Source organism: Leptosomus discolor, chromosome 2 (genome assembly GCF_034619465.1).
Source record: "Leptosomus discolor isolate bLepDis1 chromosome 2, bLepDis1.hap2, whole genome shotgun sequence".
NCBI classification, from domain to species: Eukaryota; Metazoa; Chordata; class Aves; order Leptosomiformes; family Leptosomidae; genus Leptosomus; species Leptosomus discolor.
In genome coordinates, this window is record NC_141392.1 from 85,861,875 (window position 1) to 85,933,963 (window position 72,089).

General features: G+C 38.8%; 1 protein-coding gene across 10 annotated transcripts; it reads left to right on the top strand.

The window, feature by feature from the left end:
• Positions 1-12,930: 12,930 nt before the first annotated feature.
• Positions 12,931-60,059, top strand: MAP3K7 (mitogen-activated protein kinase kinase kinase 7). Of its 10 annotated transcripts, XM_086482452.1 has the most exons (19): positions 12,931-13,072; positions 25,033-25,143; positions 26,613-26,678; positions 27,582-27,627; positions 28,290-28,428; positions 29,561-29,685; positions 33,182-33,310; positions 35,401-35,531; positions 35,952-36,033; positions 37,223-37,374; positions 37,996-38,155; positions 40,551-40,589; positions 40,752-40,832; positions 47,205-47,272; positions 52,839-52,947; positions 54,838-54,924; positions 55,751-55,812; positions 56,363-56,478; positions 59,224-60,059. In XM_086482452.1, the coding sequence occupies exons 1-19, from the start codon at positions 12,983-12,985 to the stop codon at positions 59,402-59,404; spliced, it is 1,974 nt and encodes a 657-aa protein (XP_086338578.1). In that variant the 5' UTR covers positions 12,931-12,982; the 3' UTR covers positions 59,405-60,059. The 10 variants fall into 10 exon arrangements, with proteins under 10 accessions (XP_086338578.1, XP_009948133.1, XP_009948134.1 ...); XM_009949831.2 differs by lacking the exons at positions 40,551-40,589; positions 54,838-54,924; XM_009949832.2 differs by lacking the exons at positions 40,551-40,589; positions 54,838-54,924 and having other exon boundaries at positions 47,208-47,286; positions 52,853-52,947.
• Positions 60,060-72,089: the final 12,030 nt, after the last annotated feature.

Below are 72,089 nucleotides of genomic sequence, written 5' to 3' on the forward strand. Positions count from 1 at the left end.
TGGAAGAACCCCATGTACTGCCACAGAGGCTGATTTAAGTAATTAATTATCTTTTGTTTCTGTGCCTGATAGTGGTTAGGTCTGTTTTCAGGGGGAAAAAACTGCATTCTCCTGAATATTTCATGGTTTTAATTTATTCTTTCATTTCTGTGATTAATTGTAGGTGCCTCTATACTTACATGTAACTAAAGGGGGGAAAAAAAGGAAGAATTTCTGAATAAACTCACAAGAGCTATTGTTCTAGTTTGAAAAACAAGGGAGCCTGAAATAGACTGATTAGATTTTTTAAAATCCAATAAAAGGTGAGAAAGTCCAAACAGCAATAATGGAGTTTTCCTGACAATTGCAACTTGCAATAAAATCTATTTTTAATGAGACAAAAAGTTAGGAAAAGAAAGTACACCAAAAAAGAGTCTTAAGACCATTCTGCTAAGAAATTTGATTCTAACACTGAAACTGTCTTCTTCGTAGGCAAAAATCTGTCTTTAAAACATACGCAGAAGGGTTACAGAATAAAGCAACTATAGCCAAAACAAGAATTCTGTAGTCGGTACCACAGTACCACCTTGTGGGGAAACAGAAATGGCCTCAGTATTAACTTCTTCCACTGCAGTTTCAGGAAATGCCTATCATATAAACATAAAATTCTAACTAAAACAAATGAAATGGACTCAGGCACCAGCAATGTATGTGATGCATGGTTTCTCCCAGTGTCAAATTACTTCGTTTGAAGAACCTGTGTTCCAGTCAAAATCTTTCAGAAGTCTAATGTAAAAACTACCTGGAAGAAAAATGTCTCCTTTTACATTCACTTGCATTCCTTTCTTGACTCTCATTTACTGCAAATTTATTTCTCTAGCTACACTGAATCAAGAGAACAATTGCAGCAGGCATGTCAAATTTCACCCCCACAAAATGCTTCATAAACTTAAAGGCTATGACATAAACAAACTAATGCCAGGACCTTTAAGATTACTTTTTTTATTGCTTTTCTGTAACTGATGCAGAGTTTAGAGACAGTAATGTTCCTGAGTACATCTGAAGAAATAAGGTTATCAGATCCTCAGATGCCCAAAGGGAACTATCACCTGCTTTTGTTTATTTCTTTCACATAATGAAAGAAATTTGTATGATTAAGTAATTGATGGCCATCAGAAGAAACAGTCGCCCAGTCATCGTATTGTAAAAGCTCTATTTAATATAATTTTCACACTTTAAAATGTAACTTATTAGAGGCATCTCTGAATTTAATGCCTCTAATAAAGTAGAGCAACTAGTTCTTTCTTTCTTTCCTAAGCGGTTTGAGTGTCGGCCAAACGGACAGGCAGACTTCCCTCTGCATTTTACCAATGGGCAGCACTCAACATCAGTTCCTCCTGAAATTTCATTTTGGGATAGTCTTTGCTGGAGACCAACAGTCGGGTCAAAATGGGATAAACACTGCCAAAGCATGGATAATAGTCTTTAACATAATGTTGTCAGGGGAGGAGGGGAGTATTCTTTTGGGGGATTTTGGTTGGTTGGTTGTTTTTTATTTTTTTCCAATACTAAAATAAAGTGTAAGCCTGGTTGCATTCATGCTTTGGAAAACCTCCCATTAACGGAAACACTGCAGGATCAAACTCACAAGAAAAAAAAACAAAATCGTATTCAGGTTTCCTCTTCACACAAAGCTAGGCTGTGAGTTTAGACCTCAAGTGTTCCAAGAGCTGATTCACAGAATCACAGAATGTAAGCGGTTGGAAGGGGCCTCGAAAGATCATCTAGTCCAACCCCCCTGCCAGAGCAGGACCACCTACAGTAGGTCACACAGGAACGTGTCCAGGCAGGTTTTGAATGTCTCCAGAGAATGAGACTCCACAACCTCTCTGGGCAGCCTGTTCCAGTGCTCGGTCACCCTCATAGTAAAAGTTTTTCCTTACATTAATGTGGAACCTCCTGTGCTCCAGCTTGCACCCGCTGCCCCTTGTCCTGTCACTGGCCATCACTGAGATCTCGGCTCCATCCTCCTGACACTCGCTCTTTATGTATTTATAAACATTGATGAGGTCACCCCTCAATCTCCTCTTCTCCAAGCTAAAGAGACCCAGCTCCCTCAGCCTTACATCACAAGGGAGATGTTCCACCCCCTTCATCATCTGTGTGGCTCTGTGCTGGACTCTTTCAAGCAGTTCCCTGTCCTTCCTGAATTGAGGGGCCCAGAACTGGACACACTATTCCAGATGCGGTCTCACCAGGGCAGAGTAGAGGGGGAGGAAAACCCCTCTTGACCTACTGACCACACCTCTTCTAATACACCCCAGGGTGCCATTGGCCTTCTTGGCCACGAGGGCATCTTGCTGGCTCATGGTCATCCTGCTGTCCACCAGGACCCCCAGGTCCCTTTACCCTACACTACTGTCTGACAGCTCAGTCCCCAACCCATACTGGTACATGGGGATTCACCTGCAGCTATATTCTAGTGAGAGACTGACACCGGCTTTAGCTGGTTTGGGGTCAGATCCCGATGGTGGGATACCTCTGACCTCACTTTAATTAATGGGAAATTAGGTGATCAGTCCAGTTGCCTACACATACCTATCCAATGTCATCTCAGATTCCCTGAGATATGCTTCCTGGACCTTCAGCTCATGACCTACATCACATTTACCAGCTCCATGTGGAGGTCTCAGAAATCTTTAGGGGCCTCCAAAGTCACTAGATGGCTGTGAGTGGGAAACTGAATAAGCCCAGGTTCCTAACTAAAGTTCGTCATATAGGCTCCATCTACAGTCAGTAGAGAAAGAGACATCTCCAAACAGTATGGGGAGAAATACCCACTGAAGATGCCAATCTCTCCTTACTGACCAAAGGAATCACTTGGAAACCAGATGTCTAACTCTCAGGTGATCACACTCTACCGAGATGAATCCGAAACCTAGTGTACTATAGACTTTCTCCCTATTTTTGCATCCTGATAATACACTCCAGGTTGCACATTGTACCTACTATCTGGATGATGTGTTTTGAACTGTAATGTATACATTGTGCCACAAGTCTCAGTGGAAGGATACCAGTCAGCTCCAGTCCCATCATCAGCAGTGGCAGTGAGTGTGGCCCTAATCAGCAGCGTTAGCAGCAACTGCGGTCTGATTGCCAGGTAGTCTTCATAAGCAGGAGCAAAGCCTCTGCACCCACCCACTTTTTTAGGATCCCATGCTCTATGGACCCACCTTCCTCCTGCACGCTCTTCCCAATGCAGGCAGCACCTCTCTTCTCTAAACACACATTTCAGCTGGCAAAAAGACCGCAAAACCAATGCTTGCTGTGCGCCTCTCTCTCGCTGTGCTCTCCACCTCCATAAACCACCTTGAAGACATAGCCTCTCCCGAATTCCCCAAGTTCAGTCTCCACATGTCTAGTCTCCATCAGGGTGGATCTGCCACACACCCCAGGAGTAGATATCTTTCTACATAATGCAGAGCTATGGGTGCTGCCATCACCTGTCACATCTTTTGAGTGCTTACGGTGCCACTGGACATATATGCCCAACAGTTTGGGAGGTAAGGGACCTTCTCAGAGAAAAAAATATGCAAGTCTCAAAGCTACCACTTCAGGGTGGCTGTTAATCTAGACATCAGCTACGTTTGGAGTTTTCCCCCACAGTCATGAGATGTATGTATTTAATTTTTTTACAAAAGTTCATATTCCCTCATTTTCACAAGTAGGGGCCAATATGACACCGATTTACATTCCCAAGAGGGCATAGGCTTCCACGTCTTAACAAAGTAAATGAACTTTTTTTATGATGAGGGTGGTGAAACACAGGAACTGGCTGCCCAGAGAGGCTGTGGATGCCTCATCCCTGGAAGTTTTCAAGGCCAGGCTGGATGGGGCTTTGAGCAACCTGATCTAGTGAAAGATGTCCCTGCCTATAGCAGGGGGGGTTGGACTGGATGAGTTTTAAAGATCCCTTCCAACCCAAACCATTCTGTAATGATTCTGTGATGATTCCATGAGTTAGACAACGACATGCTTTTGAGAATTTGATCCACCTGAACCCAGAAGCAACTGATGCAGGCAGTGGTATTTCGTTGCATTTTAATGCAGACTCTTCCTAGATGCAAGAGGTGAACAGCTGCAGAGCACCATGTAGCCAAAGTAGTGCCAAAGGGGCTTTGCAGCTGCACCTCCACCTCTCCATCGCACAACACGAAGCGATACAAGCTTCTTAACTTGACAAATCAGCCACTAAACTGAAATATTCACATGCTGTGTTATTTTCAGCTTTTTAATTACTCATCTTTAATGTCCTGGTTTAAGGCGCTTGCAAGAAAATCAAACTAACTTCTGTGCTGAACTGACCAATAGGAGATGGAAGAGAAGCAAGTATCGCTGTTACAAACCCTTCTTATCTAATAGTTCAGTCACTGTGCAACAGACCACCATTCAAATCCTTCCTCTGGCTGGGGGGATTCAAACATTCATCAAACATTCATCTCCCAAAGATGTCATTAAATACCATTTTCAGGGTATTACAAATGGAGTGTTCTTCATCATTTCTTGTTCCTCTTTGGGTAAAATACTGAAAAATCAATTGAGTCAGGGAGTAACAACACACCCTTTGGACTCCTTCCCTTGTTCCAATAAACAGCAGATCACATGGGGTGAAAGAGCATCAAGGGGAACGACTGAGAGCATCTCCCACATAAAACATTCAGTTTCTTTGGGGGTGTATTCTCCACTAGAAGGCAGCACCTGTAAGTTAAAATGGTCTCAAATTTTAAAGAAATTGATCTTTCTTGCAAGGAGTAAATTTATGAACTAGTAGGTATAAAAAAGAATATAGTAAGTATAAAAGAGAATAATGGTTTTACATTCAGCAGCTTGACTTACATTAACAAGAAATTTTCTCAAGTGTCATTAACATCTAACCTACTAGTCTGATACCAAGAGATAGATATATTTGTGTTCACTGAAGAACTATGTGCTTAGATACTAGAACTTCTTGAAGTTATGCCAAAAATTAAGCCTTAGCAAGTTAACTGGCTCATCACTTCTATTACATTGATCTGGCTGTGGAAGTAATGGCTACGGTAACGGCCTGAACAACTACTGTCTTTATGAAACATCCAGTTACTAACAGTGATCAAGTTACTAGGGGGAGCAGGAAAACTTCAGGTGTTTTTTTACTTCCAAATACATTGTGACTTTGCTCCTGTCTGATCTCATTTAATTGGAAGCATCATGTCTTGTGCTCCCAGTAAATCAGAAGACAATGTCCATATTTCATTACCAAACAAGTGATACAACGATATAAACAGTTCACTTCCTTCTTCTGTGACTGTATTCACTTTAACCTTCCACTGGTGAGAACACAGGTTTTGATTACAGATGATTTTGACTAACCGTTTTTCAAAATACCTTCTAGAAGCACACCATCCTAATGACATACGACAAATCATGCTAACAAGTACCTCTCTAAAAAGAGCCAAATCTTTGTGATTATAGTATTGCTGACTTTCAGCATACCAGCTGTGTAATGTGAAACAGATATTAATTAGAAATGTGACCGTTTGGTGGTGTCTTTGCGTCCCCCACATGCATACATAGGCTGTTTGCCAAACTCACATCTACAAGTGACCAGAAGGCAGAGCCACGCACAAGGCACTCCTGTGCACCCAGCCAGGCTGGAGCTGCAGGTCTGTGTTTTGCAGTCAAGTCATTGGGTACTCGTGTGGGAAGGGGAGCCTAAATGAGATTATCCAGCACCCTGTGCAGTTGTATCTTGAAAACCTCCAGTGATGAGGACTCCACCACGCCCCTGAGGAGGTCGTTCCAGTGAATGATTGTTCTTACTGTAAAAAATTTCTTTCTTATATCAAGATGAAACCTCTCCCGGTGCAACTTGTACACACTGCCCCTTGTCTTGTCTATGTGGGTCTTTATGAAGAGAGAGCCTCCATCCTCTTTGTAGCTGCCCTTTACATACTGGAATGCCATGATGAGGTCCCCTCCTGAGCCTTCTCTTCTCTGGAGAGAAAAGACCCAACTCCTTCAGACTTTCCTCATAGGGCAGGTTCACCATTTGACTTACAGCTCTACATGTTCCTTGTTTCTGTAAGTTCTAGCTGGCATGAAACCAGAAACTAAGCTCACAGAGCATCTATTCACATTTCTCATTTAAACAGCAGAATGGATCTTCTAGGAGAATGGAAAGAATTTGAAGAGAAGTTCCCCAACTGCAGAAGCCTCAGTGAACATGCACTTAGACTACATTAGTGTTTATCCGCTTTACGTGATGTAAGTGACAAGAAGTATTCCCTCCTACTTCCAGTCCACTGCTCCAGGGCTTTGCAGTACTCCACCCACTTGTATGTCTTGCGTGTAACATACAAGGCTGCCATCTCCCTTCTCTAATATTGCTTAAAAATCATACCTGCAAGAATTCCTCCCACTTGTCCTGATTCATGAGTGTGAAACTTTAAAAGATGGAAAAGAGATTTAAATTCCTTCTCCAAGATTTAAAAAAATAAAAATCCTTGCTCCCTCCAAACTTCACCTTGTACTTCAGAACAAGGCCTTACTCACATACTTCTATATATGATTTTTACTTCATCTTAAGAATATACAGTTCATTTCGATGTATACTCAGATAAAGAAAAACTATGACAAAATTCATTATTTACTCTTTCAATAGCACTTGTTTGGCCAACATGTGATTGGAAGAGACGTCCTTAGGCAATGAATACAGTTCTCAGCTCTCACAGCTAGTTATGACAAAAAAATTATTTCACTGATCAGGCACCATCCAACTGAGTGACTTTTGCCCTGATGACAAGAAACCTTTTCCAGGATTCCAATCTGCATGCATTAACCAGATTCTTGTGCTGAAAGAAGTTTCCTTTTGCTTGAATATCACTTTACCATCAGCAGTTTACCTCCCCAATATCTTTATCTTTCGAGTCTATTTAAAAAGAGACAACATATATCCTCTTTGTCTTTGTTTTGCAGGGTTAAACATGCCAGTTGGTTTATTTTCCCTTCTGCAGTAATCCCTCTCTTATCTTGACCACCTCTGTAGCTTTTCTCTGCAGCTAGGTAGGTCTCAATTCATTTTTCTTGGAATGCAGGTAACCAACACTGTAGAGTCTTTCAGATGAGGTCTGCATAACCTTGTACAGCTTTATTGCATATATCATACAGGTTATATAAGCTTGGTCTTTTTTTCTAGGTGCATGATCTGCAAGACTCACAATCCTCCTAAAACTAGTTAAAACATGCAAGTTGTATTCTTCTTCATCTCTTCCCATTAGTCTGTTACAGCATAACGAGATGTTATGAGCTCTCAAATTAACTCATGAACTTGCACTCTAGTATTTTAAGTATTACCTACTTTAATTCTCTTGTCTTTTGAGTTATCTAATTTTTCCCATCTGATATTCTTATCTTACTCTCCATTAACTATGCTGTCTAAACTTGTGGCACCAGAATCACTGTCGCTCTCCTAATTTTGTTACTAACATCATTAATAAAATTATTAAGATTAACAAGGTTGATCTCAAAACTGAATCTTAAAAAAAAATAATCTATTAGTAACTTCATTCCAGTACTTCCCCTTTGATAGTCCCCATTGTCTTCTGACTACTCCCCTACTCTCCTTACCCACTTTCAGTTCTTTTAAGGATTCTTATCACATCCAACTTAATTAATAATTTCCCACAAGGCAATTTATCAAATACAATCATGATAGAATAGTTCTATCCATTCCCTTTGCCTAAAAATATCACAAATTTATCAAAAATGATCTTTTGTTAATCGGAGATAATCTACCTTTGATTAAAAAGATGTGACATTTCATTCCATTTACCTCCATGCTCTTTATTATTCTCTCTCCTTCACATCTCATTTTAAGGCCTACTGAGAGCAGACCAACACATACTCGGATGCCTGGATCAGTTTTTGCACCTTTCTAAAATACCTTTGCTACTTTATAGTTACCTGGTAACATTTCTACCTTTCTCTAACTCATCTTCTACCAGAAATTTCACGTATCTCTCACTTGAGGATCAGCCAGTCTACTGCCATCTGTCTCTCCTTCTCCACGTGCTACATTTTTTAGTATCCTTTTCTCACTGGCCACTTAGTCAGCTGACCCCAGGTGCTGATAGCTGCAACAGGGGAAACATGTTAATTTGGTTTCAGAACCACATCTAGATCATCTCTCACCTTTACTTTGCCCTTACTGCACAGAGGCTGCATTACACCTCTTTCCTAGCTCTCTTGCTGGTTTAGGCTGCTGGAAAACTTTAAGAGATCTAACACCCCTCAGAATAAGAGGCAAAATAAGCTTCAGAAACAATTGTGATCATTTGAGTTCCTGTAAAATTCATACAAGACAATTCCTTTTTCTTTTTACTAAAGGAAATACAGTTCCTTGCATACAGTTGTGTTTGGCATTTAGCAAAGCAGCTCATGCATTTATTTTGCAAGGCTTTTATTTATTTTTTTTAACGTATGCATTTTATTACAAATGATAAGGCACACCACAATTGAAGGAATTCACAGCTTTTTAGAAGACTTTACATAGTGTGGGGAAATCTTCCCAGAAAGGGAAAGAAGTAATAAGAAAACGTGAAGCATGTTGGGCCTGCTATCTCAGGGTATTTGGCAGGTGACACCCTTGTGCTGCTTTGCAAGAGTTTGCAAACCACTAATGCAAGAATTGGTGAAATCATTGAGATTCATAGTGAAATCCGACACACAAAGTGTTGCAACCTGCTCTTGGCATATCTTAACACACAAGCTGAAGGAGCAACATGAGAAGAGCAGATTAGGCAACAACTCTATCACGCTGAGCAACAGAAATCTTTCAGTATCATCATGGTGGTTTGTCCTCATGAGATATTTTCACTGTACCTGCACTGGAACCAGAAGTGTGCTTCTCTGGGGTCCCTCCAGGCTGGGACCTGAACTTGTATGGCACAACTGTTTCACGGTCCATACTACTGGTCACCAGGAACCTGCTCTGGCCTCACACTTACAAGGCAACGCATGAGACAGTTCATCCATCAGTTCTTGCCACTCAGTCATCCAGGCTAATTCCTCTCCTTTTAATTCCTGCAGGTTTCCTACAAGTAGTGTACATTCAGGCACTTTCCACTACACAGGTGAGATACGGCTGATGACTCACAATTGGTTCTACAGCTGATGTCAAGGCCTTTAATCACACAGGGGTCCCACAAACTGAAATGGCATAACTTCACATTCACAAGACAATATTTAACAAGAAAAAAAAAGTCAGTCTTGTCAGAAACCTGAACTACTCATGTACTTAAAGCTAGAAGGGAACCTTTCTGGTTGTAAGCATGCCAGTTGTTCAGACCATCCAACACCTTCCACCACTAATTTCTATCATCATTCTTCCATTGCTTAAAGTGAGATGTTTTAACCAACTGAAAAAAAATTTGCATATACTGAAAATACCACACAAGTTGAAATCTTCTGAAAGAAGAAACCACTTAGCTTTTTTCTAAATTAAGTTAGAGAAAAACAATGCTAGTTTGCTTTTCTTAAAAAGCTCCTACAACTCTTACATGGAGTAACTTTAAGGGAGCTGGACAGAGGGTAGTCAGGATAACATATCTGCACCTTTGTCTGTCCTCACGAAAATGTGCCCAAATTCTAAGCTGTAAGATTCTGTATATGTTGGATAAATTTTAGCTAAGGTATCCAGATGTTTGGGCTGTCTCAGGTCTGTTGAGTTGGCCCTGTAGACTTACTTTCTATTTTGCATAAGACCTACCACCTAGTCTTTTGAAAAAATGTAGCTCTTAAACCTGTTCTATGACAGGAGCTACGAACAGCTCCCCAGCAGTTACCTCAGGTTTGAGCATCTGTGCATGCTCTGACCATGGTTCCCCGGCACTTCGAACAATCTTTAAGTGCTCCCCTTCCCAGCAGTGTAGCCTCTTTCTGGTGTTAGAGACAGGTGATTGAGACCCAGAATGTGGGCTTCCCAGGTTCTAGGTTTTTCTCCTAAACACAAGAGCCGCTTTTCTCCCAGATAAACACAGCCTGTGGAGGATGCAGCTTTTATTTTCCTTCACTATCCAAATGTGCTGAATAAATATTTAAAATGTTCTACTTTGGGAGTGTACAAGTTGTACCTAGTTCCCATCACACAGCTAATTAAGACTATGTCAGTCAGAAAACAAAAAGAAGTAACATCAAAATTACCACATCCTCAAAACCCCAGCTGATCTTCATGACAGTGACATTTTGATAATGATGATGACTGCCTTCACAAAGGGAGAACTCATTATTTTTGAGATACATATTTCTACATCAATTTCTGAAAGGAAATGAACCTTACAAGCAACTGTAACTGGAATGCTCTCCTCTGCCCTCTTAATTCTCATCAACAATAATAAAAAAATACAGGCAAGGGAAAAATCTCACCACTAAAATATAAAAGACTGCAACTGTCATTTGCTTGATATATACCCTCAAGAAAAGCCTGTGAAGCCTAACAAAAATATTTAGTTAATTTTCCTAGAGACCACCAACTGCCACCTAGCCAGCTTTCCAAAAAGCACTGATGCAGTTCACCTTCCCCAATGCATAGCACATGTACCCAAATAAAATCTAAAAAAAGTTTCAAGTTAAGAATTGTGCCTGACACCATGCTCAAGATTGCAACTGGGTATCAAGACCAGCAGTGATAGATTTTTGCACATCCTATCTTTTTCATTGTCCTGTTCCTTGGCTTCAGTTGACTTCATGTGTTGGCTGCCTTGAATCCCAGTCTTAAAAGTGTGGGTGCTAGATCAGAATCATCCAGAGACTACATACCTGGAGAGCACCAGGGTCAATATGAACATCCAAACCTATATATAAGCTCTGAGAAACTAGAGGCTCATTGCTCGATGAAGCAGATATTAGCCAGATTCTGTGGTACCGGAAACCTTCCCATGTTCCAGAGCCTCATTAGATCCTTCTAGACCAAATCATATCAGAAAATCAAAAAGCGACAAGAACTCAACACATTCAGGATACAAGTCTGCTCCCCACGCACACACAGATGTAATTGCACCGACCCAACCTGTTCTGGAGACTAGTTTCATCTTGCGTGCAACAGACCCTACCAGTGCACGCACCATGACTGCTTGTCTCGGACTTCTGGATTGCTAGACATCTGGAAATGCTGGACAAATTACTAAAGCTGACAGAAAAGGGCAAAAGAGGAATGAACAACCCAAAATGACAGTCTGTCAGAAGGTGCAGCAGCTCTGACAGAGGCGCTTTCCCTGTAGTTTTTCTAACTACAGCTGAGCCATCGTGACAGTAGGTCACTGTCCATATTCGTCCTTGATCTTCTCTCTCCTAGTTAATTGCTTAAGTGACTTTCTCAGGCCAGCCCTGTGAAACAGCTTTATCTCCCATTTACAAGACTACACTGTGAGGCACACACATTCACTAGCATTTTAGCAGAGGAAGATCTAGCAAAGCTTACTAGATGTACTAAAATTACATACTATTAGTAGTATTGTACAATAACATAATGTTTTATATATAGCCCTGAGGCTAAACATACTGAAATGAAGCACAGCTGTTTCTGTGAAACAAAGCAGCTATATCCACTCATCCCAACACTGACTTCACACCATGGGTCGCCCTGAAGCCTCAGCCTGGGAGATTTACCACCAAAACACTGATGTGCTGCTCCAGCCAGAAGTGGAAGCAGGCACTAGCTGCTGGAGGAGTGGGCCGAGAGCCCCGTAAGCTGGGGACTGCATCGGGAGCGGCTGAGGTATACATTCCTCCCCGAGCCCTATCCCCTATTGCTAGGTGTTTACATCATTCACTTAATTGCACTCCGCTCCCCAGCCACCCTCCTACACACACACTTCCCCCTGAGAAAGAGCGGCTCAAGAGCAGAGGCCACCCAGCGCTGCTGTGCTTCTGCCTTCAGAGAAAACACGTCCCAGGACGCCTGTCCCCCACGCCTAACACCTCCTCCCCGGGGGGAAAACTGCTGGATGAGGAAAGGAGGTAACTCAGCACTCGAGGGGCGCTGCCCCGCGCTCCCACGGCGGTAACGCCCCGGCAGGGCCCCTCTGCCCCCGCCGGCCTCCTGCAGCCCGGGGAGGCCCGCCTGCCTCTGCCCCTCCCGCTCCAGAGGAGCCGCGCCGCCCAGACGGCGACGTCCGTCCCGCCTCGGGAACAGCCACCGCTGCCCGCCGCCGCCGCCGCGCCCCTCCAGCGGCTCCCAGCCCGCCCCTACCGGCACCAGCGAAGGCGCCAGGAACAGGAAGCGGGGCCGGGGCGGCTCCCCCTGGCGGCGGCGCGCGGCGGGGGCGGGGCCGCCGCGGCCAAGCCGTGGCCCCGCCGCGGCCGCCCGAGCAGCAGGCGCCGCCGGCGCGCTTCCTCTTCCCGCCCCCTTCCTCCCCCGCCCCCTCGGCCGGGGCAGCAGGAAGCGGCTCTGATGTCAGCGGCGGCGGCGGCCGCGGCGCGGCTCTGAGCGGCACTTCCCCCCCCCCCCCCCCCCCCCCCCTCCGCCGCGGCCCCCTCCCCCGCCGCCGCTACGGCCGCCGGGGCTGGCGGAGGCGGCCAGCTTCGGCGCCGGGGGCGCCCCTTCTCTCTGCTGGGGACGCGCGGCTGAGGCGGCTCGCAGGCTCCGCTGAGGCCGCGGCCTAGGGCAGCCGGCGCGGCGCTCTGCGGGGGTGCGGGAGGGCGCGGGATGCGGAGCGGCGGCGTTGCCGCCGCCGGCGGGGCCTCCGCCCGCCGCTACTGAGGCTCGCGGCCGCCGCGGATGCGGCCTCGCCCCGCGGGGCGGCCCAGGCGGCCCCTCGGCCAGGCCCTCCCCGACCTGCGCCCGTGCGGAGGGCAGGAGCCGCCGCCGCGCCCCGCGTAGCCCCGTCCCAGGCCCTGGGCTGCCCGGCGCCGAGCCCTGCGCCCCCGGCCTGCCCTGGCCTCTCCTCCCCCAGGTGAAAGAGGAGGGATGTCCGCTGCCGCCTCCGCTGAAATGATTGAAACCCCCCCGGTCCTCAACTTCGAAGAAATCGACTACAAAGAGATCGAGGTGGAAGAGGTGAGTGAGGGCGCCTCCCCCGTACTCAGCCCCCTACCCCCAGCTCTCCAGGCACGGCCTGCTGGCGGGCTGGAGGTGCCAGCCTGGCCCCCGTCGCGGCGCCGACCGCCGGGGTTGCCCTCCCCGGCGCCGGCCCCCCGTTGCGGAAGGGGCCGCGGAGGCTTCCTGGGTGCGCGGGTCTGTTGGGACACACATACCACCCACCCCCCCCCAGCGTACCTGCCCGGGGGTTCCCTTCTCCTCTGGATGCTGCAGCGGTTGGCAGCAGAGAACAAAGGCCGTCTGGCCGGGAGCGGAGGTGGTAGCTTCCTTCTACCAACCCTGGTGCCGGGTGCTGTACGGTGGGGTTTTATTTAAGCGGGATAGATATATTCAGATCTTCAGTTTTAAAGTTTCACCACCCACTTTAGTATGGGTGGCAAACACAGTTGTCAAGCGCTGTCACAAGAAGGAACTGTTAATTCTGATGTTTTGAATCTGTGTTTCTGTATGCCCCTGCTTTCTCCTCCTGCCACCTTATTGAGCTATTGTATATAGAGTCATCATACCAGCTTTAATTATTTGCTCAATTACAGCTCTGCTAGCTGTAAGGATGTACAGATTTTTATTATTTCTTTCTTTATGTAGGCTAGCGATGTTGCACTTGTGGGTCTGTAACATTTCATTTGTGACCTGTGTGTGTTACCCAGGAAGTATAACATATCGTATAACATAGTTGGAAGCAAGTATTTATTCTTTGGTAAAAAGCTTCATAGTAAATTTCTTGTCTTAAATTCTTTGAGCCTGGATGGGATGGATGAAGTGCAGAATTTCATACGTACCTTCCGTCTGAAAGTAGGATGGGTGAGATCTAGGATAGCTTTACACGCTTTACTAAAGGGCTCAGTAGTATGTGTATACCACAATGTTGTTTAACCCTCAGAATTACATGAAAATATTGCTGCTGTTGAATTATTATTCTTCTTCCCCTTCTAAGTTCTCTACAGGAATGAAGTTGCTTCACACAGTTCTATACTGAATTTGATCAGGCCAGCTTGTAGAGTCTGGACCTAACAGACGCCCAGGACTGCTGAAGCAGTCTTTGTGCTTCTATTCGTAGATGAACATCTTTCTCTTTAGTAATAATTACCCTCTTTTTCTTAAAAAGTTTATATGAAACTGAATTTAGTTTTGTGTGATTGCTTTTTATAAATACAACAGCGAGCATCTCATGATTTTAAAGAGGTTTGCTAAATACTGGTTTGTTCATAATTATTATGCTGGGCTCGCATGGCCTGGGAGAGTTCACAGAACATAAAAGCTGCAATATTTTCATAGAACTCCAGGGCACTTTCTGCTGTATTCGCATAGTGTTGTGATAACTTTGGCTTTCACCATAGCAGACACTGAAAATTCTCAGAAGATAGTATCTTCCAAAAGATTGCCTTTTCCCCTTTCTCCAAATATGGCAATCATGAAGATTTTTACCTGTGTAAGTCTCATTGTTCCTCTTCACTTTATGTGTTTAAGTGTTCTGAAGTGAGAAAATTTTATTGCGTTTGGGAACTGAAAGTATTTTTGCATTTGATAATATGCGGACATTTTTGCAACACTTACTAATGGACAGGGATCGAATCACATGCATTGGGAGAAATGACTTTTCTCACCCAAAGAAGAAAATAAAGTTTATAGGAATTCATCCATCATAGAAAAGTGTCCTGTGACGGCTCATAAAAGTGAGTAGCGCGTCTAATACGTTAGGCATAGCAGTTGGAATGAATAAAATGCTCTACAAATCTTTAATCCTCATGACACCCTTGGGAAGGCTATTAGCAAGGATTATATTGCTAATTTACATGTAGGAAATGTGGAGCTGTGTACTGTGTAATTGGTGTAACTAGAATTTATCATTGTAACGTTTAGTGTTTGGAGCTTGTCTGTGTCCTACATACCTGCCTAGCACCCGCTGAGACAGGACTGTGTGCACAAAAATGTATGTAGAGATGATGCCTAAGCAGTAATTTGTGCTTTATTTAATGTGATTGTTGCATTATCCTGAAAGTAGTATCTCTGTTGGAGATGACAAAATTCATGTGTTATACGCAGGGGAGCTCTGATAAGTGTTCTCACCATGAGAAAATCTGATGATGGCTGGTGTAGCATTTCAAGCTATGCTCAGTGTACCTGTCCTACCAGAAATTCTTACAGGCAATGGGGATACCATAGTGCTGAACACAACCTAAACATGATTGCTCAGAGGAAGAAATAGGATCTAGTTTACAATAAAACAGGTGAATCAGAGACCATACTTAGGCCTTACTTTTCTCAAATGTGGGTGTTGACATCTTACTCATGATGGAGTTTCTGCGCTAATTGTCGACATTGGAGTCATAACAAAACATACATCATTACTGAGGATTTTCTGTGCTCTCACTTCGGGCTCAGAAGTTTTCAAGGATTTTTAAATGGCTACAAGGACTCAAAACCGTCCGATTTCAATATGCTTGGCAAACTTCAGATGTTTCAAAATGGAGTGTCAACAGATCTACTCTGGGAACTCAAATGAATGCTTGTATAATCATAGCTTTGCTGTTGTATTATCAAGGCTGTCTTGTCAGCAGATAGCAGTCCCACTCTGCCACTGGTTTATTAATAGATATTGAAGTTCTGGAATACTTGCAGGCCCTGAGTCCTTGCTAATAAATGTGAGATCTATAAGTGCACTTTCAGTTAGATTTGGCTGAGCTCTACTGGATAATATCAAGAATATACCATATTTTGTTTTAGCTACCTTGCACGTGACTAACTGTGCTGTAGCATTACTTCCCACCAAACAGGTCTCCAAGCTGCCTTTTCATTATTTAAAGTCCTTATATTGAAGTAAAGTATAGAGATAGTATTACGAATGAGTTGAAGTCAAATCAAAGTTGATGTGACACAGTGGGAGCATCTTCAAAACTAGAAGGGGAAAAAGAACATAAAATAGAAATGTTCACTGCTTTACCATACAAATTTTTGACTGTCAGAATGTCCTCCCTTTAGTTTTTAGGCATCAGATAGACAGATAGTTAGAAACTGAATAAATAGAACTACAGAATTTGTCTGAAAACTTAATATAACTGAAATCATGTTAACAATAAGAAGCCAAATAGCCCTATTTTAAAATCTCATATTTAAATCTAGCCTAAATACTGCTGTCTCCTCTTCCCAGAGGAGCTTTCATGTCTAAGCAATGAACAGACTTTGGTTTTGAATTGTTCTGGCAACCTGCTCCCTGCCACTCTTTCCTGAAAATCCCACAGCCCTTCCTCCATCATGTAACTTGATAACAGTCCCATACATGACCAAAACGCAGACCTCTTCACATCACATGATGTGTGTATGCCTTGGATTGCACAGCCAAAAGATGCACGTCTGGTCGTGCATGCTGTGGCCCTGCCCAGTCACTAGCCAGGTTGGGTAGCTATTGCCGTATTTGTGTAGCTGCAAGTTACTTTTGAACAGTGTGAAAGTGTAAATTATTTGAAAACTGTTTTTTAATGCTCTGTTGGTATACTGTATTATATGCTGAAGTTTATTTTCAACAATCTATTTGGGCAACAGTCATTAATTCTAAGGGGATTTAGGGTAATGTGTTCTTTAAGATGAACAGGTAAGCTTTCTAAATATTTGTTTTGGAAAACCTACTTAAGGTGCCAGCAACTAAGGAGGTGCAATTTGTGGCATGTTCACCTACCTTAGACATTTTTGAAACAGTTAACTAATTTTGTTATCTGTCTGAGAAGGATACTGAGAGAGCTGCATGTATTCCTTGCAATTAAGAAGCAGAGCCGTTCAAGACAAGAGAATGAGGAATACAGCAAGACAAGTGGTTCTTGCTCCCCTTTGTAGTAGTTAAGTTTTAAAAAGTTAGTGAGATGCAGTGACGGATTATGTCCATCTCACTACAAGGTAAAGCAGGTTTGTGTAAGCTGCTGCTGAACATGGAGTCGGTACTACCTGCATTGTTCTTGTATCATGGGGGTTTGTAGAATACCAGTCTGCAGAATGGGAAGAAGTTTGGTTGAGAACTGCGGGTGTGATTTGAGATCTGAACAATATTCTTGGATATCTGGCATGAGTATGAAAGGCTTGATTCTCAAGAGCCGAGGGTGGTAGTTAGGAATCCGTTTGAAGTCAGTCGCATCTGCAGTTTTCCAGCCTTTTTCAGAAAGTCAGTCTTCAAGGTGAAAAGTTGGGCATCCAGAAACAAAGGAAGAAAGTTAGTACATGGTGAAAACTTACGCCAGAATTTTCTGTGGTTTTACTCTAAATACATTTCTGATTTAATTCAAATCACTATTTAAATTTTATTTAGTTGTAGCAGTGGAAGATTCTCTTCATTCATCTGCATAAGAAAATAGCTGCAGTGTCAGCTGGGGTGTAGATTTATAGTGGAAGTTATGCAATGCCAATTTTATGTGCATGAAATTTAGTGTGCAGCAAGTGTTAAAGGTGGCTACTAAGCTAGTTAAACTGTTAATGTAAGACTTTACACTTATTTCTACACTTACTCAATGAATTAATTTGCATCCTATGAAATAAACTTGTATTTTACTCTCATAAAGAATGCATGGGAAAGGAAGTTCACAGGCTCTTCTATTCCAGTGCTGAAAGCAAGATGTGTATTTATGAGATAATAATAAAGTTCCATGTTTAATGCAGCAGCTAAGGTCACAACTGAGTGATAGGGTAACTGTTATCAGAGATTAGGTGTGGGGGAAAGCCTTTCCCTGGGGAAAAAAAAAAATCTAAAACAACAAGTTTCACGTTTCCCTTATTTATCCCACCGAGTGGATTCCAGCAGTACTTTACTGACTGCAGAATGATTGTTTTTCAAAGACCAGTGATTTTAGACTGTGCCAGCCCAGCAAGCCCAAGTCATGTTGGTGTCCTTCATCCCGAGTGCCAGCATTTTTTGTCTAAAACTAGATTCTCCTGTCTGGGCTGCTGTAACAGAACAAATTGCTTCCCATTAGAACATCAGACAAGTGTTTTGTTCATGTTTTTAAATTACTGGTAATTAAAATAAGTTCAGCTCTTGAGGCAGATCTATAAAAGGCTGTCAATATGTAAAAAGCTGGAATGAAAGTATAACCTGGTAAATGGTTATCTTTGCTTGAGATGCACGCATTTCTTAGAACGAGTGAGCTATCGAAATGCAGAGAGAGTTGGTTGTGTTTTTAGAGCAAAGGAAGAATTTCTGGGAACACCCATAATTTTAGTAATGCATATGGTGGTACTTTGATTCTCCATAAACATGTTCTGAAGAAGTTGAAAAGAGAATGATTTCTTAGAACTAAATTCAGATCACCAAGTCACTGAATAATAGCTGTACAGTGTTGTGCAGCTCTAACAGACGATGCTCTAAATATGGACCAACTGTATTAGCTTGTGGCAAGCAGAAGTTATGTATATTTATTAAGTTGATTTTTAATTACTGATCCTTTTCATTAAGAGATCTTTTTTCTTAGTGTTTTGCGTAACTTTAGAGTTGAAACTTGGAAATTAAATCTAAACTAAATTACTTTGTTTACTCAAAATTAGAAGGATTGCTTTCAGGGTTTTTCTTTTTGGGGGGTGGGCGGTTTTGGAGTTTTTTCATTGCTGTATGAATCCCAGAAAGGGAAAGCAAAGTTTAGAATTGGCTTTTGCAGCAGTGCAAATAAACTTAACCAGTCAAAGGACGTAGCTGTAAGAATTGGCAGATCTGAACTCCTTCCTAAAAGTGCTGCCAGGGTCTTGGCCACAGTCATTTGTGGCACAGGGCCGATTTGCTTCAACCTGCTTAATAAAGCATAGCACACACAGAGGAACCAAAGTTGGAATTTGAGGCTGGATGAATGAATGATAGAAAGTGTAGGCCTATATTTTTAGGGGCTGTAAACTGTTGTTCGTGGCTGCTTTTGGCACTTTTCTTTATCTGTATGCTTTCTATGTGTGGTACAGGCAGGTGTGTGAAAAACTGAAAGTATTAGTTGCTTTATTGGTACTGCTGGAACTCTGGTAGATGGAGTAGAATTTGCAAAGCATTGTAGAACGTTTTATTTTTGCCCTCTGTCTTGCATTTGCAAATATACCAGTAACCACAGGGATATAGATACTAAAGATAATTTAGAGACTGCTGTCTGTTTGGAAGCATGGGGTTTGTAGGTTTTGTGTTGGGTTTTTTTTAACTGCTTGTCTCGCTTCCCAAAACCGTAAACAAATGTGTCATGTGGATACTGCAAATTACGAGGACAATTCTCCAAAGAGTACTAAATCTGCGAACCAGAGAGCTATTATATTTTATTGCTGCCTTATATATTGAGCAAGGATTTTTTTAGAAAGAAAAACACTAGGTATCCAGCATGTAGAGCTAACTAACATGGAAACTTCATGGATAGACATGAAAACTGCATCTTTATATTTTTGAGTGAATAGAAAGCCTGTACAGTTAATGCAAAACTGAAATTAGTTCTTCCAAAGTTTTGACATTTGATAGGGGAATAGGGTGCATCTGAGAGAGAGATGCATTTTTCTTGTTTTACTGGCAGGGGTGGGGAGGAATTATTGGTCACATCCCTTAGGACAAAATACATCCTTAAGGTCTTAACATATCTGCAGTCTCTGTTTCCTGCATGATTTCTAGTCTACATACTTATCAGTATAGTCTACATACTTACAAGTCAGTATCATGTATCTTTGTTTATGTACAGCATTTGATACTATTTGTACACAGAGGCAGAGGTAATGCTTGTACCAGTGCTCTTGCATGGTTCATATTCTTTAAATAAGACTTTAAATACATTATCTGGAAAACATGCAAATGGCACTGTCTTTTGCCACGTCACTTGTCGCACAGTAAGGCATAACTCTTTACTGATATGAATTTTATAGAGAGAAGAATAAATTTATATATACTTTTCAATCTATAAAGCTCTTCAAGCATTTCTGCCAGTTTAAAATGTCTCTGTGGCATGTACTAACCGAGTGTTTCTTGACAAACTTAATTCTATTCTGTGGCAGCATAGAAGCACTGGTGTTCTATTTCGAAATGTGTCGTCTGACCTATATTTTCCTTTTTTCTCCTACAAGATATTTAAAGGGCCAAAATCTTTTACCAAAAGAATGTGTTTATTTTTAGATCATTTTCCAAACATACACAGTGCTACAGATCAACTGCTGTTTATTGATTTGTTGTGTCAATAATTCCATTAACTGTGCTTCATATAATTCAGAATATGCACTACTGCCCAAACATATGGTGTGGCACCAACAGCAGGGGACAAGGAGGAATGAGCATGAAGAAACTAAAGTTCAGGCAGTGCCTCCCTCCTGTGCTATTAAGTTACTTAGTTCCAGCACACAGTGTTGAAGGAAACTACGTAGTGTTTAAACCATTCTGACAAATTCTAAGACTTATTCCTTTAAAGAATAAGTTCAGTGAAAATTTAAGGGAAGAAAATAAAATGTAAGTGGAATCCACCACAAGCTGCATTCTGTTGATTATAAAGGAAGTTTTTATGATGAGTAAGATACTTTTTCCAGGTTAAGTAGGAAAGACATACTGGGCTTTCACATATGGTAAATTTAAAGTTTGTATCGGATCCATCATTGCTTCTGACGGTTGCTCTTTTCATATACTGTTCGAGAGGCTGAGCTGCTTTAATGGAGGGCGTCTCTTCTCTGTTTTCCCTGTATCCTAGGTAAATATTCAGTGCATTTGTGTCCTCTTCTCAAGTTCAACCCTCTGCCTAAGCAGGCACCAAGTCACTGATAAATTGTTATGAAACCTTGATTGCGTAGTCATTTATCAAACCCTTTTCACCAACCATAAAATGTACGTATCTGATGGTCTCTCACAGCTTTCTGTTAGGTAATTAAAATTTAGGTTGCCTGGTAAACTCTTCCTCTTGGTACTTGACACTGATATTTATTTTTTTTTTTTAGTCATCAGTGTATCTGATTCTTGGAATTTATTCTACTTTTTAACTCCAGCCCAAGTATTGTGACATGTATCATGGCACAATGTTATACATCACCTTAGGCAGTATACTCGTTTATCTGAATAGAAATGTTATTTGAAAATATGACAAAATTGAAAAATAATGGTTTCTCTACTATATGAACTGGAAGTACATATACAGGTACCAATTAAACCTGCAAATAGTCATGGATTTTTCTTCAGGGGAACAGTATGCAACTGTATTGGCTTATGAGCTGGATTTGACCATGTAGAATCAAATGCAAGAGATCCTTGGGCTTTCTTTTGTTTGTTATACATGTGATTTTATTTTTATATACGTGTGAAAAATATTTTTTAAATTATTAATTTTAAAAATTATTTCATATATAAAAATAGATGTAATATATAAATCATATTCATAATATTTAAATGATCTCTATAATACATTTAATATATTTGTACATATGGACACATACAAGTCTCTTCAGCGAGGAAAGATATGACTATCCAAAAAAAGTAAGCTTGATCCATCACAAACTGTTGTAAATGTTCATGCTAAGTAAGAAAAAGTCAAAATGCTTCATTAAGTTTTATCAGATGTATCTGAGACCAATCTTTTAGCTGAGGTATATGCCCTGTTTCCAAGTAGCAATTTTTTTTCTGTGTCACTGGATTAAATGTGACGGAGCCATAGTCAAAAACCGTGAAAGAGTATGAGACAAGGTACATTAAGAAAATGAATCTTCTAAAAGGAGCCTTGCGCCATCGTCCAGCTAGGAGAAATCCTTATACGCGCACCTCCTTTTCCCGGAGTGGAGGGGAGAGTTCTTCCCAGTTACTTGATCAGTTTGGGTTCCTTCATATTGTAGGGGAGCAGCAGACCTGGAACTGAGTTGCTGTTGCCAGTGTGCTTCATCCTGCCCAGGTTGCTCTGTGACATCCTTCTCTCGTTCACTCTGTCCTTTGTGCTTCCCAGGTGTGAGCAGGCTCCTTGCTGAGGCGCATGGGCTTGCACAGTGGGTGGTCTGCACGTGCTCGGTAAATCGGCACTTCTGTGAAATGCAGACTTGGGGCACACACACAGCCTGGTGAGATTTTTCTTAAACTGTAGGCGTGGTCATACGCTGTGTGAGGTGGGTAGAGGGGTTGTAATAGACAACTCCCTTGTGCCAGTAGAAGAAGGTGGGGGGGTTGACAACCCCAAGAACTTGGACAATTTTATTCAAAATGTGGTCTGAGAGAGAAGAGGAAATACCAAGGGACACTTTCGGGACTTTAGGTCTTCCAGTGACTCACTGTTTCCAATTTGTGTATATGTACTATTTTCTTAGGCTGCTTGACTATCATTCATATAGCTTGATGTTTCCAACCGCACTTGTGGACTTCAAGAAAATAGTTGGTGTGTCTTGTAGCAAAAAGAGTCAAGGCTTTATACTGTGGCTGGGGGAGGAGGTTACAATCAACAAGTCCCTTTTTACACGGGGCAGAACAGGGTATGTTCTGTGAATCTGCTGTGGATATCTTGTGGTAGACTCAGTCTACAAACTGCTGTTTCGGAGGGTAAAGGTGAGAAGCCAGGAACTCCTGGATGACTTAAGTGTGTGCTGTAATATAAAAGAGAAAAATACTTATTGGTGTGTATTAAAGAAACCAGAAGAGGAAAATCCAGTTGATCACCACTGCTGAGCAGCTGTCCATATGTAACCTTTCAAAAATATTGAGCACACTTCCCCTTTTCTCATCTTTCTTAATGCAAAATCTTGATTATTTTCTAAATGTATATTTTTCCTCTCTTCAATTTGGGCCCTTGATTGCAGACTTTCTCACATTCATCATGAAAGTTTAGCAGGTCTTGAGCTATGCACCTGCAGCCTTTTCCACCCTATTCTCAGGGGAAATCAGCTTCACTATTTATTTATTTATTTATTTATTAGGAAAGCACTTGGTGAGAACCGAACCCAAGCATGATTTACATAAATGATAGTCAGTTTGCTTTGACATGGAGCCTTGACAAGTACAGTCTGGTGCTTGTACATTCCTGTCTACTGAGTTGCCTTCTCTGGATCAGCACTCTTAATTTACCTTCCGGATTATTACTATATCAGGGTCATCTCAGAGGAGAAAAAAAAAAAAAAAAAAAGGTAAAATTATTACATGTTATTTCCTCAAAGGCTGAGCATTCAAGCAGCAGACAGTTTGCATTGTTTCAGCATTGGGAATGTGTGGTTATTCACGATCTCCTACAAATCACACTTTTCTTTTAAGAAACCATCCTGTTAAGAAGTGAATTCACTAGTGAAGCTATAAGAATCAGTGTGTTGTTTATAATGTGAATGCATTATTATGTCTGAACATTTTGTAGGTCTTTTAATTATGTTGCATCTCTGTATTTTAATATATAATATTATTTTCTGCCCACCACCCCATAATATTTTCTGGGTTGTGTTGAATAAAGCCATAAATAGCTATGAGTTTCTAGTGAAGAACTTTGTAATTTCAGGAAGCATGTTTTTCCATCGAAGGTAATATTCTTGTGCATGCATCACCCATCTAAGGAAGACAGTAAAATTAAATTCTGCCCTAATAAAATGCTGTGATAATCATGTTTGTAAATGCTTCCTCTGCACCCTCTCCTACTCCCCTTCCTTTCCCTTCTCTTCTCATTCACCTCTCGGGAAAGTGTTTATTTCCTTAGAATGGTCTGCTTTGTTCCTCAGGATATGTATGATGTTACTTGAAATCGAGGACTAGGAACACAAGCACAGGATGCTGTTAAAAGGCTGCTAGGGCCAAACACAGAACCCGAGACCAGCCCACCCAGGCCCTTGTTTCTCACCCCTGCCTCCCCCTTCTCATCTGCCCTGCCTTGCATTGTTTGGAGTTGGAGGAGCTCCTATCCCTTAGTTTCTTCTGTGCCTTTGTGCACTTTCCGTTTCCTTCTCTTCTCCACCTTTCTTTTGAGCACACGTGTAACAATTTGCTTGTCTGTGCTTTCCTATAGCAGCTAGAGTCACTGTTTTGGTGACATACTAGTTTCAACTTTACATTGTATATGCATGTTTTGTTGTTATTTCTGTATGTTGCCGTTTTTCCCCTGAAGAACACAATTAAAAGAAGTGAAATTTCAATTTAATGTAGTTTGTTACTCAGCAGTAGCTGAAAGTGACCTCATAGGAAAAAAAGGACACTTCTCTCTGTACTACTTTCATTTTCATGCTAGGTTTCAAAGAACTACTTTAAATAATGATGGTGTTAGAGCTTCTTTACAGCAAACGTTAAAAGATTCTTGAATAATATAGTGTGCAGAAGCTGCTACTACTGCCTCTGTGAAGTTACAGTGAAGAGTTATGACCCTTGTCTGGGTTTGTATGTTTTTAGGCAATGTTAATTCCAAATAAACTAGAAAGCAGACTTCTACAAAAATAGAGAAAGCATAGTTTATGCAGACACTCTGCTTTTTTGGAGGACTCTCGGGAGAATTTGCTGCTCTCACACTGAGGCATCTCTGAGAAAATGAAAGGATAACTGAGTGCATTGAGCACCTCATCCCAACTTCATCATAGTCCTGTGCAGTTGTTTCCATATGCATTTAAATTTCAGAAGTTTGAATTCCTATTACTAGCAAGAATAAAAGAATGTAGAGATAGATATAATTTCACTGGTCAAATCTATAAAAACAAGTTTCCATCATTCCCCTAACTTTCTTCTGAGCAATCTTGTTTGAAATAATTAAGATCATAATTTTCTGAAACACTGTTACTGCATGTTAATAATAAAATATTTTGTATGTGTGTTTTTCAATTCTGTAAATGATCTCTGGAGGAAGCTTAGCTAAGCACCAGTTACGCTTTGATGGCGTAATATTAAATTGCCGCTGCAAAACTCAATTATGTCTTCAATTTTCTAAGTTAAATTTCTTTTCTGTTTGTGAAGTCCTGCACAGCAAATGAAATCATTTAAAGTTTTAACTCATGTGTTTCACGTTTTATTCCAGGTTGTTGGAAGAGGAGCCTTTGGTGTGGTCTGCAAGGCAAAATGGCGAGCTAAAGATGTAGCCATTAAACAAATAGAAAGTGAATCTGAAAGAAAAGCCTTCATTGTAGAGGTACAGTAAGTTTGCTGGAAAATACAGCATTTGGTAGAGCTTATTTTCTTAAATGCACAAGTGCATTTAATGAACTAAAAGCTATGTCTGTATGGTAAGGTAAATGCAGCCTGTGGTACCCAGTACAGGCCTGGACCCTTTGTCTTGCAGAACAGGACACTGGTCAGAGCATATTTCGCTTCCCATAAAAACTGGAAGGCAAGTGGGGAGAGAGAAGGTCACGTGGTAGGGAAAACACCAGTTCCTAGATTCTGTGCCAGTGTGGAATCAGTGTTCTAGCTGAAATACCCACCAAAATCTTGGAGCTGATTAATACTTGCAGAGGCTACAGCATAGGTTCTTCATGCAATCAGGTCCATACTTAGTTTTTTTCAGCAGTTCTCATCATTTCAGGTTTTTTTCTTACATACAAGTTTATTAATACATGTAACTCATTTAAGGGCAATCTCTCTTTCCACTCAATGTCTGCTTCTTCAGAAAGATCTTCAGTAGCCCAGATATACTGATAAACTTCCCAAGAAACATAATATTTTCTAGAATCAAAACTTAGCCATGTAATTTATATGAGATATATTGTGACGTGCTGCTTAGCATTTAGTCAGTAAGAATCTAGGATGCTTAAGATATACAAAATATGTTAAATCTCTTAATTTTGAAATTAAAAGTGTATCGTACTAAAGGGTTAAAGGAAGCATATTTCTAATAGGTCTCTCTGTGTACATATTTGTGTTGTTCATTACCGTGGAAAGTTCTCGCTGTTATTAATCTGAGTCTAATTTAATACTGAGTAGATCTGATCAGTCTCAGCATTTTTGTGTTCAAAAGAGATCTGAGAAGATAATCCCAGAAATACTTCTAGTAATTACTGGGATTCCGGAAACCCTACACAGTCCAAAGCCTCAGTTGTAATACTCTGTTCTGGGTTTTTTTTTTTAGAACTTCTGAAGTGTACAGAAAAAATAACACTAGCTTCCTAGATGATGAACAACATAAGCTGCCTCAGAAGTCTGTGTAAAGAGGCGGGGGGGGAAATCCTTTTTCCTCCCCTTCTACTACCTACTGGTAAAACAAAAAAAATTCAGTGCAAAATAGTCTGATCATCAATTAGTACAAGCAGTAGTAGGTTCTTGGAACTATGTCACATTAATATTAAACTGGCTGACTTATTTATAGCATTGTGGGTTTTGTTTTTTTAGAACAGTAGTCTTCTATATTGTGAATAAAGCCAACATGATTCAGATTGTTTATGTAGTCAGACAGTCGTGATTCCAAAATTAGAGGCTCCTAATTACATAAATTAAAGTGCAGACAGGGACATCAGTCTTGTAGTTCCTAAAATCTCCATCTAGGCTTACGCAGACATATAAAACTGTAATTGCTGTTGTGGTGTGTGAATTATTATAGGTGTGAAAATAAAGCATTAGCATTTTTTTCCCATGATTTGAAATAAAGTGTAATTTCTCTTGCAGCTTCGACAACTGTCACGAGTAAACCATCCCAATATTGTCAAGTTATATGGAGCCTGTCTAAACCCAGTAAGTTATAGCTTTGTCAGTATGGCAAAAGGTGACTAGCTTAACATATGCAAGCATCAATGCACCAAATGTGTATTTTAGATACGAAAATGTATATTTTATATATATGCTGTATGTTTTAGTCATCATAAGGAAATACACAGACATGTAGGTTAGTTGATATTTTGGGGGTTTCGTTTTTTCTTTCCCCTGCTATGAGAAATAAATTCTTTTAAGAAAACCTCAAAGCTATTGCTTAACACCCATTATACTTCAGTTTGTCAGAATGGCATCTGGTGTATTGCATGTATAGCATAGTTCATATTTACAGTCCTATTAATTGTAAATCAGCAGTATGAAAAGAAAATACATTGGCAACACATGATTCATAGCTTGTAAATCAGTTCCTATTCTCATATATGCAATTTTCCAGATTTGCGTTCTTTCTGCCACAGCTGCAAATGATCCCACAAATTCTCAAAGCAGAAAAGCAAGTCCTGTGACAGGACAGATATATCCTTAGGGCAATTTAATTGGTTCAAATAATGCTGCATCCCTTTTTGCTTAGTACTAGTGAAATTCTTTTGACGTGATATTTTCAGTCGGGTTTTTTTTGTAAGCCGCTAAAAAAAAAAAGTAAATGCAAATGAATTGCAGTTTGAAGACAGCATGTGCGTTTCAAGACTCGGGAGGAGGGAGGTCATTCTTTTCTTTCCAAACTTACAGTGGGAACTAAGTATAATACCATTTCTTATACGTAAATATGTACCGTGCAAACTGACTCTACCTCATAGATAAATTTTCCATTAGCTTAGATATGGAGACTTTGCAGTTCCTCTCAAAGAACTTTCCTTTCAGTTTACAAAAGCTGTTTTCCACCCCTACATTTACAACATCCGTATTTTTTATCTCTCCCCACCAAAGGTGTGTCTTGTTATGGAGTATGCTGAAGGAGGTTCTCTATACAATGGTGAGTATCATTTCAACATAGTGTCTTCCTGGAGCTGAAGTGCTAGTGTTAGGGCAAACATGATCTAAAATATAAAGTTGTTTCATACATATGTCTCTGTCCTTGGAGATACTCGGATGCCACCTGGACACAATCCTGGGCAGCTGGCATTGGGTGACCTGATTAACCCTGCTTGGTGGGTCTTCAGAGGTCCCTTCCAACCCCAACCATTCTGTGGTTCTTTGGAAGAATAAGTTTAAGGAGAAAGGAGTATGCTTTTAAAAAGCACTTTTCAGTCCATAGGTTTGTTTCTTCATACCTGTTATGTTTTATACAAGCCATTTAAGGTTTTTCAATGGAACATCTGAAAAGATTCTTCCTTAACTCGTAAATTCCTGAAGCATTTGGTTAACATAGACTTTACCAGGGATAGCTGAGAACAAGCAACACTTTTCATATTGAATTTTAACATCAAAAATTATTAAAAACATACTGAAAAATGGAAAATATTCTGACATTTCCATTATTCTAACAGTCTACAGAAGGATATTTTCAGTTGCAGTAATGAGGCATTGATAATTACTTAGATTCCATAGAACTTTCTGACTGGTATGTCTTTAACTCCATTGTATCTGTTGTAATATGCAATAAAGTTCTTTTTAGTTTGTGCCTTTGTTTTGCAGTGCTGCATGGTGCTGAACCTCTGCCTCATTATACTGCTGCACATGCCATGAGTTGGTGTTTACAGTGTTCCCAAGGAGTGGCATATCTCCACAGTATGAAACCAAAGGCTCTAATTCACAGAGACCTGAAACCACCAAAGTAGGTTTATGGCTCATATTTAATATTTTCTTAAAATTGGAATTTAAGATCATTTATAGTAATTCTGTTGCATTTGAAAGAAACACTTTTAGTTGATACTAACCTTATTGGATATACTATATTCTAAACGAAAGCAGTGCGTTTGAAACTTCAGTTACAGAACGGTGGTGCATAGTACAGGAAATGAACTGTACTCAGTTACTTTCTGTTAAACTGGAAAAACATCCTGCTCTTGCCCTGCATCATGGAAGAGGATTTTGATAGGGATAGGGCTTCTAATCAGAAGCATTTAAAATGTCCGAATTTTACAATGGGTTGTGGTGTTCAGTAAGAGAACATTAGGTGAGGGGATTGGTTGGTTGCTTGGTTTTGACCTCATATTTAATCTGATATATTAGAACTCTTTCCCCACATGGCCTCCTTCTCTATCCCCTCCTTCTTCCACTACCCTTGCCAGAATCTCCCATCACTTTCCACTGAAACAAAAATGAATAGTTTTCTGTCCAGTCGGTTTGTTGATTTTATTCACTTTACAGCTTCAGATCTGGCTCCACAGATTATGTGGAAACAGAGATTTGGGAATCAGCAGGATCATCCCCTTTTGGTGTTAGGCTCCAGTTATTACCAGATAAAATTATAACTTGAAGCCACACTTTAAATCTTGAATTCTTTCTTGTATCCTCAGTTTTGATTTAGAGAGCTGTTAACGTACAACTTTTGAGTGCTTTCATTTAAATAAATAGCTACGTTGACTGACATTAATGGGAGTCTTGATTGTTCTTCTTTTGGTAAAATTGTTACAGCCCTTGTTTTTCAACCTCTGGCATCTGAAAGATTAATTTTGTCGATATATGCTTATTGGTTTACTGTGGCTAAATATATTTATTTAAAATCTAGCATGTAGATTATATACTTTATTATTTTAAAATACTTCATATGTTCAGATCAGGCACAAGTGACCTTACTTATTTGTCAAAATATAAAACTACAGAACTGAGAAGCAAAGCCTTAGATATTAAATTATTTTGAAACGGTAGTTGTTGGGATAAAAGAAAATCAGTGGTTTATTACCAGACTATTTCATCCTACAATTTTAATTTTAATTTCGTTTTGTTTTGTTTTTATTTGACAGTTTGCTCTTGGTAGCTGGGGGGACAGTTCTAAAAATCTGCGATTTTGGTACAGCCTGTGATATTCAAACACACATGACCAACAATAAGGGTAGTGCTGCTTGGATGGCACCTGAAGTTTTCGAAGGTAACAATAATTTACAGTGTCAATATCATGTGTTCTCGAAGGTAACAATAATTTACAGTGTCAATATTATGTGTTCTTTCTAGGGATGCAACTGGGAATTAATTTGGTATAGTAAAAAGGAGCATCGTGTAATCTTACTTTATTTCAATCAGTCTGTTAAAGTTTGAGGTAACAGTTGAAAGAGCTTTGGCAGAAGAACATTTATTTTAAAATCTTTATGATTGTATATCGCCAAATAATTATGCAGAGTTTTGAAGAGCAGCACTGAACTGACTCTATCATGTTAGTATTAGACAGTTAATTGCATGAAGATGTGGGACCTTTATTTCTGTCATTGCTGAGATTTACATAAGGAGTACCTTTAGACAGCTGCTGTTTCTTATTTTATAAGTAAAACACATCCAGAGGGCTATTTCCCCAGGATTGTGCTTTTTCTGAGATTCTTAAGTAGTTTCAAACCCTTCTGACATTTAAATACAGTCATTATTTTCGCTGCCTATTCTGATCGGCTTTTATCTTTAGAATTTCCCTGTTATTGTCTCTAAATTGAACATAATTGCCTTCATTTTCAATCCCCCACTTTCTTGTAACTCCATCTTCGTCTGCTTTTTGTGTAATCTAGAGATTTGATGTACTTCCACTTTCCAACATAGTGAGGAACTTGTTATTAACAGTTAATTTAGTTAAGTAGGAAAACAAGCTATTTCTTGGAGTGTAGCTGGGGAAGACTGATGACACTTGATAATTAGATCGGTGTAATTGCTGCATGATTATCAGAGAAATAATCCAGTCAATATTGTATTGCAAATTAAACCTTTTAGCCAGTCAGTACCTTAAGTTATCATTGCGATTAGCAGAGTGGTTTGAAGAAGTCATCTTCCCGCTTTAGGAAGCAGGTGCCCTGGCTTTGATATGTTTGGTAAATGCCTATGTGCACCAGTGGTTTCCCAGATTCTGGATCCAAGTGGCCTCTTTTCTTTTACTGTCCTTATTCCAGAGAGGAGCAGCAAACTATATATGTCCTTATACAGTTCTAGGAGGTGTTTCCTCCCAAACACCACCTTTGGAGCTTTTGTTTCAAAGGTACCATTTTCTCCCTCGTATTGCTCAGAAGACCCACCCAAGGGTGATCTCTTTCACTCTGGTACCTAAAAATTTTCCATTATGTCACTTTATATAGAGGCACCTACTCCATTTAACTCTAGCTAGGGAATACTTCTTTTCTTAGCATTTGTTTATTATTAAAGAAAATGGTATAAAGAAGAGATACATTTTTCTTCTCGAAATAATCAATTGGACAATGTTAAAGCCAGTTTTTTTAAGTGAAAAATCTTGATCTAAAATAGATTTTGAAAAAAGTATATTGTAGTAGGTGTTTACAGGATGTATCCTAATTCCTCTGGTGTATGAATTCAGCAAGGCAGAACACAGAAATCTTTATTGCACGTTTATTGTTGGACAGCAGCAAAAGCCTTCAGTTTACAGTTGGTTTGATGTACTTCTGTCTGAAAGCATTTACTGATAATGACACAAATCTTTATACAAGAACAAGTACCAAGGAAAGACAGGAATCCAGTGGCTTCTATGATGCGGCATATCAAATTACTCTTGAAACAGTCGTTAAACTACTAAAATAGTCATGTCAAATGTAAAAATTGTTAAAAACTGGTTTGCTTATGCTAGTGCATCAGAATTCAACAATGGAATAAATGCTAATATTATTTTAGTACTGTTCTAGTACTAACGTTTTTAGATGAGAACAATGAAGGCACAAGAAGTATCTGTTGTAGATGGCAGAGTGCTCACTGAAGTAGTTGCCCTAATATCAGGATTTTTTTCACCCCATTTTAAACGTTAGGATACCTAAAGCCTTGTACAGATCAAACAATCTAAATGAAGATAATGTAATTTAGATCAGGATATAGTGAAAGAGAGCAGGTGCTCTAACTTCAGAACTTCCTTTAGAAGAAACTATTATAAAATTGCTTTGAGATAATTGAACAAATCAAGGAATGGCTGTGTCTATCCTACCTTGGTCTGTTACATAATGAAACGATACAGAATACTCACTTCTTTTGGACTCTCACTTTTCAGAATTAGTCCGAGACTTCTCAGCCACAAAATAGAATTTCCTTGCTCAAGCAGCAGAATAACGCTGCTTCCCTGTCATAGGCTGTGTGTCACAGAAGTGCTGTGTCTGCATAGATGAGAGAGACTATTTTGCTTCCCTTAGCAATCTGCCATTGTTTATAGATACTTTTTTTCCAGCCATTTTGAAAATAAGCTGACTGATAAAGCTGACTTTGTTATTCCCCTTCAGTAACTTTTGCACTCGTTAGCCACATTCAGCTACTGTGATACAGGTGTAAAGAGTTTTGGAGATGCCGAGTTCTCAGAGTTTTGTAAAATCAATAGCTGGGAGAAGTTCAAATCAGTGCCTGTGCTTAGAGAGCACTTGTTTGTGCTGCAGCCTGTCTCGACTGTCTGCCTTGCAAACTGGCTGGTCTGCAGGAACTGGCCTGAGAACATGCTGCTTTCCTTGCACAGTTTCAGAGGTATGGGGGCAGAGGAAGGTGGCTCCATAGGTAGCGAGGTGCCTGTTGTAACTGGGTGCTATATGATGGGTGTCCGCTTCCTTAATTCCACTGTTTATGAAATTATTTGTCTCAATGATACAAGAATAAATCGCTTTGTCACCCCATGCCAATTTTGATCCTTGTTTGAAGACAGATGAGCAAATCTCTATCATTTGTATTCACGCATTTATTATCATGTCATTCACATTTCTTTTTAGTATTTCTATGCGTTATGGTTACAGAGCATAGATTTCTTTCTTTGCATTTCTCTGAACATTTTCGTTCATTATTCTGTGTCAACTACGTGTCTTCTGCACCTTTAACAGGGATCTTAGAAATACTGAACTTATGGTCAAAAAACTTCTATTAAGTAATGACAGATCAAAAAGAGTAAAAATAATAAACAGGGAGGAAATAATGTGGTCAGGAATTGAAGAATCTGCTGATTTGTTCATATGGTAACTTACTAGTTCTGCTAAAGACCCATAAGTAGTAAGAGCAATGGATATGTCAGAGATGTTATTGGCTGGCATATTGTGACTTACATGGAAGTAGTGAGTCAAAGGAGAGTATTTTGAGGAAACAAGCGTAGTCAGTTAAATCCTGAATGCAAGAGATCTTTGAAACTTAATAAATTATGGTTTGTATTATATAAGAAAACTGATGCATTTTATCATTTCAGGGTGACTCCAGGAGGAAAGGATTGATTTCCAGAGAGAGGCATTCTTAATGGTCCTACTGTCAAATGATTTCAGACTTAAGTTAGCGTGAATCAGCCAGCTTTAGAAAACTGTTTTTTTCTCCACAAAACAAATGTGGAGTGAAAGGAAGCATATAGAGCTGTTTATCAGCTCAAACTGTACTTCTTTTTAATATGTTATATAGAAAAGAGACAAATTATACCAATGGCTTTCTTCCAGGTAGCAATTACAGTGAAAAATGTGACGTTTTCAGTTGGGGTATTATTCTCTGGGAGGTAATCACCCGTAGGAAACCTTTTGATGAGATTGGTGGTCCAGCTTTCCGCATCATGTGGGCAGTTCACAATGGTGAGTTAAAAATACTTTATTGCATTTGAAGTTATGTATTTGGCCTATAAATTTGCTAAATACTGTTAACAGTGCAGCTTTAAATTGCTAGGTTTTCCATTTTATGCTTCATTAAATACGCATTTTTGTCATGCCGCTTTTGTGTCGGTGTGGCTTTTGTGTTACTTGACTGCTACAGTGCTTGCATTTCCTGCTACATGTAACTAACGTCTGAACAAACAAGGGGAAAGAGCCATGTTCTTTTTGTTAAGACACTCCATTTTAAAAATGATCTGAATCATATGCTACAAAAAATGCACAACCCTTCTGTCTACATGAATGACAGTTTTTTTAATTTTGTTATCCAAGTCATCGTTGTCGTTTTGTTTTGTTGGGGTTTTTTTGGGGGGGTGGGGGCTCATCTACAGTGAATATGAGTTTTAAGTGACTTGACCTGTCTTGAGAAATGCTAGAAACTGTCTAACTCCTGCAGGACCATTAGTCATTACAAATATTACTTTGATTTTCATCTGGTTCTGGTTTTTGTTCTGCTATTTGGATTGGTTTATCTTTATATCTAGGTACCTGCAGTCATGGAGCATGACTCTACTGTGCTAGATACTAAACAGGACAGATTCTCAGGGGCTTAGAATATAAACAGGAGAAAATGGTTGGATTGAAATGGTCAAAAGAAAGCAGTGTACAACATTGGTCAGAACAATAGGCTGTAGTATCTTCATGCTAGTGGTGTAACTTTTTTACCAGTGTGTTTTTAGGTACCGTGGCAAAACAGAGTTTTAAGAAGAATAAAGTAATGATAGTGAAGTAGTTCAGTGAATGTCTGCAAAGAGTTTCTGCCATTTGTGAAAGACAGCATCAAAGAAAGCACGAACTTGTTTGGAAGATGTAATTAACAAACAAGCAATGAAGGCCGGTACACTGCCTGAGTGTCATTGCTTCAGTACTAAGTGATAGAAGCTTAAGGTGAGCACAGGCAACCTATTCAATGAAGGAGAGAAAGGGGCAGACAGTGATAAGGTGGATGACCATTATGGTCATAATAATGCACAAAGGTAGATGTTTGCAAATGGCATTTCTGAATGAAGAAAGAGATTCTTCGTTTCAGTTTTTTAAGGACATGAGTCACTGAGATTAGGAGTGATGAGTGCCTTGTATAAAAGCACTAATTGTAAAAGTAAGTGTAAATGTAATAGTTGTAAATCAGAAATCCTTGGTAAGGTGCGAGAGTATCCTTTAGGGAAGACAAATTTGCTGTCTGTCCCTATTTTTTCTTTAAAAGCTTCGCACTGTTTTTTTTTCTTGTTTAAACTTAAGAAGGACGTGTTAGTGCACTTCATCTCGCTTGAAACCATTGTGACACTCTTACTTCATGTATTGGTTATTATGGTTAATGCATTTTTACACACTTGCTGCTTTCTGTGCAAAATGCCACTACATCTCATGTATTAAATGCAACTGGATGTCCATTAATTGTAGTTGTTGTTGAAATAATAAAAAAGAGTAGAAATTTGAACTAAAAACCAGCTGAATAGTTTTACAACAGTTGAAGTAAAATACATAATTAAAAATGTCTATAGGCCATGAAAAAGTCACCTGAAATTGGTACTTCCAGTGCTTAATCATTTTTCAGGAAATTCTTAAGAGCGAAATCAGCCTTCAAAAATACTTTTTTCAGTTTTGTTTTTTTTTCTTGTGAGTACAGCATTAGGAAGCAAAGACTGTTACTACTCGCTTCCTAGTTTGGTCTGCAGCTTTATTCTTCAGAGAGTGGTAACATACTCTTTAGCCATTGTAATACATTGTATTTGGTCAGTCAGTGAATTTATTCAAACCACTACTGAAGAAAAATTTTTAATTTTCTTTCTACTTGTTTGTATGTAATTATAATTTCTGTGTAGTGTAAAGGAACTGTTTTGGTCAGTTTTTTGTTTGTAAGAGAGAAAATTAAGTACAGGACAGTTCTTTCAGACTACAATTAACTATATGTTTTCCTGTATTTATTTAGCAAAATACCAGAGAGAGATCAGTTGCTGTCAGTCATCTTACAGTCTGTTTAACAAATTAAGGGGCTTTTCGAATTTCAATTGTAGGTACTCGGCCACCACTGATCAAAAACTTACCTAAACCAATTGAGAGTTTAATGACCCGTTGTTGGTCCAAGGATCCCTCGCAACGACCATCCATGGAGGAAATTGTTAAAATAATGACACACTTGATGCGGGTATAAAAATGTATTTTAGTATCTTAATAATTTCTTAACATATTAAGTTGAGAAATCGTATTATAAAAAAGTATGCCTTTTATCACACTCTAAAGGCAGGCCTGCGTGTTTTCTCTCTCCTTCTCTCTGTTTTTGGTAAAGATTACCAAACTACTACAGTAAAGAAGGGAAATAATTTTTCTCCTTATGGGGGAGTATACTAACTCATAACAGGTTTGGGTAAATTAATAAAAATAGTCATAGATGTATTTTAATATATTAATAAAAATAATTGCATTTATCTTCTAAAAATTGATTATACACATAATACGTAATTTAATTTATAAGTCATTTTATGATGTATTATTTAAATAATTTTAAAACAAATTTATTATTTATTGTTAATTACTTTTTAATCAAATCATTTCTGTTTTCTCGCAGTACTTTCCAGGAGCTGATGAACCTCTGCAGTATCCTTGCCAGTATTCAGATGAAGGCCAAAGCAACTCTGCCACTAGTACAGGTACATTTGTATAAGTAAGAGAAAAGAACAGCAGCATGAAATGATGCAGATGGATTATAAAGCGCATTCTCATATTGATTCTGAACTCAAATCAGGAAAGGTAACCTTTCCAAAAATCTAAGCATTGGCAGGAATCTTATTTTTTTTTTCTTTTGTTAAGACCTCATACCACATCATATTTAGTCTTCTCAGCCAAATGGTTTTGCTGAAGTGTACTTTTAATGGAGAACAAGCATATAATAAAGGCTGTCTCCGAATGTCCAAGTTTAAAGTCTCCTCCTGTTTTCCTCATGAAGGTTGCTAGCAATTGACACTCTCACTCATGTGTAATGTTTAGGAGTTGGCATTTTTAATTTTTTTACTATTCTTGAAGGCCACACCTGCTTTCAGTTATGATCTCCACGATTCTAACTTGCACTTGTTCTGTGTTAAGATGCAGTAAATACAGTAATTAAGTGCAAGGAAATCACTAGAAAGGTGGGTGGAACAAAGTGTGGGCTAGGCTTTCAGGTAGTCTTGCCCTCAGGGAAATCCTCACCATAATGGAAAATGAAGATCATTAGGTCTTCTCATTTTTTTGGTTTTGCCTCTTCAGTTGTTTCTAATCTTGGGTGTCTTCACTTTCCACTGCTTGGTTGGCTTGTTTTCTATCACCAAACAGATTGCTGATATTTTGGTCAAAGCTTCCTTGGCTACTTGGTAACTTTGTGACCTTTATATTGCAAAATCTTTTCATCTGTAGCATTGTACTGACTTCACTAGCTGTTCTGCACCTCTCAGCACATGATTTTAAGATACGATTTGTCACTTTAAACTGTGAATATATGTTGTCTGTTATTTTTCAGGTATTTGTGCTCTTCTATGGTTAATGATGGACTTTGTCATTAATTGCGAATGAGGTTGCTGTTTGTGTTGTTAATATAACATCTAACCCAGCAATTTCAGAACAAGATAAAGATTGACTTCAGGATGTCATCGCAGCATTTAGTCGTGTATTCTGTCTTTTTCGCTCCTTTTACTTTTTACATTAATGGATCTGTTGCAATCTTGCAGTTTGTCTTTCATAAAAAGTTTTCAAAAGTGTTACTTTAAAGCAAAGTTAGGCTTCTGAGAATGCTCAAGTGAAGAGATGCACTTCAGTATTTTTAATGGAAATTCTCAAATGTTTTTCCTTGTTATTGATTTCTAGGTTCATTCATGGACATCACTTCTACAAACACAAGTAACAAGAGTGATGCTAACATGGAACCGAGTGACTTCCAAGGAGCTTCTACCAATGACACTATTAAACGTTTAGAGTCAAAATTGGCGCAGCAAATGAAAAATACAGCCAAGCAGCCGGTAAGCCAGTGCATGCAATTTTGAACCATAGTAATTAAATGACAAAAGTATTGTAACCAGCGTGAAACACTAGTCTCTTCTTTCAGAAATAGTACAAAATTGGAGCCAGTTAGTTGTAGGAAAAGAACGTGAAAGAGGATGGAAAAATATTGAATGATTCCAAAAAGGTTAACTGGAAGGCTCTAAGATCTCCAATGAAATTAAAATAGTTCATTTTATTTAAAGGAATTCGTTAGGTTAAAAAAAAGTATTTTAAAATCCCTGCCTTAGTTTAGAACCAAAATATTAGTATGATATTGAAAGAATTAAACATTTTGTGAATTTTGAAAATACTATGTTTTATTTCAAGTAGGATGAAAAAATACAATGATTTTCTTGTAACAATATTGGCCTAATTCAGTTTTTATCTGTGTAAAGTTAGATTCTTTTGGAAGTTACAGGTATTTGATTCTTGTATGCCAATAATAGGTAAACTATTACCATTTATTTAATTATAAATTTTAAATCTTGTCATTTTTAAAATGCACATTACAGAAATAACTTTAATGTACATACTGTGCGAATCATGGAGGGGCTTCTGCAGAATGTTTTTTCTTTTTAAAAATGTGGCTGTTGAAACAGGGTGATCCTGGCCGTTTGAGTTTACCCCCATCTCGTGGGAGCAGTGTGGAGAGCTTGTCAGATGTTCGCGCGCGACCGCAGTCAGCCCTTGTCTCAGGAGAAGCCAAAAGGATGAGTGCTGACATGTCTGAAATAGAAGCAAGAATAGCTTCCATCACAGGTAAAATTAAAGGATGTTTCGGGATAGCCTAAGGAATTGGAAGGAAGGAAAGGAGGAAAGAAGATGTAAAACATAGATAGTCTTACAGAAGGTTGATACCATTAGCCGTATGAAAACACTTAAACTTGTCATGTAGTCTTTACTGTCCTTTATTAATAGTCGAGGAAGGTGGTTTCATCCAATTCTGTACACTCAACAAGGTTGAGTATTTTAATTTGGTTCTTTTAAGGCTGCAGAAGAACCTTTTGTTAAATTAAGACTTTTATCTTTTTAAAAAAAAGGTTTTGAGACTTTTAAATATCAGCCCTGTTCCAAATGCACAACTTTCTCCTTTGCATATGAAATAATGTTATCCAATCTCTTCAGCATAATTATTTCTAAAGTAACATTTTCTTCAAGGTTATTCCTATAATATTTTGAAATTAAGTGGAGGGTTTAGAGTTCACTTCCCAAATAAGTTCTAAAATCCACTTTGACAGATTTCAGAAGGAGAAACATAGTTAGGTTTTTATTCATCAGATCAACAGAACATTTGTATCTTTTGTTTAACAAAAAAAAAAAAAAGGAGCTACAGGTGTTTTGTCAGGTTTGTTTCAGGTAGCAATAAACTGTTGTATCTAAACATTGAATCCCTGAGTGAATTGGAATATATGTGTAAGTATGAATACGTAATTTTATGGTGAAAGCAATAGTTATTCTTCCCAGAAGAGCAAATTAATAAAAATGTGTATACTTGGCAAACACTTTCTTGTCTCGTTTTTCATCAAAGATACTGTTTGTTAATCTATGCAAACATCAGGTTTTAAGTTTCATATGTGAAACTTACTTTGTGGCGTGTAACCACAGATTTAAATAATCAGAATGAACTGCTTTGGTTGGTCCAAGGTTATTTAGCTGTTGTAGTACTCTTCTACCAATCTGAAAGTTAGAGTGATTGAGTAGCTATAATTAATAAGGAAATACGCATCGTATTCTTGCTTTTTTTGTGCACCATAACTGTTTCATTTTTGTTCATCATTGTATTATGATTACTCCAGGATCTTGTTTTACTAAATACTGAAGTTACTCATGAAATATTTATTTTGCCCTAAACACTTTTTACTTTTATGTTCTTATTTTAAAGCCTTATTCCAAGATTTGTCTTTTCTATTGTCAGTCTTTGACTGGATGATTGTGTAGCACATGTCACCCTGAATATCTCTAAAGGTTTCCTAACACAGAAGGCAGCTGTGTACTTACCTGATAATAACATTGTGCTGGTTTTATTTCAAAATGTGTCAGGACTCGCTTTGGTCACTGACACTCTAAAGTCAATGTAAGTTTTTGATGTTAGTGGAGATAACCTGGCCCTCCTTTGTGTGAGTTTTTAATTTTCCTGGTTTGTCTTCCTCAAGTACGTTGTTCTGAGTAGCAACTATTATTTCAGAATATGCTAAGATTATTTTGATTTTTTTGTTATGACTAAGAAATCCTTTTCTTGAAACGAAAGTATATATTAAACATACTACTTTGGAGGTGGGGGTTAAGAAATCACTTCAGGCAGTGGTGGACTACTAGAAATGAGGTCAAACCCATCTGACCATAACTTTTTCAGAGAGCGCTGAAACAGCACTGTATTGGTTTTGCTTTGTTTTTTTTTTTTTTTTTTAAATCTTCTTAACTGTGTGACAGAAATAATACGCTGTGAACCTGAAAAAAATTGTGTGGCTGGGTGAGAATTGGGCTGTTGTTAAGAGTCAACAATCAGGTCAAGAGTTATTTAATCTTCTTGTTCCATCTCTCGCTAGATTAAGCGTAAGAGTAAATCACATAATGCACATCGCCATTACTTACTGAGATCGATATGCTGCAGTGTTCTGCCTTTGGGAGATGTAGTCAGACTTTCCTCTAACTGGGAAATATTTATCTTAAACTACACAAGTAGTAAAATAGAAATAAAAAATGTATGGTTAGATTTTATTCCAAATTATACAGTGTTTCTTGAACATCATTCAAAACTGGAGAAGTTGGTAGTGATACTCAGTTTGCATAACAAAAAATCTTCACTAAAAGGACAAAAGAATGGAAGGCAGGAATGGTTGTCAAATGTAATAGAGTAAGCGTATTTTTCAGAAACAGGTGAGATTTCCTTTAAAAGGAGGTGATTTAAAGAAACAGAAGTACCCAACTATTAATCTTGTTTATAAAATAATTTGTACCCAACACTAAACAAGGTTCTATAAGTTCAGGCAATCAAGAATTTATTCTGAATATACAGGTGCTCTGAAATAATTTAATTTGTTCTCTGTTTGGATAATGACATTTGGTTTCCCTTCCTTGTTGCCATGCTGCTTTCTGTGTTTGACTTTTGTGTTGCTAACTATAACTAATTACACGGTGTTGTAATGACAGCTAGTTCTGCTTTTTTTGCTTTTTAACAATTGCTTTACTATATGTAAGCATGAGTGGAAGGCAATGCAGTTTATTCTGCATGACATGTTTTTGCATGAACTATAGTTTAACCAAGTTTATGAAAAATGCAATATTAGGAATTTAATAATTTTGCTATTGCCATTTTAGTGTTTTGCATGTGTATTGTATATGTGTATTTTTTCAGCCTATTCCAAGCCTAAACGAGGCCACCGTAAAACTGCTTCATTTGGCAACATTCTGGATGTCCCTGAGATCATCATACCAGGTATCGCAGACCAGGTGAACGGGTCAATTGGTTAAGATGCCGGAATAATGATCAGACTGCTAAAAATACTTCTTGCTCCAGTTGCTCTGGGACAGAACTAGAAATTATCCCAGTAATTTTTTTCATAATGTCTCTGTAAAGAGGAACATGATACTTTAGTAAACTTACTTGTATCAGTAAAGGATTTAATCTTCTAGTTCAAATTTACTTTTATTGATAAAGGATTTTTTTCCTTTATGATCTTGATGTCCAGAGTAGTCTTATAGAGCAAAATTATATATGTAGTCTTCTATTACGATACCTCATTTGGTGAAAACGGACTTAAGTTGAAAAATTCCTGTCTAGGTAGTTATCTTTCCCTGATCTTTGCTTTGTTTGAGCATCCATTTTAATGTAATCTAGTATTAGTGGAACAAAAACCGTAAATACATTACGTACAGAACTTCCAATCCACATGATACTTGTGGTTAAAGACAATTAACGCTTAATCTATGTAATTCTTAATTTGACTGCACTTTTCTAGAGCTAAAATGTGTCTGCCTGAGGTATTTCTGTTGTGTTTAAGTTAATGCAAACTAAAATTATTAGGAGAGGGTTCTGACAGGAAGAAAATCAGTATAATCAGGCACCATAGCTGGTAATTTCAGTTGGGACTTTAATGAATAATTCTCATCTATCCCAAGTCTATATTTAGTTAGCAGCATATCGTTTTCCTTTCCCTTTCCTTTTTTGGCAATCAAAGTGGATTTCTTTCTTTCATTTCGTACTTCTCAAAGCCTAAAAATAAGTATAATCAATCCCGAACTGTGATAGGTATACCATTAGCGGTATGCAAGTCACTTCAAAATGATTTGTCAGAGGCAGGAGATGCAAGTAATAGTCATCTACTGCTAATCTAGAGATTCCATTAAAAACTTTGGACCTCCTGCTCTGAATTTGTCATCTGAGGAAGTTTCCTTGTAAATCTTGACATTGTTTGGTATTTTAAAGTTGAATGCAAAAGACAATTTTGTACAAAAGTTTCTTTCGAATAACTTTTATTGAAGTTCACATGTAAAAATACGGAATGTCAAAAAGTAAATTCCAAAGAACAGTAGCACTACCCATGAAAAGAAAACCTATGTGGCATTGAGACTAATAAATGAGCAGGAAAATTTACTAGTGTGGCTTTCCACTGTAATTTTTCAAATGGTCATGGCCTGCCAAGACATAAATGAAACCCTGAGAGAGCAAAGAAAGAAAAGTGAAGAGATCTGTCAAGTTTTGCACTGTCAACATGTGATGAAAGCCTGGTAAATAAAAGAAGGTAACTCTGAATGCCTCTTGTCCATACACTCTGTCTGCATCTGACAGCACTGAGGCTTCCAAGAAACCTTGCAACTTTTTGAGAATAACTAAGAAGTCAGTGAAATAAAATGCCATGTCATTTTTGCAAAATAGATTGTACCAGTCCATTGGTTTTACATATTTAGGCAGAGAAAGTCAATTAGATATTCTTCGCCTGGACTATTTTAATTGAACTTGACAGGAAGAGAATTCCAAGGTGAATTTGGAATAGATACGAGAGACATAGTAACCTGCAGAAACAGAAGAAGGTATAGGAATGGAGCAAGCATATTAATGAATTTTCTCAAAATTTGCTCTTGAGGTATTTAAGTCTCAAATAAGCAATAATGAAATTCACTATTAATGCTTTATCAGAAGTGACTATTCATAAAGAAGAGGATTAGAATATCACATAGGTTGAATTTTGTCATGACTGCAGAAAAAAAGATAGAAATAGGGTAAAATCCAGGGTCATGCACTAGCAACAGTTTCTTTTAATAACATGGCATGGGAGCATAGCAGATGCATGAAGATTCATCCCAGGTAGAATAAGCCATTAATGTAATGCAGTTGTGAAAAACTGAAATCTTAGTGTTCATTTCCAGGAAACATAAGGAAGCACTAACACTATTTACAGGCCCTTGTTGAGGTTTAATCAGGAATTAAACATACTGTTCTTGGCAGCCATATAAAAGAAATACACACGCGCTCTGAAATAATAGCAAGAAGAGCTACTAGAATGGTATGGAGAGTACAAAGAAGAACCTGAAAGCGTGGTTTTTTTACCGCAGAAAATGAAAGCTGAGAAATTGACAATTATTTTCTGTAGATGAATCGACAGCTAAAGACTAGGAAGAGAGAACTACTTAAGCTAAAAGTCAGTATCGGCACTGCAGAAAAAAGATGTAGGTTGCCTGCAAATAAGTCTGGGCTGTATATTAAAAGTTCTCTGGTTGTCAGAACAACTTTCCTGTAAGAATCCCAAGGCTAGAAAAAAAAAGAGATTAATTGTTACGTGACAGGGATGTGATCATCTGCCCAGTAACTACTTATATTTAGCCGTATACTTAAAGCAGTTATTCAAAAGTACTTTGAGTTATTCTTTCAAAGACAATATAATGTTGCCTATTTCTCACCCCTTTCCTTACTCTGTCAGCACAAGACTTTTGGTCCTGCTGTCTTAACACGTCTTCCCCCTTCTAGTTAGACTTCCCAAGATCCCCAAACTGGCACTTCTCTTTCGATCCCACCCTGTTACGTTCCTTAGCACTTCTGCCACATACCCAGCTCCTCCGAACATCCCTGGGCATGTCTGTCGGTGGGGCGAGCAGCCCTTCTCCATCCTCGGGGCAGCATGAGCACTGTCCCCGTCTGCGCTGCTGCTTGAAGTTCTGCTGAGCACATGGTAAAGCAGCTGCTTCCCGGAGGGGGCAGGCACCACGCAGGCATGTTACCATGAGTCAGCTGCTTTGGGGCAGGGCTATTTTAGAAGTATGAGTACTACATCTGCTATCATTGGGGTTTTTCGTAATGTGTTGCCTCAGCTGCTTTTCATCCATGAACTGATTACGCTACTGAGGTTGTAAAATACGAATTTTTACCAGCTCAAGGTAAAATGTTGGCAGAAGTGGAAGTTAATAATATATATTTGCTCTTCTTTCTAAATATGTTTGAATAAGGGTGAATAGAACTTTCTTTCATTTAAGATGCTGGTTTGTGTTATTAGCTTACAAAACTGAAAAATGGCTCAACTAATTCCTTTTTTTGTGTAGCAGCTTGGCAAATGAGTTTTCAGTGGTGGTATCCTGCAACCAGATAGCCAAGTGAAGTATCAATATATTTTTTTCAATTCATAATATATATAATGTATAGATTATAAGCACCAACATTTATATATCTATATAAGTACAGAAAATAACAACCCTAGTAAGTACAAAAGGCTTAAGCAGCTATATGTTTAAAGAAACAAAAAAAGAAATCTAGGTGTAGTTTGTAATATGATCAAGAAAAATAATCAGAACACCTTTTCAATACAAACCAGTCAAGCAGCATCTAGTAAATATACCTGTGAGTTCAGCCTTTTCTTCTCTGGCAACAGGAGACATCTCATGCCTATAGCATGCACGCATTTGGCTTTGTAATTTTGTCATCTGAAACTGTGCCATAGCGTTAAGATTTTTATAGAATTGACACTGCATTAATGATTACTCAGGATAGACACATTTTGTTGAGTGTCTTTAGAAGGTGATTGGAATTATAGATGCTTTAGGTCTGTGACTTTTCCATCTAATTTTAAAATGAATGTAAGCCAGAAATCCCACCCTTGTCTCCCCACATCCCTTAATTCTTCCGGAATTCAGATCAATGTTTTAACGTCTTTAAAATCTCTCTAGCACCGTTACATTCGCTGATGATCATGCACTGTGAGAAAGGTTTGGGTCTTGTAGGTGTGTAAGGAAGAGAGAGTACTGTGCGTAAATAGGAAAGTGTAAAAGGAGACGCAAGTATCTGCTAAAGGGCAGGGAGAAGAGTTTGTAGCTGTCTGGATATTTGGCAGCAGAGAGGGGGATGATCAAAAGCCTTAAGTTGTAGAATTTGTTTTTGCTGGAATATGTGGGGCAGCACACAGTGGAAGTTTCCTGTTCCTTTTTGATTTTCATTTTGGAAAATGAGCAGCAGTATGTGAAATGTTTTTTTTGAGGCCAGGAAGTACGTTTCTGGTGTTTGATTTTTTTTAATCTTAAAATCCTGTAAAGCACTGAAATCCTCACATAGTGCCTCAAGCTACTGTATGTTAACTTCTGCACATTTACAAATTGCCTAGTTTTTATAATGAGAAAAAAACCTATTTTCAAATTAATGTAGAGATAAGAACAAGATCAAAACTGTGAGATGAAAGCATAGAGATGTAGCAATGATCACTTCAAATAAATAAAAACTGTATGTTGTATAGTATATTTTTCAAATGAAATTTGTCTTGAATCTGGAGCAATAAGTATTTGTTGATTCGTAGTCTGTTTCTGCTTTGTCTAAGCTATTTGCCAGATGTCTGCAGTAGTTATACTAATTAAAATGGCATTGCCTAGTAGAGCTTGCTCTTCCCTCATGCTACTAACTTGAAGATATTTCATTTAAAGGTGTTCATTTATTACAACACAGTAGTTTTGGCCCCTCTTTTTCCTCCCAAGGCATTTTCTTTTCTTTCTTTCACCCCACCCTGATTATTTTAACTTTTTGGCAGCCATGTTCTAATATTTCAGCAACACATGTGCTGGGTTCTTCAAATTCACAAATGTTGCTAATCTGAAATGAGAATTTCAGATATTTTTGCAAGCCTATTTCAGATGAGCTAATTTTATAACAGTGTTGTTGAATGAAACATGCACATAATTTTATATCAGTCATGGGTGGATCGCCCATGTCTTCAATATTGAGATGAGCTGTGGCAGTCAGATGAAGTATCCACAGCACAAAATTCTATTCAATGTATAATCTTTTTTAAAAAAAATATTAAATGGTGAAAAAGCTCCCTGCAAATTAACAAGTTAATTTTTGCATAGATTTGTCATTCACACAATCTCTAATAGCAAATTATTAAACATAATATAGCCATTGTTGCTTAGGTAAGTATACACTTTCCCTGAATTTCAGAAGCAAAAGATCAAGACCACAGAAAAGTTGCAATTCAAATTAATTTGTAGTCAGAACAAAGAATATATTCCTGTTCTAGAATCCTTCTTGATTTTATTATATGCTTGTTTCTCATAATACTTTCTATAAATTTTAGACTGTAAAATGTCATGGCAAACGGGTAAAGTGACAATGAGAATTTTGTATTGCTGTTTTGTGGTAATGTGTTCCTACACGTAATAGTACCTATATTTAAAAATTTTCAGTATGATACCGTTAAATGTATTGATTAATATTTAGTAGGCTTACATTTTTGTAGTAACTGTTACAAATCAAAACACCTTCCAAGATAGGCTGTGGAGTCAATATGGAAGTGATGCTGAATAAGAAGTATCCAAAAGGTTAAAAATGCCATGCCGGTGACAGGGCTCTGAATGAGCGGGGTTGGCTGTTGCGTGCAGGATTGCCGGTCAAGGGGCTGCCACGGCTGCAGGACGTGTTTCAGATGCTCCCCTCCAGTAGAAAAGTTACGTAATGCAGAGCTAAGAGCAAGAATTTTGAGCATTGTCAGCTGTTACTCAGGACATTTTGGTGTTTCCTTTTGGACAGCTGACCTGCTCTCAAAAGACAATATAAACAACCACCGTAATAAAAATCAAAGTAGCCAGGGAGATTCCGTTGCAAAATCTCCTTTTATTTTTAAGGAGACTTTGTTTCCTGGAAATGCCTTTGATCGCGTGTCAGCGTTAAAATTTAAACTGTTTTATGTAGCTGTCACTGGTGGATAATTGCTAACAGGTGGAAGGAGAAGAGGAAAAGATTACAGCATTGTGCTCAGTAGGTTGATGGTGAGATGCAATTTAGCTGAACAGTCCCCTTTTCACACTTCTCAGACCATGAGAATAGGACATAGTTTCGTTCATCTGAAGGAGACAAAGACCAGAAGGCAGTGCTTTCGCTTCTTAATTTTCATGAGGGGAGCAGCAGGCGGGCAGAAGTCCTTGCTGTGTTCCTTGAGCACGCCAAAGAGCAACAGGTTAAAGCTGGCAGCCTGTTATCTTTGCGGTCTAGCTTTTAGAAATCCCCATAACGTAACGCACTTGAAATAGATGTCGTCATCAGCTCCTGCCCCAAGTACTAAGCCTGACCAAATACATGTGACAGAAGATGGTGGAGTAGAGTGCAGCAGCTATTCATGTGGTAGGAGTGGTTATTCTACTAGGGTATACTTTTTGTTGACAGGCCAGCATGTTTTGAGTTAAAATCCTGCAGCTGTCTCTCTCTCCCCCTCTCTCACTTTCTCTCCGTGGATTTGTACAAATTCCAAGCTCCTCTGCAACAGTCGCACCCTTCTTATTTTGTTCTGAATAGATTTCACTGGTTTGTTTTTGTTTTGTTTGTTTGTTTTTTTCCCAGCAGGAAACGGACAGCAGAGGCGCAGATCCATTCAAGATCTTAGTGTTGCTGGAACAGAGTCCAGTCAGGTAACATCTTTCTCGTGTCGTCTTTGTTTCAGTAAAGTCAGCACCGAATCTGTACAGGGAAACTGGTCTGGAAATCTTCACCTTTGATGCTTTCGTAGAAATGATGTGGAAGCTTGGCAGACTGTAGTGTCATTTGTATTGCGTTTAAATGAGATTCCATGAGGGTAATCTATGAATGAGCTCTGGATGGGAAGTTTTTTCCGCACAGCTCGTGCAGCATTTATCATTTTTATGTACACATAGTTTTTGTGTACCACTTAATTTGGCTGAGGGCAGATGTTGTTCAGGAAAGCCTTTTCACCTCTCTGTATGTGGAAAACAATTTTAGTTACTACTTACGATTGCCTGAAGCAGTTACACATGAGACTCACTTTGCATAAAAATAAAAAGCATGTGTATCAGTATTATAAATGTATTCAGTATCAATCTCTGAACATTGAATAGTAATTTACAGTAGTATCTCTCCATTTCTTGTGAAAGGTTTACAGGAGCGTGCTGTCACCAAGTTTTGTTTAAGAAAAGACTATCTCAATAAGATATTTTATAATCGCATAGCTTCTTATCTGATATCATAAGTGCCATGGTAACAGACACAGTGGTAGGCTACATAAAATTGAAATTAAACTAAGGACATGTTAAATGAGAAAAGTGCATCTAATGCTTCATTCAGATGTGTTTATTTTGTGTTTTTAATGGCTTCGTTTTCTGTTTCAGTAGTTCACAGAGGCTATTTGGTCATTAGTGTGAACTGGCAATTTTGAGATCCCTACTATGATTCGAATGTGGGAAACTGGAGCTTAGGTATTCATCAGGTCAATCAGGTTTCCATATTAAACAACCTACTGCAATAATCTAAAATAGGTGGTAATTTTTAGGGTGTGTAGTTATTGGGGAGATCATCATTTGATCCTCCTTTAATTCCGTGGAGTGTGATAGCCACAGAAACCTCATCTAATACCTCAGGTGTTATTACTAGAATTTGCTATGTATATCTATCAGAAAATAACAAGTGAGTCTTAAATACATTTTAAGATCTTCAGAGAAGATGGGTTTGTTAGAAAGAAGTGAATCTGCAAAATTTAATAAAGAAATAGATTAGCCTATTCAATTAATTGTAGAACTAAAATTATGCAAGACTTGGGGAAAAAAATTGTGACAGTACATCAGTTATACCAAATTGCACTGATTGATGTATGCATATATTTAATTATAGCTCTTTTATTTAAAAGTTTTCATTCTAGTCATTTTAATGAATGATTAATATTAAAAAATACAGAATTTCAGTATTTACTCCATATCTTAATAACTATTATAATAATCTTTCTTTGAAAGCTGTTCTACTGCTTGTATGGATGTTCTAGCTAAATTGCCCTTGTGACCGGGAGGATACAGAAAAGGGTTTTTTTGTTTACACCAATTTCTGATGAGGGTCTGCAGAAGTACCAGAATCACATTTTACTTTTGTGCTTGTGATAATGTACATATTGGAAATCTAAGTGGAAGAATTACAATTATCTGCTTCTATCTTGCGGGTTTTGGAAACGTTATGATAAAATCTGGAAAACATAGTATTTTAACAGGCATGAAAAGTGCACTTTGGAAGAAATTTTTGCACTGACCATATAAACAAATAATTAATTTTTATCCCTTTTTTGGTGTGAAAAGAGATAGAAAGGTTTGCTGAAACTAATGCTAACTTTTGACATACATATGTTTGTATATTTAAAAAAAAAAATCAGAAAAGAGTGAAGAAAGCAAACACAATGTATTTATGGCAGAAGACTTAGGATTACTCTTTATGAGTTTCTATAGCTCTGGACCTCACTGCCTTGAATTTTTATTAAAAATCTTGAACTGCTGTCCATATAAGCAATCTGCTAGCCAAAGCAGGAGAAAACATCTGTGACTAGAATAGCTCTGGTCAGTTTATCATATCTTCCCATATGTACCATACCATATCTAGGTTATCCTTTATAATGCGAAAATCCCCTGCCCCGGCCCTCCCTTCATTGCAAACATCCTTCTTTCCCGCATTCCGTTCTCCTTTACACCCACCCTGCAGCGCAGCCTTCTTCACCAAGCCTCCCTGGCACTGCGTGCCCTTGTAAGCCCCTGTCCCGCTCAAAATTGAAGGATTGCCGCAGTGCTGCTTTTCTTTTTTTAACTATTTGACTGACGCACTAAAGCTGATCAGAAACTTTTTATTAAACATATTTTTCCCGAAAATTGCCACTGTGTCAATAGAAAATGATTCTGTTAACTTTTTTTTTTTTAATCAGAAAGGTTTTTCTAATTCATAATGGAGTTTTTGTTACGGCGGAGGAAAACACTGAACTTCATAATAGTAAATATACCAAGTTTGGGGTGCTTACCTGAAAGGGTAAACCAAGACTCTTGTCTCCCTGCTTAACTACTGGTGTGTTTTGATCAGACCTTGTATGTTTTATTATTGTATGTATATTTTATTTCTGTCTACTGTTAGAAGAATTTTTATGTGGTTTATGTGGCTGATGATTACTGGGTTTATGTTGTTGGGACACTTAAGGCATTTTCCAGTATTGCTGTCACTGATGTTGCCAACAGCAGACAGCAATAGTGCTTTGCAGATGATTTTACCGGTCAAATGTCCCTTTTACATCAACAGCTTAGATAGGAAAATGCACTAAGCCAAAGGTTTTCTGTCATTGGATCAGCAGTTGGAGTGGTTCAGTGTTGAGAACATGGGTTTGTCTGATTTTTCACAGATCTCTCTAGTGCTTGGTGACCTTAGACTGGACCTTACTCCAAGTGACATGAGCAATACTGGTGCAACCCTCTCTGTACAGTCAAATGCTACGTTTTCATCCAGATACTGTGATGCTTTAAAAATTTTTTTGCACTGAATTAATTCTTCTGCCTTTCCATTTCCCTGTACATGCATTTTAAAACATTGTATTTGTATTATGCTGTCTGTCCAGCACTGCTTCTTTTGCCCTAAACACCGTTGTAGCACAGAAAAAACAATGTGCACGCTCTGAACTGCAACCATAAAAATTCTCAGGGGCTTGAAGGAGCACAGCAAAACTGCTATTTACACTGGGTAGAGTCTTTACAGAATTTGATATTTTGCACAGGTACTGAGAAAAATTTGGTATAATCACTCAAGAATTGAAGGTTGTGATCAGGTGCCCAGTAAGGTACCCATGTTCTTGCCTATGTTTCTTTTGTTGGGTTGGTTGTTTTGGTTGCATCATCCTTCACTGTGCTATTGTAATATCAAAACTACCTCTTTTAAATTATTTTTTTCCACCAAAAACTGTTGCTGAGCCTTCATAACTCTTACAATTTACTTCGAAGTGGAAAAAAAATGAATATATTAAAGAAAACCCTGTACTGTATTGAACAGTCGAGAAGCAAGATCAGAAAAATGTACGTGCCCACATGCATGCAAGCCAAGTGTGATAATTTGGGGGCTCTGATACTATACAGATGAATAATTCTGTCTGAAATTGGTCGCAGATACACACAGCTCTTTTCTCCCCTTTCACAGCGATGTAAAATCCACAGATGAGGAGACAGGGCTAGTAATGATGACTTCTTTAAATCAGGTTGCCCATTTAAATTAAACTTGAGGGGGGGATTATTCCTCAGAGTGCACCACTTTTTCAAGGCTCCAGGTCTTTGAGAAATGGAAGCTAGGCAGCTAGCAATGCCGTGTGGGTTTGGCAAACGTGATTTGAGAGCAACCTGGTAATTAGTCTGTTGAGGATACCAGGATACCTGGAGGAAGCAAGGATGAAAGGACACCCGTGAAAGGGTGGCAGAAACTGATTGCTAAAGATTGCTTACCTGCCAGAGGGGCTGGCATCCAGGAGGCCTAAAGCATCTTGTTCAGTGCATGCTCAAATGCCGTAATCTAACAGGTGTTCAGTTTGGGGAACTTCCCTTGGACTTTGCAAGGCTTTTTAGATACACTTCAGATACAAATCCTTCATTTCTATCTCTAGTAATTTCTGTCTAAATAATGTTATCAAGGAAATGTTTGGGTTTTTTTTTTATGTTGATGGATGAAAACAATGTGGTACAGCAAGCAATGTAGTGCAGCATGGAGAAGTTCCTGTAACTAGAGTACTTCTCAGGTGCCCTTTGCTGTCAACTGTAGAGACTCAAGAAATCTTTCTGCGTAAAGGACTTACACGTTGTTAAAAGTGCTTGCTCTGTCGACCTTTCACATCAGCAGAGTGTATTTATCATTCATGACTGAGGACACTGACCATAAGCAGTGAGCTCAGCAACTTAAACCTTGCTTAATGTCAACAAAGACTCCAACACAAAAGCTTTTGCAAAATGCCTGATGCCATCATCCTGATAATACCATCTATCAGATTATTTCTACAATAGTTTATTGCCCTGTTTCTGGCTACTAGCGTGAAACTCTAAATGGTTAATAAAAATGACAGGAGAAATATAATGCAGTTGAAATAATGGTTATTTCAGTGTGTAGAATCGTTACTCTTCGGATTATTACTTGACTGAAATCCTGGCTTTTAAAAATTAAGTTAAGATAGGATATTTGGAAATTAGAGTCATAAAGAAATAGTTTCCAGGTAATGCATATTTGAGTGCTTCTTTTGAAATATAGGGACATTTAATTGATCATTTCGTGATAAATACACCGTATTGAAAATAGTTGTATTTTAATAGTGTCTTTCCTTTTTAATTCATTTTTTTCCCTGCAAAACTCACCGGGGTTTATAGCCTTAAGGCCTTTACTGTGTTAATTTTATGTCAGTGAGAGTATATATGAGATACAAGAATCTATATTGTAAGTAATAATTCTGAAAAAGAAGCTCAGTGGAATAATGAAGTCTGTATTATGTTTTTGCACTCTGGTAAACAAAAGGATTGGAGAGTCAAGCCGTATATAAAAGAACTTGTTACAGAATGTTGTTTGAGTACTTAATTTGCTTTGTGAGAGAGAATGTACTCATTTTCTAATTGCTTTGCTTTGATGCATTGGTCCTTTTTGATTAAACACTTTTTTGATGTTTTCTGCAGATGAATCCCATCACTTCTGCCTTAACATAAGAACCATAAGAAAGCTGTAGATTAATACACCACAGTCCTGTGTAGTTAGTAAGCTGCGTTCCTTTACTTGATTCATTGATTAAACATCGGAAACAAACTTTGTTTCTTCCTTGTGTTACGGAGCTGCTAGATTTCGCTGAGTGGTGGTGTGAAAATTACTAGACATAGTGTTGTGCTTTTATATTAAGATCTTGAACACATTCTTCAGCACTGCTTTTCATTATGCTGAATAGCCAAATTGTATCCATTTCTTCTTATACAGTAAAGATGGAGTTGAAATGGGGGTGAAGTTATCCCTGCAATGCATGTAAAGTTTATCAGACTACCTGGAGAGCTTTCAGGGTAAAAGCTTGGGGAGGGAGGGTATTTGGGAGGATGATAGGTTCAAGTTTCTTCACATTTATTTTTCTTTTTAATAATGTTTTCTAAAATGAACCCTTCAAAAAACCTTTTGTTAACTTTCCATGTCACTTTATTTTGTTTTCTTTTATCATTTCAGGAGAGTAGAAACAGCAGTAGATCATCTAGTCCTAGTGTGAGAATGATCACTACCTCGGGACCAACCTCTGAAAAGCCAACTCGTAATCCATGGACACCTGATGATGCAGGTAATCCTGTGTTCACTAGTCAACTTTTTGCCTGTAAAACCTATTGAATATTTATTTGATTATGGTGTGGGGGGTGTGCCTAGACATTATTAATATTAAGTAATGAAAGTCACAGTCCATTTTAGTTCTGCTTAAATTAAATCATTACATTCCTGCTTTGTTTTGCATACTGGCTTTAAGAACTTTTTCCATATAGGTTATATTAAGTTCTATAACCTTGTAAGCATTTTGCTTGTAAGAAAGTACTGTACACATGGAGTGATAACAGTATGTAATGCAGATCTTTTAGGACAAGTTTTTGGCTGTAGTGTCGTTTTGGGGAATTAGGGGAATAGGCATCTTAAAGCATTTTAGTCTTGTGCATTTGTATTATGAATGCACAATTGAAGATTTCATTGCTCTGACTTCTGGAATGAAATGCTATGTAGGTGAGTATCAGCTGGAATACATTAATTTTGTTTTTTAATCTGTGTTGTAATTTTGTATATGCAGAATGTACATGTGCACACAGTCTTACCGTTTTTAAATGAACTAACATAAGTGTGTCTGCAGAAGTGTGGTAAATACTTCTATAGCATCACTGTTCTTCAGTTATGAAGTAGGATTAAGAATTAATAGTTGAATTCCATTTTTAAAGTTATAAAAAGAACCAGTACTGGACTGCATGAAAACAATGGATCCTCACAAATTCCTTTTTAGAATATAAATAAGGATTAGTTTTTCGTTACCAAAACGTACATGTTTAATGTTCAACTTAGTCTCAAGCTGGTACCTCATAGCACCTCGAATTCTAAATCTTTTTCTTGTGATCCGTTTTATCTTTGGCTGATCAGACTCTCTCATTCTTTTCCTGTAACCAGCTGCAAAGTGGAAACTCACATGTGGACTGACTCTTGCACAAGCATATGTATACATACATACATATATATTTGTGTATCTATATATATGCACACGTGTATTTTACCAAATATAAGGTGATTCTGTTTATAAGATGTGTACTTTTTCCCACCACCACCACCCTGTTTTAGTGGGAGGAAGGCAGCATACTCTTGTATTTTGCTTCTGTGCTTTCTTCTTTCTGTCCATTGTCACTTTGCCTGATCACTCTCTATGCCTTGTTGTCACTCATCATTTCCCAAAGCCCTTGCCCACCCTGTACCCTCTTTTGTGTAGCGTGGGTCCTGAGTTGCTTTAGCCAGTGAGTACTTACGGGAATTGCTGCCTCACATGGAAGCAAGCTCTTACCCAATCTATAGGTCATTGGAAACTGAAAGTTGTGGATTGTATGCCAGTGCAAAGGCAGTTTGTCCCAATTCTTTGGCCTTAAATGCAGCACAGCAGTAGAGCTAAAAGTCAGGTCTGTTTTTCTGGCCCAAAGAAATGCCTCACCTTATACTCAGGTAAATACAGAATGTACCACATGTATATTTTTTCGTGTTAGGTTTATGCAGTCCATGAACAAAGAACTGTTTGAATTTCGAAAGAGAGAAATTATTTTAGATTTCTGTAAGAGGGTAGATTTTTAACTTAATGAGGCAAAATGATGAAATGGGGATGCAGACAAATCTGGTCGATCACAGGAAAAGTTACAGGTCTGTGACGCAGGGCTGAAATGCTCAGGAATGTAATCTGAAGTATTTTGCATGTATTGATGTATTTGAAACGTTGCAATAATTCCTTTGCTGTAGCAGTATTCCATATATGGCAATAGTCTAACGTAGGGAAGGACATTTTATATTGTTCTCTTTTAAGATTCTGTGGTGATAAGTTTTAGGGTTGTTTTCTTTTTCTTTCTTTTTTTTTTTTTTACCACCTTCCAGTTTCCTTACAAGCATACACTTAACCACTTTTTCTCCATTCCCACCCTCTTATTTCTGTTTCCTTTTGAAGCTGCTCTTGGAGATAGCATAGTCTTTGAGGGCAACACCTTAGTTTCTCTACCACGACTACTCTGTGGCAGGTGCTTTTGGGGTATGGGTAAGCAGCCCCTTTTTTTTCCCACCTACCCTCCTCCATATAATCCTCTAGTAGCAATAACGCAGCTATAAAGTCAGTAGTTTCTCCATATGTCTTTGCTCCTATGTCTCTTAAAGCTTAACAGTAACATTGCGATCCCCAGATTGTGGGCTACCAAAAGTCAGAATCTATAAGAACTCAGAAACATTTTAAATCTGGAATAAAAGCACTAGAGAAATCCAGAGTAACTAACTGTGGTGTAAGAAGAGAGCAGCCAGGCCCAAGAGATGGGTTATTGGGTTCCTTTCTACGCACACAGTATCTCTACAGAGCAGAGAAGGTGCCCTAGAGCATGTTGTGAGGAAGATACTTGCAGACCTCACTGGGAGCAGGTTTCAAAACTGAGCAGGAGGTTGTGCTTATTTTATTTTGGCAGAGCTGGTTTGCACAGCTTCTAATTTTAAAATCATTAGATGCATGGGCTGGCTGGCTGATCCTTCATAAACAAGAATGAAATGGCAATTTTTTTATAAATAGAGAACATGATTGCAAACTGTACAAAAGTAGTATTTTTAAAATCTGTATGTTGTTACATGGCTTCTAGAAGTGTAGGATGATAACCTTAATCTTTATTTCTTCTTGGTGTGATAGACCATACTTTTGAAGTTCTTAACTTTATCAGAAAAACAAAATGATTCATCTGCCTTGGGATTGGAACGCTGCTATTTCCATTTGCCTTTCCACATTCAGATTGTGTATTGTGAAAAAATTTAGAATTCTTGTTTTTGTCCTATAAGAATAGAATTAACTTTGAAAATACATTAAAATTTTCTTGGTATTGTTACAGAGACCAATGGGTCAGATAACTCCATCCCAATGGCATATCTTACATTAGATCATCAATTACAGGTAATAAATGTATGCTTTATTAGATTCTCTATCTTGCATTTCATTCTAATGTGTGAATTTCAGGCTGCAAAATACAGTGCCACGTACTTACCTGTGTTTATATTCTGTCTAACTTTTGACCAAGGCTAAAAAAATATATTATGTAATCTGAGATTGGTTGACTCAGATTTGATCAAGCTATTAAAAACAAGCCCTGGGAAACATGATCCCTAAAACCAAATATAAGCTGAGTTTGACTGTCAAAGTAAGACATATTTACTTGAGTGTTACTGAATTAAATTGTTGTGTGTGCTTTATTTGTTGTGTGTGGGATTAAGCACTGCTTTGATTTTTGTGACAGGCCGAGTGTCAGATTAATAATTGCAGATTTGAGATTTGAGTCAACTTCGACATCAGTGCGGTAACATTTTCCAGGGCACGGTTTAACACTTATTTTTAAAAGCTTATTGGTTTTTAAAAGAAGTTATAAATACACTGCAGTGACATTCTAGCACACGATATACTAAGATATCAGTTCATTAGTTTTTAACATGTCTGATTTTATTTTCAGCCTCTAGCACCATGCCCAAACTCCAAAGAATCTATGGCTGTGTTTGAACAGCACTGCAAAATGGCTCAAGAATATATGAAAGTTCAGACAGAAATTGCATTGCTGTTGCAGAGAAAGTAAGTGAAATGTGTTTAACCTGTTCTGTTCTTGTGTATGTTTCTTTTACACAAAGTCTGCTATCTCTGACTTGTTACTTTATAAGGCCAGAAATATTTCATAAGGCATAATTATTTTCCAGCTCTAATCTCTGAAATACTGAGATGCTCAGTATTTAGAGCAGGTAATTGAGAGCTTTAATCAGTATCAAGACTTCTTCTCAACAAGTCCTACTTTAAAGTGCGTGGCACATCTGTGTATGTAACATACTGATACTGTTTGTTTGTATCATCGCGAGTGAAAGACATGGACTGTTGAGGAACCTTGGAATCTTATTCCCAATGCTGTCCAGTAAAAGATTTTTGATTGTAATTTGTAGATAATCACTTGAATAATGGATTGCAGAATTTTGAGTAATATGTCAATGTTACTCATTTTGCAGTTAGTTTCTATCTTATATCTGACTTTTGTCAATCATGGCATTTACAACAGTATTATCAACACACATCTTGTGTTGTTCTGCTAGGGGTTTAGGACCTAATACTTGAAGGCCATTGTGTCCCTTCTTATCCTTGTGCACTAGAGATCAACTCTCTCCTCTTACATTGTGTACACATGTGAGTGAAGCAACTGCATGTGTTGTTGGATTAGGGCCAAAGTTATTGCTGATTCAGAGCTTCAGTTTGAAACGCATTCTGTTGTGTTCTGCTTCTCATCATTTCTGTTTCCTGATGCTGGGGAGCAGTTCTGAGAGGTCATACAAACTCCCATGCTAGGCCAAGTAGCCAGCTTGTTACCCACCAGGGTCTGAGCCACTGCAGGCAAGCAGTTGTTAATGAGGAGCTTGCCTTGGTGATTGTGGAACAGCTAATGAGAAAAATGTGTGTATAAACCTCTTGTATGTTAGAAATAGCCTACAGAACGGAGGGAGGAAACTACTGTTTGACCTCCTATCATCTGTTCACTTTTGGCTTAGCATCCTGCGAACAACTTTTTGTTCAAGTGCAACTAGCATTTTTAAATATCATGAGGAGATACTGAAGCTACCATGAAGGTCTTAAATTTGGTTTTATTTCTGTTGTCCCTAAGGGTCAATAAATTATGTAAAAATGTGTTCCTGTTTCGAAACTATTAATTCATACCTTTAGAGTCCTACTTTATCTTTTTTTCTAGGAAGGCTGCATGCACACTTCTCACAGACTTTTTTTCTGAGTCAGAACATAATTTCCCATAGGTGTTAAACCAGAAAAAATAGTATTGTGATTCATAAACTCAATGCTGGTTAAGGTAGTTATTAGTTCAACCTTTATAGAATGGTAAAGTTTTCTGAGACTGTAATTACAAACCATATGGCAACAATTAATTAACATGAACTTTTCTCTCTAATATTTTGTTGCTAAAATATTGTTGGCAGCTTGCCTTCTTGTCACCTCATAAACAAATAGTGAAACAAACTGCTACATCAGTTTTGCAGGATAATTTATAGCAAGTTTATCAGGGGTTTTGTTCCTCTAAATTTGTTGCTAAAAAACATATTGAACAGTTATGGCATAAATTAATTGAAATGATCATTACAAAAATAATTTGCTTGATTCTGCTTTTCACCTTTAAGAAGTTCAAGTCCTAACAGAAAACAGCACTTCACTAAAAAGTTACCAAAATTATTGCAATTCAGTCTTTTCAGTTGACTTTTGAGTTTTTAAATGACGTATAGTTAGGCAAAATTAGAGTTGGATATATTTATGAAATGCCGTGTGCATCCTTAAGTGTCTTACTGTGACCTGTGGAACTATGTCTGAAAGACATTATATAAAGGACAGTTTTAGAGATTGAGGCTGTGGCTTGCAGCTATTTTAAAGTTTAAATGTGGAATTGATTTGGAAGAGAATTTTTCCCAAGGCCACAGTAAAGATGGTGATATTTTTTTTTTTTTGGTTAACTTTTTTTTCCACAAAATGTCACCAGCCACGCGTTCAGACTGTTGACGGAGGGTCGCAATCAGGATAAATTTACCTACACAGTTGCAGATAAGCAGACACTTCTTTATTGCAGCGCTGGGAAGCACGCGGGATAGCTCCACCTTATGTGCTTCAAAGTTACATAAAAAAAATTCAGCATTTTATATCCTTTTTCTGCAAAGTCATGGTCTTTAACATATTTTAACATAAGCATGCATGTTATGCCCGCTATTACTTTTGAAATTTACAATGATTGGTCCACCCTATTACATAACTTCATTAGTATTCCTATACTAATATAATCATTGGTTATTTTACTGATCAAGATCTCTGATATACAAATTAGGATGGGGAGGATGTGAGGGTCTTCACCTTAACATTCCTTAGTTTCTCTGGTTTCGTCACATAAGATAAGGAGACACGCCAAGAATGTGCACTTTCACTTCCTGTACCTGTCTCCCTGCCTCCCTGTTCTGTTCTGGACAATTTCACAAATAGCTACAGCTTTGGCTTTGGCCTTCTTCACAAGGCCTGCATCTGTTGTTTCTTAGCATAAGTGAGGTTTTGTATATTTCTTACTACAATGTAAACTAATATCATTAATACATAGCATTAGTTATTCCTTAAAGCAATTAAGTTGTTCATTAAAAGCAATTAGTTGTCAATGAAAAGTAATTATCTATTCAAAATCCAAACTTGATTATAACAAGACTGATAATCAAATACTGACTTGAAATATATGAAGTCATCTAGACACAAACAGAAGTAGATGGTAAATGACAATTACTTCTTTTTTTTTTATTTTAGACAAGAGCTAATAGCAGAACTGGACCAGGATGAAAAAGACCAGCAAAACACGTCCCGTCTGGTACAAGAACATAAAAAGCTGTTAGATGAAAACAAAAGTCTCTCAACTTACTATCAGCAATGCAAAAAACAATTAGAGGTCATCAGAAATCAGCAACAGAAACGGCCAGGCACATCATGATTTCCTGGGACCTTTCAGATGAAAAATATGCACAGAAAAGACTGATATTTTTTTTATTGTTGTTATTATCTCTTATTATGACAACTCATGAGTGTTCGCTTCTTGGTGTGATCTGTATTTGTCTGCTACACTTAACATCATTTAATTTTCTTTTTCCTATGGTGGACATCCAGTTCAACAGGTTAATCGAATAAGGTGAGAAAACAGTGACTTGAATTAACCAACAGCCCTCAATTTAAAGCAAGAACAGTGGCTGTATGCATGCTCCTTGTGTGAAGGCTAGCCTAACAAGTGTTACAGTGGCTGCTAAATTGTAAGATCTTGTTTTTTAGTTTTTGGTGTTACCTCGATAAGAGCAAAACAAAAACTTTCCTGTTTAAGAATGGTTTTGTTCCAGTGTCTCATCTCAAACTACTAATATGACTATTATTTTTCAGGACTTAAACGTGCATCAAGCTGCAGGGGTGATGTTGGCTGACCAGAGTAATTCATGATGCATTAGTGATGCCTTTTACCTGTAGATGTAGTGTATTTTTTCCACATACAAAATGGTAGGCAAACTGATGCCAGCATCCTTGGTTCAGTGCTTGATAGCCCTGCATTTTGACTAATATATTTCTTGTAATCTCGCATTCATAAAATATTTGAAGTAAAAGGCTGTATTTTCATTACTTTCTTGGGGGGGGGGGGGGGGAATGACATGCAGTGTCATTTAGTACTGAGCAAAAGTTACGACGGTAATTCTCTGGGCAAGGTTGGTCCCTTGTATAAAGGAGAGAAAAAAATCAAAAATGTGTAAAAGTGTGTTTTAAACCTTTAAAGCTTTTGTCCCTGTAGCGTCTTTGGAAGGAAATTCAGAAAGCAAATTAATACAAAATTTTAAATACTTGCTCCCTTTCTACCACTTCTTGGATTGTTTTTTTCCTTACAACTTACTCGCTGAAAAGCATTTACCTTAAATATAAAAAAGTTTGGTTTAGATAGGGAGAGAAGGGTTTGGGGAAATGAATTTTTTTTAAATAGCAAATTGTGAAATGCAGTTGAGTATGCAAATAATGGAAGCTATTAAGAAAATTAGGGAAATGGCTTAGATCTCCATCAGGAATCTCAGTTATTCCACTAATTTGAACATAGATAAAAGAAGTCCATCACAGAATGCCTGCTGCCTTTGTGACTGAAGAATTGCATTTAATGAACTCAAGCAGAATATATAATGATCAGTGTTGTTATTTACCATTATTACATGGGAGAAAATAACTACTTGTTTACATTGCAGATTGATTATTTGGATTATGAATTAACTTTTAACTGGTACAAAAATGAGGCACTTCTAAATATAATGAGAAATTATTCCTTACACAAATTCTTGATGTACTCAGTTGTGGGCAGGTTTTTAATAACACTCCTTTGCAAAAGAAAAATAGAAAGTTGAAATTTAGCTGCTGAGCCCTCAAAATGTAAGAGAAGTAATCTGAAATTTGAATTATACTTGTTTCAAATTAATAATTATTCCTAAGACCCCATGAGCAGGACTTGAAAAACATGAAGAGCGAAAACCTCAAAGTGTTTTCTCTTCCCTTTCCTGCCTGCCTGATAAAAACCAATACTATTGTGCTTATCTGTGAACAACAAAGATGATGAACAGTTTACTGAACAGTGTCATCCTGTCTTGAAAATAAATCTGTTGTTGGCAAACCTTTGGGAGTTAGAAACCCTTCCGTCCTTTTATTTAAATAAAGGAAGGGTTATCATTCCCAAAACCTTAGCAGATAATTTGATTAGTTAGCTGAAAGTGATATTGGGATCAGCTTAAGGGCACACATATTTATAGCAAAATGTAATTGGCACAGAAAATAACTGTAGTATTAGGAATAGCACGAGTTATCCAAAGCATTGCTCTTCGCATACATCTGTCCATCTACCAAAATGGACACACTCGGTGATCAGCAGCTTAGTTAACATGTGCTGAAGCATGCAGTAGAGGAGTGTAAATACTAGTGCTCCACTTCAGATGCATGGGTGATAATTTCACACGCAAAATCATTTCCCAGGACAGTTTTTACAGTTTGCCTTGTCATGAAACAGATACACTTAAGGTAAATCAGTATTGTATATGAAAAGTCACTTTATGGCAAAGTTTGAGTAATGAAAGTGAATGCAATGCCGACTTAATGGTACACAATACAAAAGTTATTCTAACAGTTGCTTATGACTTTGCAGGGTTTAGATTAAAAAGGCTCTCAAATTGTAAAATAAGTGTTGTGCTACCATGCACTGTTGAACTCTGCTCCATTCAACAGTTAGGTTATCCTGCTCTTGTAGTTTTCAAAGGGAATTTGGAGTTTGACGTTTTGCCTTCAAATTGTCCCTTTCTTAATTCCACTAAAAAATTTAAAAACATTTGCCCAGATTTGTCAGTGAAGTGTTCTGTGTGGCAAAATCTGTGTGTTGTAAAAAAAAAAAAAAAAAAAAAAAAAAAAAAAAAATCCATAAGGGTAGAATATAGTGGTTTGAGCTACGAAGAGTTTAACAGCTTAACTTTCAGTGACCTTTATTATTTTCATAAGGCTCTTGTTTTAAAGTTGTTTACAAATGTACTTTTATTTTTCTGTTAAACCATCTGGAGCGTTCAGGAATTTTTTTCATGTGCTCTTTGTCCAGTTAAAGCTGTTCCTCTAATAATGGAGGTGAAACATCTAGTTTTGTCTGGGCACTGCCTTCTCAGAAAAGGTAACAGGCTCTGCTTTTTGTTACAATATGTATTCTGTAAGATAATCTGTAATTGAAAGTATGCTTCTGTACACTGCAGTTCTGCCAAAAATGCTATTTTTAGGCTTTTTGTTTTGGGGGTTTGTTTTTTTGGGGGTTTTTTTGAAGATAAGTTGAAGACTGTAATTGAAAACTTGTACATAAAATGGTGAATAATTTCATATGATTCAGGAATGAGCAGTGTGGCTTTCTGCTACAGGGTTTTATTGCGTTGTCAGGAATCTAATTAATAAAAACTGAGAGACTTCCACAAACATGTGGTAACGCCCCAACGCTTGCCAGGGCATCCTTGATCTCTGATGGAATCCCACACAGGGTGGGGGATAATCATCATGCAGTTGTTCCCACCACCGAAAGAAAATTCTTCTGCTATTAGCTCTTCCCTTCCTGTGTGCAGAAGTAGGGTGTAGGATGAATAGTCCTACTCATAATTGCGTATCAAGATATTTTAAGAATGACGCATCTTTCATACGGATGTCCCGCAGAAAGATAAGCGCTCCTCTTTTGTTGTTCAGCTCGGACAAATTCCATTCCCTGGAACTTCTCTATTTTGTTCATAAGGGATTTTACTTCCTGAGAGTTTCCATTGCCGTACCACAGAGACAACCCTTTAACTGTCATCTTGCCTGTGAAGAACACAAAATCGTGCTTCAGATCTGTTCTGAGCTGCTTTGAACGACTTGGCTGTTTCAGGTGCCCTGCTCTAACCTGCAGGAAAGTTTGAAAGGATAAGGGCAAAAAAAGGTGCGGCACGCTCAACCCCTCAAAATGCAGATTTCCTTGTGGTGAACTGGTGGAAGAGGAGGATCTCACGAAAGTAAGCCCATGTACGTGTACATGCACACATACACACGCTGTTACATGCTTATGTGTATAGGTGTAGAGAGCTGTATATATCAAATCAGCATTGATAGATGTCTTTTTATTGCCAAAATCTGAGCTTTCTGTAGTTAGCTTTTATTTACTTTAATATTGTCACTAGATGAGTGGTGCTCTAAGCCCATGAGGATCAAGTTCTTCAGAAACAGATAAATACAGGGGGCTGTGTGTAAGGGTGCATCAGTTATTTTCTGTGCCTGTGTAACCCTTTTCTACTTCTTGCAGGCACAGTTCAGATCTCCCACTGCACTTGGACAGATTTGCTACACATGCTTTGACTTTGAACCTACATCCCGATTCTGGTCATGGAGGGGTACTTCAGGAGCGTGCAAAACTGAGTTTATACCAAATACTTTTAAATTTTTAATTATTAATAAAATGATGTCTTAAAGTACTTAAAGAGCATTGCTAATTCTAAGGCTTTAACCTAAACAAGCATTATTAATGAAACAAAAAGATTTTTATTCACATCTGTGTTTTACACAAAGTAGCTAAAAATTTGAGACACTCCAAAGGCTGAAATAGGCTTGTGTTCACATAATTACACGTGCTTTGTCGATACCTCTCTTCTAATTTGGGTAAAGGCGGCCCAGCTACTCTTATACCTGGGAGCTGTTGCCTTTATGGATGGAAAGAGAGGAGCAGATGATTGCGTTACAAGAAGTTAAAACCGTGTTTGGACTCATGAAGCAAAAGGCGCTGTGAGAGGCAGACCTGGAAGCAGGTGGAGTGGAGCAGCCTCTGCCTCCTTGGTGTGAGACCACAGCTCTTTGCCAGTGCTGAGGAAATGAGGGGTGACACAATGCACCCCAACTGCAGCTCCCTAGCAGTGTGCAGACGGTAGCTGCAAGTTTTGGCTTCCCTCGGACTTCTTCTTGCCCTTCAGCAGTGGGTGCTCCCGGCATGAATACAAACCTGCCAGTGCTGACATGCAGACTGGTGGAAATGCGCTGGTCTTCCTTTTTTCCCGGCCATGCTTTTCCCTCCCACTGGTGTTGAATGAGAGCGGCTGTGGAGCAGCTGCAAGTAGGCTGCTCTCGTGTGGTATTTAGGCAGAAGACCAAGGAGTGACTTGCATTCATATATCCTGCGGGCTCAGCATGTGGGATGGGACACAACTAGCTTATAGCAGAAAATTGGAAATAAGTCCCTAGTTGTAGGAGACTTGAAGATCACGAGGTGGATATGCCCAGGAGCTCTATCCGGGTCTGTTCCTCTGCCTTTTCGTGAGCAGCAAGGTGGACTTCACCTGTAAGGCTGCCTTTGGGTGGTGTACAAAGCCACCATGACTGTCCTCGTAGCTCCAGCGGTGTAAAAAGGGGGGTGGCTAAAAAGCTACTTAAGAAAAGGAGGAGAGTTGTTTGCACTGAACCTTTTATGCAGCATTGCTGGTGTCAATACAATGTATGTTTAAAACTATTTAGACTCCCTTCCAAAAGCAGGCAAAGTTACAAAGATTAGGCTAAGAGAGGGAATGAACTGTCCCATCGTCTAAGGACGTCCGTATTTGCCAAAGCACCTCTGCAGAAGTGTTCCTGTGAGCATCTTTGTTCCCCAAGCCCCCAGAAGAGCCTGCCTGTGCCTGTCACCAGAGGGCTCCTCGAACAGCTGTCTCCAAAAAGTTAAACCTGGTACGTGCAAATCAGACTCTTATTAAAGTTTCTTACATCATCATTAGCAATGTGGCTAGAGCATAGCCGGGAATTGTTCGTGAGGTAGGAGGTGAAGCTAATTTAGCCCATCCTCCTGAGGGCTGTCTGCGGGGCTGCCGGGCACGAACTGCTTCTGTCAGTAAAGTCCTTGGATAGGACCTAAGAGACAGAGACGGCACAAGGAGTCATTTTGGTCGGTGCAGCTGTGCTCTACATCAGAGCACCGTGCTGTGGCTGAACGTTAGCAGGCCTGCTGGTGTGAGCCATGCTGCTGTTTTTCATTTGAGGTCTTTAGCCACTATTCCAGGTGTCCTTGAGTGCTGGCAGACACCAAAGCTGTAGCAAAGTGGGGGGTTTAGGTTGATTATTTATGCTTACCATAAACACTAGGTACTTAGAGATGACTGAGGAGGGATTTGTTCTGTTTGTTTTGGAGGGAAAAAAAGAAAAGAGAGGGTGAGGGTCACTAAGCACACTGTATCCCACATCTCCGGATCAGGGAAACACGCCTGTAGCCTCGGCACAAGCTGCCCTCTGAGTGCACTACCAAAGGAACCATGTGGTGAAACAAATGGTGTGGTGGAGGCTTTCATGGCTGCTTTCCTGAGCGCTCTGACTTCTCAGAGCTGAGAGGAAAAAGTCTTACTAACACAGCTGGGGATCTGAACGTGGCTGGTTTATTGTTTATTCTGCATATTATGGCATGCCCCACCACCACCGCCAACAAAAGTGCTATAGGTCAAACTGACTTTTCAATCTCAGCTGCTATAATTCTATAGTTTTTGCACCTCCTGGGCAAACCTCAGCCTTCACTGGCTTTGAGCAGGTACAGCTCCTTTCCAAGAGTGGAAGGAGACAGTGTACTCGTACGAGAGCTACCAGCAGCAGCAACTTCTTTTCCTCAAGTCAGTGACTTAAGCAAGGTGGAGAGGCAGATGAATGTGCCCTTCCATAAAGCATAACTTCTTATATAACTACTTCTGAAGCAGGACCTCAGGCTGAGAGATTGATTTTTTAATATAATCCTATTGCAATAAATCATGAAAGGTGCGAAAAGGGATGAACATTAAGAACCTAACTTGGTTTTAATTGTCTGAGAGCTCAGATTTGGGGGATTTTTTTACCTTCCCTGGTGCCCTGGTGTCTCAGACCTGGAAGAGGCGCTAGCTGATACAACCAATTGCACAAAGCTCTTCTGTATTCTGTTCAGCTCCTACAAATTTAGTCTCTGCCAATGAGAGTCACGTACAGAGATTAGACAGTTGCTAAAGAAAGTCATAAAATGTAAGTACAAAGAAAATGGCTCTAGAGAACTTTAGCCTTTACTTGATTTATTTGGGAGCAGATTTTCTAACAGTGAAGTGAGTAAATTTCAGAGTATCTTTAGTGGGGAGAACATCAGTCTAATGGCAGGCGTTGATGTTGAGGCGTTACATCATGTTGATGATGATTAGCACTATGTCTTCATTTGCTGGAGTGGTTACTTCTAGTCTAGGTATCAAATTTGCTGGAGAAAAGCAGAGCTTTGGGTTCACAGAAAGTGAACCTGCAAAGTCCCTGTCTGAAATCAAACAAAATGCTGAAATCTCAAAAATTTGCAAGAAAAATTAAGGAGAATGCCAGTGAGGAAATTGAATTTGCAGTCAGTTTGGCATGTTAATCCTGATGTCTAAAACTGGCTGGGTAGGGAGGCAAATGGTGTATTGCCCTCACAACTACATGAAAGCGATGGTGTTGCTTTTTCCAGTGCTGTCAGTTGGCCTGAGAGGTTGTTGCTCTTCCAGCAAACCATGCCTGGCTGAGACCTTTTTGCTGTCACAACTAGAGAGAGTGTCGCACTCTTTGCTTTTTAACAAACATTAGACTCCCAAGACAGTACAGTCCTTGATGGGTAACAGCGTGTGCAGGGGTCAGAAGAGGGAATGTTCTTCTACCTTTCCCAGGAAAGTCTCTCTAATACTACAGCAGCAGCTGCAATGGCAAGTTTCTTATGAATGGTTTATACTGATAGGCAACTTGCTGCTTCAGGTTTCTTCATTTGAATTGACTTCTTGTACCAAAAGACAGCATTTCTTGTAATTGCTTATTCTCCCTCCTCTCCCCAAGAAAACATTAAAATCAATTAAAAGGTAATCTATAAATTAAAAGGTAATCTATAAATTAATAGGTAAAAAATCTGAGGTTTAGATCACTTGCTAAAGCAAGAGAGCTGTCCATGCTGGTAGTGTAATATAAAATTATCTGTAGCAGCCTTCTGTCAGCCAGTGCTGCCAGGTCCCAAGAGCCCTTTTTGTTTGCAGGATGAATGAGCTGAATGTTTTAAAAAGCGCTTAAAAGAAGTTTAAAAGTGCTGACTGCTTATGTTCTGGTTCAGTGTCCCTCCTGCTGTGTAATGGACAACTGTGTGGTAGCTCTAAAATACGCCTTAAATACAGAAGCGTTCAGGCGAGGCATTTATTCATCTGTATTCAAGCCACCACTGCAGCACTCTACATTGTGAAGATTTTTGCAAGGTCATCACAACAGATTTCTCAAATCTCAATGCTCTCAACCCCATCGTCTGCCCTGCAGTCCAGCCTGAGCGTGTCAAGAGAAGAAAAGTGGCTGCCTCCACAAGCCACTCAAAAATTGAATGCAACATTAGTGTTATTGCAGTCACTTGCATAAAAATATTGCTGTACAGTATGGCAACAAATTGCAGGCTATGCTGTTCACTTATTAACTTGGCATAAATACAAATCCCTTAAGAATCAGATGATGAACACTAAGCACTTTGAGCTCTCCTGAACATTTATGATCCAGTGGCTGATGTTTACTTGGACTGATGTTCCCCATGGTACCTGCTCAGACCTAATCGTTGCTCTGGGAGTGATGATAATGCACTAATGCCAGCTCCCCTTTCTTTCAGGCACAGCAGAGTTCAAAAATTTTCAACGTGATTGTAAGCAAGCTGTGACTCTGGGGATCTTTTCTGTTTTGCTCTGAAGGGATGTGAGAAAGAAAACTACAGGTTTGTCTTTATTTTCAAGAGTTGAGTGTGTTTGTCAGGGTTGGAAAGCCTACCCCAGCGTATCAGGGCAGCAGCAAAGGGAAGAAGTTCCTGCTGCTGTGAGCTTGAAGATACACAGCCTTCTCCATAACAAGGATCAGGCTTGTAGAGGGACTATTCTTCCCATACTGATCATTTTCTCAGAGCTCAGCCTCAGAGCAGGTAATTGGAGGGGTGGTGAAAGTATTCACAAAGATGCTTTCTCACACTTGCTTTACAGGCAAAGGAGAGATATGCTCCTCCGTAATAATCCAAGCTGTGAGCCTAATTTAGGCTTCTGAAGTGGATGATGCAGAACATGCATCTCTCTGCTTTGCAAGTCAGCCACCCCATTGACTACACAGGTGGATCTGGGAGAGATTACTCTCAGATGCCCTTAGCATTTGTCAGTACCCCAAGAACTCCCCATTTGTCAGCATCTGCCAACGGGAAAACCAGAAATACCTACTCCCATTCTGCCCCATACGTTGTGTTTGTGCTGCTGAACATGTTCTGGACCTTAAAATTATTTAATAACCAAATATATTATTGACCTGCAGTTTTCACAGTAAGAGAGAATAGTGTAACTTGCCCTGTTATTTGGAACAAGGCTAATGTTTGACATATAACAGCCAGGTTTATCTAATTATCCCTAGAATTAGTAGTATCAAGAGCAGCACAGGCTTGTGTGCCCAGGGTGTACCCTTGGTGTGTGTGCAGGCAGGCTGCAGGAGAACCTGTGGTACAAGGAGAAGTTTTGTAGCCACCACAACTCTTCACCTCAAAGAGCAGCAGCAGTGTTAAGTTGTGGCAGTGGTTTTGCAAGGTGAATGCCTATAATCGAGGCTAAGGTCGCTAATTCATTCTGTGTTTGCCACCCAGCAGACAAATTAATGGTGTGAGTCATTGACAACTCCTACTAAATAAACAAGTGACCTAGAGATGAAAGGCTCCCTATCCAAAGTGTTTTCATTAATTGCACTGTGGGGCAAGGATAGATTTAATTTCAAGGACAGGAATATTAACCTCAATTCCTTTCCTTAATTGGGTGTGGAGAAACAAGAGGCGCAAGCAAGGGAAGCAGAGAACAAGGGCATGGGTCATTAGCACTGTCACTTGGTCTCATAGGCAGCAGCATCTTGTAAAAAACATCATTACGGCAACCAGGAGGCAAAAGCTTATTTGGCAATGTACAGAGCATAGGTAATAAGCAAATTTACAGCAGTAAAAGATTGGATTTTCACCAGTATTTAGATGCACAAGTCTCAGCACAGGCTTATAATGATAAACCAGTAACTGGAGCCCACCTTGCAACAGTTCGTAGGGTAAAAACACCAGCAAAATGCCACACAACAGTCTCTATGGGTGATGCTGGCCACATGGAAAGTCTTTAAGGGAAAAACATGTGGTCATTAGACCTACTTTTATTACTGATATGTAACGCTTGCAGAGTGTTTCTTCACCTGAAGGCTTCAAATCACTTTCCAGAAAGCACAATTATGGGAAAATAGAGGCCCAAGGGAGTGTAGCTGACCTTCCAGAAGGTCCATACCTAATTTGAGAAAAAGATTCAAGTTTCCTGCCTGTCCATCAAGTAATTTATGTAGTGGGCTCCAGTGATTCTATCCCTGATTAAATATCAGTTAAGCAGTACCATTCAAGAGAGGTTTCCTGAATCTAGCTTGGCTAGAAAGTACATCCTTTTAGTTAGCAAGGATTGGGTACTTTTGCTTTTTAACTGCTACTTGCAGCTAAATTGATTAGACTGATACACATGGAAGTAAACCGATTATAAACCAGGTCAGCTGTTGTTGTGAAAGTGGGATAGCAATGAATGGATGCGTACATCTTTTGGATATGCATAGCAGGGTGATGAAATTACATCTTAATATGAGATAATGTGTCTCCTACGTATAAGAGGCTTTAATAAAAGACCATGGGCTTGCTACAAACTAGCTGACTCAGCTTAATCTTGCTCAGGGTCATAACTATTAATGACATAAAACAATCTAAGAGACAACTTTCTGCTAATGCTCTACAGAACTTTATAATTCAGGGATAAAGTAAAATATTCTAAACCAAACATTGTTACTTGTTAAAAGTTATGGTATAATGGTATAAAGTTTTGTTGAAATAAAAGGTTAGCAGAGATCTATTTATGTTATGCACTTCACTTCCTTACAAGTGGCTGTGTTTAATTACATTAAAATGCTGTGCGGTTAGGAAGGAATGTGCCTAAAGCTCTATTTCCACATGCAGTGCTCATAAGAAGAAAGAATTTCTCACCAAGCTCAAATTCTTCCTTTTCTGCTGCTTAGAACACAGGAAATGCAAGATCATCTTACTTTTACAAATCTGGCAGTGACAGCAAAGCTGTAAATAAAAATGCATTACTTTCTTGTGACACCAGTGAGAGAGCAAACAAAAATTAAATAAATGTGTATTTCACTTGTATCTGGAGAAAACCTTTAAGGCTCCACAAAATAATAAATTTTGCTAGTCTCTTGTCTCAGTTCAGTTATTCTCAGCTCCCTGGGGGCCCATCATTTTGAGAGAACTGTGGCCTACTTGGCTTGAGAAACCGGGCCAAACTCACTTTACTTTACAAATATGAAAAATTAATGCCAGAGCTTCTTGCAGTGATCCAGAAAATACAGCTGAATTCAGGAGAGTACGGCCAAACCCAGCACTCTATGGGATAGCACCATGTTCTGTGTTTGCTCTCAGTGTACCATTGCTGTGTTAACGAAGATCTGATGTGTCTTCTCTTGCTGGGAGAATAGCCTTTTCAAGTCTTATAGAAATTTCTATACATGCTTAGCTTGGGGTGCTGTTACCCCTCTGGGGACTCTCACCCAGCCTCTGCCAGGGAGCTAGCCAAGGCCAACGCCTGTCCAGTGGAGTGTGCCCAAGATTTGCACCACCAATACCCTAAATTATGATTTAAATGATCAGTTGGTTTTTTTGATCAATGGCTGCTTCATGCCCAGCTCAGGTTTCTTTTTCCCATATTCTTCATCACTGAAATTTAGGCAAGTACAGGGTCTTACGCAGTCATCCTCTACTTGTAACTTCTGTTGTAAAACCGGACATCTGCACAGATGGGTCTTAAATTACCTAATTATTGACATTATTTGCCAATATATAGAAATAAATACGATAGACACAAATTAGCCTCTAAATTCAAGGAAAGTGAAAAAGAAAAATGTGTTATTCCCCTTTTTATTGTGCATACTAGTAGACAAAAGCAATGTATTTTCACTATATAAGTGGTAATAAATACATGTAGTTTTTCAGCAAATTTTCTCAGTGTCAGCTTTGCAGTAGCCAAGACACAGCATTTATGCTGGATCTGCAAGGAACCACAATAAATTTGAAAAAGTTAATTAAACAATACTGAGACTGCCAGTAGGGGCTGAATTACGTCATGCTGTAACCTGGGTTTCCTGGAGGTGAGAGAGATTTCTGCTGAAGGAGGGCTGAGCAGCAGGAGAAAGCTTTTTTTCAACTATATTGCTCACAGAGCCCTTCAAACAGTGATGTGATGCTCTATAACTGTGATGAGACCTTGAATAAAGACCTGGCAACAATAAAATGGTGCCAAATAGCCCTCATAATCTCTTTTGTGCAAGGCAATTTTTCCCTTGCATTAACATGTCAGAGCACTGAGGACTTTGTACTTACTAAGACTTTTTGTTTTGCAATTTCCCACAGAGCAGTGAATTTTGTACTGCTGAAAGCTGTGATTATGCAAAAATATGGCTTTTTTTTCTTTTCCCCTTACCCTCAGAGGAATATCACTGCTTTTGAAGAAGTAGCTCTGCTCTGCAGAGAAAAGTCGACAGGCCTGGTAACTTAAAAATTTGATTGTCAATGAGTGAGTCTTCAGTTGTGCGCACATTTCATCTCGATGCAGTGGCCTGGGAATGTTCCTGAGCTAATTAACATGCACTAAGTAGTCAGCTGGTGGTGCTGAAAGCTGCTTTACAGCTTGGAAATGGGAATTGCAGTGGTTTCCTCCTTCTGGTCCGGAATTGTTGGGAAGGAACGTCATGTGGAGCCTGTTCAATGCACAAAGCCTCTCTAGTGGGTGCAAAATGGGTTTGTGTCTGAAATTAGACATTGTTAATAATTTAAGAGCAAAGAAAATGTGCACTTGGGTAGAGGCTGGGGTTTGAAGGTACTACAAAGAGCCTACTTAAAACCCAGGCTGACCTTGATGACAGCTGTAAAGGCTTGCACACAAAAAAGAATTTGGATTATAGCAGTTAAGAAGAAGTAATCTTAGAAGTAGCTGAAAATTAGCCTTTATGTATTTTTAAACACCAAAACAACACAGTACCTAAATCACCCAGAT

What these genes read in the sequence shown, in the direction of transcription:
- MAP3K7 (XM_086482452.1), top strand. Translation starts at nt 12,983, where the DNA reads ATGTCCGCTGCCGCCTCCGCTGAAATGATTGAAACCCCCCCGGTCCTC. An exon ending in GAAAAGCCTTCATTGTAGAG is followed by an intron (nt 25,144 to 26,612) that starts GTACAGTAAGTT and finishes TTTCTCTTGCAG; the next exon opens with CTTCGACAACTGTCACGAGT. An exon ending in AAAATACAGCCAAGCAGCCG is followed by an intron (nt 37,375 to 37,995) that starts GTAAGCCAGTGC and finishes CTGTTGAAACAG; the next exon opens with GGTGATCCTGGCCGTTTGAG.